The sequence below is a fragment of the Humulus lupulus genome, chromosome 6, assembly GCF_963169125.1.
Source record: "Humulus lupulus chromosome 6, drHumLupu1.1, whole genome shotgun sequence".
Lineage (NCBI taxonomy): Eukaryota > Viridiplantae > Streptophyta > Magnoliopsida > Rosales > Cannabaceae > Humulus > Humulus lupulus.
The window spans coordinates 179872699-179944787 of record NC_084798.1 but is presented as its reverse complement, the minus strand read 5'-3'; the positions used below and the strand labels follow the sequence as shown (position 1 = coordinate 179944787).

General features: G+C 37.0%; 2 protein-coding genes and 1 long non-coding RNA gene across 3 annotated transcripts; 2 read left to right on the top strand and 1 right to left on the bottom strand.

The window, feature by feature from the left end:
• The first annotated feature begins 40308 nt into the window (after positions 1-40308).
• Positions 40309-41562, top strand: LOC133782767 (calmodulin-like protein 3). The gene has a single exon (XM_062222138.1). The coding sequence runs from the start codon at positions 40495-40497 to the stop codon at positions 41212-41214; it is 720 nt and encodes a 239-aa protein (XP_062078122.1). The 5' UTR covers positions 40309-40494; the 3' UTR covers positions 41215-41562.
• Positions 41563-42310: 748 nt separating this feature from the next.
• On the bottom strand, positions 42311-45565 carry LOC133782766 (uncharacterized). Its single transcript, XM_062222137.1, has 5 exons — positions 44902-45565; positions 43891-44053; positions 43176-43375; positions 42854-43027; positions 42311-42703 (listed from the first exon to the last, which is right to left on the bottom strand). The coding sequence occupies exons 1-5, from the start codon at positions 45145-45147 to the stop codon at positions 42617-42619; spliced, it is 870 nt and encodes a 289-aa protein (XP_062078121.1). The 5' UTR covers positions 45148-45565; the 3' UTR covers positions 42311-42616.
• Positions 45566-61427: 15862 nt separating this feature from the next.
• On the top strand, positions 61428-65396 carry LOC133782764 (uncharacterized). The gene is made up of 4 exons (XR_009870706.1): positions 61428-61855; positions 62047-62213; positions 63757-63859; positions 65074-65396. It is a non-coding gene; the product is annotated as an uncharacterized LOC133782764 (long non-coding RNA).
• Positions 65397-72089: the final 6693 nt, after the last annotated feature.

The following is a 72089-nucleotide window of genomic DNA, read 5'->3' as shown; positions in this document are numbered from 1 at the left end:
GTGGACGTAGGTCATTACCAATCTTTGAGGTCAAACCACTATAAAATCATTGTGTCATTTTTATTTCTTGCATTCAGCTCTATCGTTCTTATCATTTTTTGTGACTGTGTTATTGACTAAATCAAGGGTCAACAGATGTGGAATTTAGAGAAGAAAAGAGAAATCTGAGAAAATTTATTAATTATGACAAATTGGTGTCAAATTGATAAATAATATTAAATCAATGTTCAAATTATAATTAGTTAATTTGAATAAATGATTTAATTAATTTATTAATTATTATTTATATATAATTATAATTATATTATGCATATAAAGTTTTAATAAAACTTTATAACATTTCTTTTATAACGAAATCAATTTGTAATATATTTTATATTATATTTATGTAATTAATTAATAAAGGTTTTGTTTTATTATATAATTATAGAAAATAATAGTCTTTGAATTCAAATGCTTTTATGCTTTGAATTTAAAAATGGAAAAATCTCAAGGCTTGACAAATACTATAGTATTAAGCTATATAAGGTATTTTTAAGCTGTTATTTGAATTAAATTAAATTAAGCCTAAAATGATGCTATAAATAGATACTTAAGTCTAGGTTTTTGAGATCTCAAGTTTTGAAAAAGAAAAGCCCTTGACTCAAAAGACCTATTGTGGTCGCCCACTTCTTCTCTCTTCTTCTCTATAATTTTCCCATCTCATGTGTTGAGAATTGCCCACCCTAGTCTAGATGATCAACTGTAATTGTGGAAGACTATGTAGTTTGAAGATCTGGTTCACTCTCTCGTCATTACTCTGTGACGGAAAGGAAAAGGGTTAGAGAGAGTGAAGGAAGGAGTCTCAATATCCGCTACATATAAGTAAGATTCTTAAAGTCTGTTATTTGATTTACTTTATGAAATTCATTATAAACATGTTTCTAAGTTGTTTTATATGTTAATTTGTTTAATATATGAAACATATATGAAAATATTTATGATCCTGTAAAATGTATTCCCAACAGTTATTAGAACGATGCCTGCCTCCGATCCATTCTCATTAGAAGATCCATCGATGTATAGTCTCCACAGCTCACGAGCTAGGGTCATGAATACTTCGTTGGTTATTCCTGTATATTCGAATATAAAGTCAACTAAGGCCTAACCCTTTATTCTCATTCTCGGGTGATATGTGATCTCGAACTGCCCGAGTTCGACTGCCCATTTCAATAGTCTTCTGGATGCTTCGGGTTTCGATAATATTTATCTCAACAACTGATCAGTCAGCACATGTATAGGATGTGCTTGAAAGTAGGGTCAAAGTTTTTGAGATGCATGTATTAAGCATAATGCCAGTTTTCCATCAGTGTATATCTCAATTTTTCCCTCAGTAATCTTTTGCTAACATAATAGACGGGCCTTTGTACTTTTTATCCTCTTGAACAAGTGCTGCACTAATTGCATGCTAAGTTGCACCGAGGTATAAGTACAATATTTACCCCATGACTGGTTTGGATAAGTTAAGTGGCTCAACGAGATGCTTTTTGAGAGCCTTAAAAGCGAGCTCGCACTCATCTGAACACTCAAACATTTTGCTCCCTCTCAGAAGATTAAATAAGGGTAGCCACTTGTTTGTAGATTTTGAGAAGAACCTACTTAATGCCGTCATTCATCCAGTTAGACTCTAGACATGTTTATGCTTTCGAGGTGAATACATGTCAATTAAGGCTTTTATCTTATCAGGGATTGCCTCGATGCCTTGAGCATTCATTATAAATCCGAGAAACTTTCCCGAAGATACTCCTAATGAGCATCTTTGTGGGTTGAGTCTCATGTTATATTTTCAAAGTATAGCAAAGCATTCAGGGAGGTTGTCAACATGGTTATTATTGTGTTTGGACTTGACTAGCATGTTGTCCACATACACTTCCATGTTATTTCCTATCTGTTCAGCAAACATCCTATTTACCAGTCTCTAATATGCAGCCCCAACATTTTTGAGCCCGAAGTACATCACATTGTAACAATATAGCCCTTTATCCGTCATGAATCTCGTATGCTCTTGGTCGGGAGCATGCATGGCTATATGGTTATATACAAAATACGCATCCATGAATGACATGACGTCGTGACCCGAGGTTGCATCCACGAGCTGATCAATTCAAGGTAGAGGGAAACAATCTTTTGTGCATACTTTGTTGAGGTCTGAATAGTCGATGCAAGTTTGCCACTTTTTATTTGGTTTCAGGACCAATATTGGGTTGGCTATCCATTCTAGGTAGAAAACATCTCGGATAAACTGATTTTATTTTAATATGTCAACCTCTTATTCCAAGGCTTTCTTCCTCTTGTCATCGAGGAGGCTTCTCTTTTGTTGTTTCAGAGGGAAGCTTTTTTCGATGTTTAGTCCATGACTTATAATATTGGTACTGATCCCAATCATATCTGAGTGCGACCATGCAAATACATCCTGATTTTCCCTCAGGAAGCGAATTAATTGCTATCTCGCTTCCTTTGTGAGTTTCTTCCCAATCTTCACCACCTTGGTGGTGTCTTTTTCATCATGTTGAATATCTTCGAGCTCTTCAATCGTACTTAGATTGGCCCTGTATTTTTCTACTCTTGGGTCAATTTCTTCTTTGACCTCGTATATCACTTCATCAATCTCCTCAATGATGACTAGTGCTTGTGCACTAGCTTGGAATTTCCCCTCATTGAGGTGTTATAGCATCCTCGAGCTGCTAATTAATCTCCTTTTAGTGTTTGGATACCGCTAGAGGTTGGGAACTTAATGGCCAAATGCCTAACAAATGTAACTACCCTCAGCCCATTCAGGGCTGGTCTCCCGAGCAGGACATTGTAGGTTGATGGGGTGTCCACAACGATGAACTCCAACATTTTGGTTATTGAGACTGAAAAGTCTCCCAAGGCTACTGGGAGTTTAATAGAACCTGTGTTGGTGATTCCCTCTTCTAAGAATTCGTATAATGTTGTAGCACAGGCTTTAAGGTCTCGAACACACAGACCCATTTTTTCCAAGGTCGCCTTATAAAGGATGTTGATCGACCTCCTGTTATCGACCAGGACTCGGCGCACTCTCTTGTTGGCGAGCTAGAAGGTTATTACCATGGGGTCATTGTGAGGAAATTGGTCATGTGAAGCGTCGTCTTCAGTGAAAGTGATAGGTTGGGATTCAAGTCTTTGTTGTTTCAGAGCTCATGGTTCAGACACATAGGGAGATTCATCTCCCATTTTTAGCTCGTAGACATATCTCTTTTGAGCGTTTCTATTCGACCTTGCAATGTGCGGTCCCCGCGCGATGGTTATTACGTCTTCTCCATCAATTAGGGGAGGTAAATTATCCTCCCTCGCAGGTGGTGCTGCAGCTTGTTGGGCAGGTTGAGTCAAAGCTGCCCTTTGATTAGACGGAGCTTGGGCTTGGTTTCAGGCATATTGTTCGAGGTAGCCTCTCAAGATCAGCCCTTCGATCTCATCTTTTATTTTTTTGCATTCCTCAGTTGTATGACCTACGTCCCTATGGAATCTGCAGAACTTGTTTGAATCCTTCTTGGTTCTCTGATGTCGCATTCCGTTAGGTCACCTGAAAGGGACCTGATTCTCATTCATGACAAATATATTCTCTCGAGTATCCGTGAGTTCAGTATACACTGTGTAAATGGAGAAGTGTTTATCTCATTTCTTCTTTTTACCCCCGACAGTCTTGGGGTTGTTCACTTCATTCTTCTTTCTTTTAGAAGAATTGTCTCCTGAAGGTTGTGTTATGGAAGGCATAGCTGAGGTTGTGTCTGAGTTAACGTTTGTCGTTGTAGTTATTGAGGGTAGAGGATCCAGTTTAAGTGCTGACCTCGCCTCCTCTACATTGACAAACCTCTGAGCCCGACTGGAGAACTCGATTATTGCTCTCACAGGCTTCCTTTGCATGTCATCCCGAAGAGGACCTCCTGGTAGCACTCCAGCTCGTACTGCCATAAGATGACCACTGTCATCAACATTGCGAGCTCAGGTCGATTCTATATTAAACCTCGCCAGGTTGCTCTTTAGTGATTCACATGGTTGTTGTCTAACATTTGTTAAGGTGGAAGCCTCGGGTTTGATACTCTTCACAGCTTGGAACTGCTTCTTGAACTCCTTAGACAACTTGTTATCCCTCAAAATTCAAGAGATGACATGGTGAATGAGAAAGTGGCACGTGGCATCACAAGTCATGGAAAAAATGACAAAGTATTGAAAAAGACCGATGAACAAAGATGGATAGGTCCAGGTGCTATAGGGAAGTTGACCAAACCTAAATCCCCTTGGGGTGGTCGGCCTGGCCTTAGCCCCTAGGGATGGTCGACCTGACCCCAACCCCTAGGGGTGGTCGCCTAGCATGCCTAAGAACCATATGGGGTGGTCAGCCCACCCTATTCTTTATAGGGTGGTCGGCCTAAACTCCCAAATACACTTCGTTGGATAAAGTTCACGCTCGTTCAAGTTGAAATCAATAGACCTATCACCCAAAAGATCAACAGGCCTAGCACCCAAGCTCTAAAGGGTCATCGGGCCTAGCACCTAAGTCTTATAGACCAACCAAGACTTAGCGTTTTCCTGAAGGTTTCAATCGTGCATGGTCAACCATGAACCAGAGAAACGACGAGAAAACCCACGATCTCATAATCATGGGAAGGTGGACACGTATCTCCATTCCCAATGATCGTGTACCAAACCACGATCTCCAGTCTTGCTGATCATGTAACAGCCCCTGGGTACTCTAAATAAAGGACCCAGGGCTTCATTAAAAAAATGGGGAATTTTTTGAGAGACTTTTGGATCGATCATTTGATTAACTTCTGGGCAAATCCGTGATGAGTAAAATCTTCAGTTCATCTTTTTAATTGTCAATTGAGTGATTCAATACTAAATACTAAGTGGATTAGGTTATTATTGTTCATTAGAACAGGGCTGAACCACTATAAATTTCTGTGTATTTTGTTTAGACATTTGTACTCTGTCGTATATTTACATTTATATTGTTCAAAAGGTGTCGTATATCGTACATACAACCATTGGCTAATTTCACAGGTCAACATTTTGGTGCTTTCATTGAGAGTACGAAATCAAAAAACACATTTTCATCAGTTTTACGATGCCTCCAAAACCCAGTCAGATGAAGAAGATGACTCCGAGAGATTCCACCACTCAAGATCATGTCGATCCCATTAACGAACCTCGGGTGGAGGTTGAAGATCAACCTGATGTGAAGAATCCACAGGACGCTCACTAGAAGGAGATGACACAATTTCTGGCGAGGCATGAGGCCTTTGCTGCAGGATTTTCCCTCCATAGGCGACTATGGAATGGAAATGGCGGGAGATAGATGAGCAGGTCTAGAGGATGATCCAGAGGGAGCAGGAAGCTGACCGGAGGCACCAAGAGGCTGATGTGGCCCTACAGGCGGCTACCCAGTTAGCCCGAGCTAATGCTGAAGCTGTTGCTCAGGCGATGAGGGAGGTGTGACGTCCCTAAGGTAGGGTACGTCTGCCACATACTCGTAATTCCAGAGTTTACGAGTATGTTAGGCACTTGACCAAATGAATTAAATAAAATGATACTAAGAAACACATAAAAATTTAAGACTTTTATATAAACTTATTAATATAAATTGTTACACGTATGAATACTTTAAATTTGATGTAGTAATATGAAAAACCCTAAACCACTATTGTATTGCTACTGAGTCCATGCTCCACAAGTTGCTCAACATCTAAAGCCACACCTGGAAAAATATTGGAAAATAACATAATGAGCTAACCCTCAATAAGTAAATCTCATGCATACACATACACATGAATGTCGTGAGTTTGAAGTGCACCTATACTCATATGCTGACTTACAATAATTATACATTTCATTTATTGATCAAGAACTTTCAAATTTTACTTTTGTACTTTTTCTCTTTTTACTTTCACATTGTTATGGGCCCATTATCTTATGTGCACACTGCTCGATTTAGCCAGTGCCTGTAGGGCTTGTTACACATATAATATAAAATCTCATGGGTTCTCCTTCAGCTAGCCATCATCGTAGCTAAGCTCATCGTATTACTCATTTTATCGTTTCCATAGTTGCCATACTTATTACACATATAAATGGAGGAGAAAGACGTGAACATGGCAAACATATCTGAATGGTCAACTCTGACCTAGCCCACACTTGTGGGCAGCCACTATAAGTCTTATAGACCTCCGTCTTCTTTACTGAACTTACTTAATTGCTTCCTCGAAACAGTGGTACCCTATTCAACATCTTATCATCACATTGCTTAAGCCTTGTTGTCATTAAAATATTTAACTCTACATAATACTTTTCAAGGCATTTCACAACTTTTCTCATATTCATATGCATGGTCTTATATCACATAATAATGTATCACATAATTGTACATGCCATGCATACATGTTGATGCTGAAATGTCAATGTTCATGTTCATGATTCATGCTTGATGGTATTCAATCAAGGCATTGTATCACATCTCATATAACTCAAAACATCTTTCGTCATAATACATGAAGCTTTGGGTTGGTGGCGTTGTTATACCTTAACGTAGAGTTATGACTCAGGTCTAAGGTTTCCAGCCTAAAAACTTAAAGGCTTCATATATCATAACATGTAACAAAATCATGAACATAGAAGGTAATCCACATATTCATCAACATGAGAACACATACTTGCATATAACTCAGATTAAACTTAACCAATTAAGACAACTTTCACATATCACGAAATTCATCTATTATATATCATATATTCCATTATGATATACATACCACATATAACTTGTATAACCATTCATAACATAATCATCATATGCATCATCATCTCATACTTAACTCATCAAACATGCACAATCAATGTATTCATGCATCTCACACTTAAGCACAAAATATGAAATTTACCTACCTTAGGTCCTTATCTTATTTTAAAACTGCTCACCAACAGTTAATCAATCTAATCCATACAGATCCTATTCAAGGTACATCATTTATTAAATTCATTCAAAATCGTAAATATACACTATTGACGGTGTATATTAACAATACCAGAAACCACATAAATGATAATAATAATTATTATCATCATAATGCTACTACTCTTCATGCATCATAATCCTCTTTACAAAACACTACTTTAAACATTGCTCATAATATAATGTACTTTTATGATACATTAATAATAATAATAATTTTCGTCTATAAATAAACTTATTTCAATATTAATAACAAAATACCTCAATAACAATAAGTATGTGAATGTATATATTCAAATAGTCATTTTATAAAAGAAATCATATTTTTAACATAAAATTGTAATAATCGATATAATGATAATAATATAAATATAAATATTTATATTATTATTAATTAGTCATAATATCAGTCCTAGTGATATAATAAATATACATTCTCTAAAATTCACTAGTCTTACAAATATCAATAACTGTAAGAAACTAATATTTGATATTATTTTAATATTCAAATATTTACGAAAATATTAATATAAAATAATAATTGTTAAATAATAAGTTTATTATAAATCACACTTTTCATATATATATATATATACATGAAACTATATTCTTGATTTATTTAACAATAATAATTAAAATTATTAATCATAATAATTTCCATATTTATAGAAAATCAATTAAATATGTATTTTTAAATTTGATTAATTGTCTATTATTTTCTATAAAATTGGGCAGCACAACGACTATAAAATGGACAAACCCAAAATCAAAGCCTGTATAAAAAAAATACATATAATCCCAGACAGCCAGTATAATTATAGAAAATATTTAGTACATCAATAATATATAAATATATACTATAAATACACATAATAACAATTATTCTAATTAATCACAATATAGGTTAAAGAAATTATACCACAATGATCGAGTTTCACAACAAGCCAAACGATGATTTTCAGAAACTCAAAACAAACTCTGGAACCTCGAACACTAAGTTTCGACCGTCGATCTATGGTGGATCGCGGTGGCTCGTGGCGGGCCCACCACCCAACTATGGTAGATGTGGGAAAAAGTTATTGGATTTTGAAGCCCATAACACGAGGAACACGATGGTGGTGACAGATCAGCAAACGGATGCCTGAGGTTGCCGAATCACAACTTTGAAGTCGCGTTGTGGCCGAACTTAAATCGACCGGTTGAGGTGCTTAACCGGCGAGTGAGCTCTAGATTCCCGCGTTGTCGATAGTTCGGAGGCCTCTGAATCCAACGGTCCAGCGCATGGCTATATGTGGCGGCCAGAAAGTGGTTGTTCGTCGTCGACAACAGTAGCACACAAAGAGGTAAAAGAGAGAGAAAGAAAGAGGAAGAGAATGAGAGAGAAAGGGTATAAAATTTTTTAGGAGAGAGAGAGAGGCTACGGGTAAATAAGGCTGAATCCTTTCCTTTCTTTTCTTTTTTTTTTAAATTACATTTGGACCCCAAAATATGAAAATTCTTTTCAAATAAGCCCTTTAACAAAACTTTCTTAATTTTATAAAAATTTCCAATTAAAATTATATGACATTTGGGTCCAATACTTGACTACTCAAGTTTTTCTCTCTTTAATCTTGTTAATAACATAAAATCATTTTTAAACACTATTTTCCATTACTATTTCTTAAATTTGTAAACTTGTACATTTTATGTATTGAAACTCTGATTTATAATAAAAAAATGTATTATGAAAATGTTGGGTGTTACAGGAGGCTCAGGCCAAAGTAGCAGGGATACGTGACAGCAGTAATAGGGAGTCCCAGGGGAGGAGTCAAACCCCAAGGACGCTCTCAGAGCCACATTCCCAGAGATAGGATAAATAGGTCCAATCCAAGACTGCATACTCCATGACTAAGAAGAATAACACTTCCTCTCGGAGTAAGAGTGTTACCAACTCAAAGGCCCCCTCCCAGAGGGACAGATGAAACGACAGAGCAGAGGAAGGTCAAACATCTGAGAGGCGTGACAAGAATTAAAATGGTCGCAAAAATTCTTAGAGTCATGTAGGAGGAGAGGCTCAGGGGCAGGATTGCACTAGCAAGAACAAGGTGGACCTACCACCCCTACACCCTCAGTCTCGCAAGGGAAAAGAACCGATGAACAACACCAATACCGTGTTCGATTGGCTCGAGAAAGATGCAAAACCTCAGGATCTGAGGGAAGTCATCAACAGGAGAACCAGCGCTCAGGAAGGGGTACCGAGGACGTCTACCTCACTTGGAACAACGATCCCACCAGCAGTGCATGCTCAGATAGATGCACTCACCACGGCTGTTCAAGGCCTAACAAAGAAACCTTCTGATATTAAGCTGGCTCATAGAAGGGGGAGTCCCTTAAGTGCCAAGATCCAAGCTGCTCAACCACCACCAAAGTACAAGACCCCGAAACTTCCAACATACACTGGGAAGGAGGACCTAGTGCAACACATTGGAAAGTCGAGGATCAGATGGAGTTACTTGGTGTGGAGCATGATTATAGGTGTAGGGTATTCCCTACCACTCTCTCTGACTCAGCTCAGGAATGGTATTGGAAATTCAAACATGGATTCATCACTTTCCTTGAGGAATTGGGGAGGTGGTGGCCCACTAGTTCTAGAAATATTCAAGGAAGCCACTGTTGTTAAGTGGGAAGTTTTATGCTAAACGGTAAGAAGAATTGCTTAATGCTTTCAATGAAAGCACCAAACTGTTGACGTCATTTTTCATCAACTTAATTATGTAGAGCAATTAAACAATTAAACAGTAAGAAAAGAAAAGAAATAGATTTTTTACGTGGTTCAGCAGTTAAAATCTGCCTACGTCCACGAGTTACTTTTATTAAAGTCTGCATTAAAGCTTCAAGAAATAACAATTTCACAAAGTGTCTCTCAATACAAAATTGTGCCTGAGTACAAATGACTAGATCAAGGATATTTATAGGTCTGGTTACAAGAATATCCTTCCACAAGTTTAGGGAAGTTACAACATATATTCAAATTTAAATTCAAATGAATATTTGAATAATAATACAATTTAAATGCATTATTTAAATAAAGATCCCATAAAAATAGGAATTCAATACACGGTTTTAACTAATCCCAAAGAAATAGGGATTTCCTAATATCTTCTCTGTGTATATGTTTAACATGCCTTCGATCTTGAACACTGTCTCAACATGCTATCGAGATCACTCGTAGCTTCAAGCTCACCATTTCAGTTATCGCCACCTCCTTGCTTGATCAGTCTGTCGAACTCATCTCTTGGAGGAAACTAATGCCTTCGAGCCTGCAACTCATGCTCGAGCGTTGATAGCGTAGTTTTGGAACTTCGTGAAAATTTGTACAAGTATAATGCTAACACTTGTTAATCCCAAGCTTACTTTACGAGCCTACATTTTGATGTTACATGTCATAAATATGCTATAAATGTGTTAAACGTGTAATAAACAAGTTAATTGATTGATAAATTAACCTAAATTTAACACAATCTTTATATAAACGGGTCACGGGTCATGTCGGATCAACTCATTTATAAATAGGTCGGGTTTGGGTTTTCGTTTTCAACACGAATAATAAATGGGTCAAGTTTGGGTTAAGCATTTTCTTATAATACAAGAGCATCGACATGACACGAACGCGACCCATGAACACGAATTTACACCCCTAGTTACACCTGTGTCTGTTTTATTTCTTGAAAATTTGCAGGGTATCCTAAATAATTACAATACTATCATATAAAAAAAATTAGGATTGTAACTTTCAAAAAAAAAAAAAAAAAAAGACCTACCCATAGGTTCATTGTTGGGTACCTACCAAAGCCCTAGTTACACATGTTCATTGTTGGGTACCTACCCATGGGTTCATTGTTGACACCCCTAATTACACCTGTGTCTGTTTTATTTATTGAAAATTTGCAAAATATCCTAAATAATTACAATACTATCATATAAAAGAAAATTAGGATTGTAACTTTCAAAAACAGAAAAAAGACCTACCCATAGGTTCATTGTTGGGTACCTACCAAAGCCACTCCTTGCATACATATATGAATGAATCATTTTGCTTCTTTAAAAGGACACAAATACACCGAAGAAGATGGAGTCTCATTTATCACAATATATATATATAATATAGAGAGAGAGACGAATATTTATGTTTGCAATTGAGTACCTCTGTACAACCACCAAGATCATCAACATCCACATGGATGGAAGGCCATTCACTTTTATAAACTTTACATTCAAAAATAAGTTCAATTGTTATTTGCTTTACAATCTCATGCATAAATAATTATAAATGATAGTGATTATATAATTTTTTTTTAATATATGTATATTTTTTATATTGCTATAAAGATGCTTGGATTAGCATCCAAGTTTTAATTAATCATGTTATCTATATAAATATTCGGAGATTACTAATTAAGAATTAGTTTTTTTTTCCTAAAAAGAATTCCTTGACACAGGGGATACAAACAAAAAATTTATAAGAACTTACAACGAACAACACAGGGGACAATAGGCCCAGGGGCAGAGTTAATCACTTTTTTTTAGTAGGGGGAAAAAACAAAGTATATTTTTTAACAAGATAAAAATTAAAATTATTACAAGAATATTAGTAAAAAATATAATTTTTTTGAGGGAGCCAAAATGAAAATATATAAAAATTTCTATGTAAAATTTGACCCCAAAAAAAAAGTTTAGGGGTCGCACAACCCCACATGCTCCCTTGGCTTCGCCCCTGAACAGGCCTCCAGGCCTAAACCACTAGACACTATCGAATGAAAAGCAAAAAAAATCTATAACAGAAACACTTAACTAAAACAAATTTCGAAAAGTCTAAAAGCAAGAAACAAAGACAATCAAAACAACTAGATTATGCAAAACATCACAAAAGCAAATGATAACATAGTGATAACATAAAACAACAAGTTTAGTAGAGTTATAATTTGTGTCGCAATCATGTTTATTTGTGTTGTGAAAAAATATGTTAAATCATAAAATTATTTAAAAGTGTTGTTAGATGAATTTTTTTTTACAAGATTTAGTAAATTATACAAAAAAAAATTATTAAAATAAAAAATATTTAAAAATAACTATGTATATAAGTTACAAAAATCATTTTTTAGAACAAAACAAAAATTATAACTTTTTAAATATTTTTATATTTTAATATAAAATTTAATCAATTACTAATAATTAAATAAGGCAAGTTCTTAAGTCCCTCACCGGACTTTGTCCAACAAGTGGGACCCAAAAAAATTGCCAAGTGTCAAGCTATTAAATTATTTGGTGCTTTTATTATTACACTACATTTTTTTACTTGATGAGCCGGTGATGTAAACCGGTTGTAAAAAATATTGAATTATGGTCTGAAAAGTATGGGCAAAATAGTAATTTGCAGGTAAAAAAAGTCTACAGTGGAGGGCAATAAGGTAAAATTAGTATTGTGTCAAACATATTTACGAAATTGGGAAAGTAATGTTTAAGAGTCACTTAGTAATTTTTAAAGGAGTAGTCAGAAATAACGTTGTATGTAAAAGTAATGAATTTCCAGTAACTCATTTGCATATAAGTAACATTTTGATGTTAGTAAGTAATATTAAATAGAGTGGTTAGTAATAACATAATAGTTGAAAGTAAAAAAACCGAAAGTAATTATTGTTTGTTTTTTTGCGAGTAACAAATGAATTGTCTTAGTGAATATCTCATTTTTATTTGACTTGTTTAATGGTTAGAAGAATGAATTACCATTGATTATGTAGCTTTAGGTTGTATAGTTAATTTAGAATGAATTTTGGTCATTATATGGTATTTGGTATGTAAGACTTTCCCTTTGCATAAGTTATTTTATAATCTCTTGATGTGCAACACAATTAGAGTATAATAATAATAATACCACTAAACGTACTATATTTAAGTTATAATATTTGTATGGTTACTCGATTAGGAGTCACTACTTCGTTAAAAAAAGTGTGATTAAAATATTTCTATCATAAATGGAGACTAAAAATTTATGTGCTCAGGAGCCTTGGAAATGAACAGGAGACAAAAAAGAAGAGAAAGAAGAACAAAAAGAAAAACCAGGATAATGAAGGTGAAACTAATGTGAATCAAACTGTTTCTGCTAAGGAAGCCCAAAATGTATCAACCTTGGACTCAGATAAGCAAACTAATGCAAAGTCATCTAAAGTGAGAACATTTGCTAATGGTTTGGTCGTTGAAGAACTGTCAATGGGCAAACCAGATGGTAAAAAAGCTCAACCAGGAAAGCAAGTAAGTCTTCAAGTCACTAATCTTTAAGTCTGTGAAGTTCCAGACAGAAGAAATTATATTCACTTAGATTCCATGATCATGAAATCCTAAACAAAGAAGTGTAAATTAGATTTATGTTGGTTTATGTTCTAAGTGAGGATTTGACTCTGCCTTTTAAAAGTCTAGTATTCACCTACCTCTAAACAAAATTAAATTCATTACATTTCAGGTCAGTGTCCACTACATTGGCAAGCTAAAGAAGAATGGTAAACAGTTCGACTAAAACGTGGGAAGAGCACCATTTAAGTTCCGCCTAGGTACAACTATTTTTTAGCGACAACTTACGTAAACCTTCCTCATTATTTGTATTAACACTATTGTCTTTTGGTTTTACAGGTGTAGGACAAGTTATTAAAGGGTGGGATGTTGGAGTTGAGGGTAATTTTATGTCAATTTATTTTAATAAAAAATTAAATTTACCTGTTTATTTCTTTGTAAAGCAGTTCTTTACACTCTTACTTCCATTTTGCCAGGCATGCGTGTTGGGGACAAGAGAAGGCTTACCATCCCACTAGTGATGGGGTATGTCTCGAGTTTGTAAATGTCTGTTAATCTAATTTGAGCTTGTTTCATATATGTGTTTGTGTTGATATAAACTTTTTTCACGCAGTTATGGACGTAAGGGAGCAGGTGGTGCAATTCCTCCAAATTCGTGGCTTGTGTCTGATGTTGAGTTAAATGATGTTCGTTAATTCTCGGACCTATCATTCAAACAAATTTTTGGCAGTTGTGAGGGGTTACCTGGTTAAATGGCAATCGGTACCCAGTTAAAGGGGGTCCCTAAGGGAATATGTGTATTTTTGTATCATTCAATCAACAAATTCAAATCCAACCATTCACTCTAAAAACTAACATATCATATGACTGATAATCAATGTTGGACTAAGTCCTGAAAATGGCAACTGAGGGACTAAAGAAGATATAAAATAATTTTAGATTTTCTTATAAATTAAAATAGGAAGTTGAGTTTCCATAAAAACATAAAATAAAATAAAGTTGAGTTGAGTTCTGCCTGTTTTACATTTGATTATATTTATGGGTTTTTAGATAAGAGTTTACCTAAATCTGAAATTTTATAGAAAATAAGAAATATATGAATTTGGATTTTCAATACAAGCCACGACTGAGACCCTCATCAAGTCAGCATGATAAGAGAGGTCATTATTGTCTTTTGATGAAGAAATCGGCAATCACTCAGTGGAAAGTAGAGATTCAGGGCTATTCTTATTCTCTTTCTGGTCAGAAAGTTAAGGAAGAATCAAAGATAAAAGAAAGAGAGCAAGTCAAGGCTAGAATTCATGAAGAAAAAAGGGTTAATGTCGAATTGTCGATAGAAAAAGATCATTAATGGCTAATGGGATGTCTTGCTCTTGTAATTGCCATTTTCATAATGAGATGTTTTGGTCAAAATAAGGTAATTCTACTACCCACACTTATCATAGATCTTTCTCTTATGCCTTTTTAGATTTTTTTAGAAATTTTCTTCTGCGTGCTGAAGTTTATTAGTTAATATAATACTAATTACTTTGGAAATCTAATATTCTTAAACATTTCCACTATCAAGTACGTTGACTACTAAAAAAACCTCTGGTATGAAAATAAATAATATGAGTAAAACATATAATTTAAGTTACCAAGTTACTAATATGGGATTTTAACATAAAAAAAAAGAGTAAGTAATCCGGTACTTTGCAATGGATAAAAGTAATAAAAACAGCAACAAAAAATAACTTGATATTTTTTTAACATCATAAAAGTGATATGGAACAAGTACAAGGTATCAAACAAAAAGTAACTTGATATTTTGTAATCTATATAAGTAATAAAGATAGCAATAAAAAGAAACATGATACTTTTTGGACATTATAAAAGTATTTTGAAACAATTACAAGCATAACAAAAACAGTAACAAAAAGTATCCTGGTACTTTGCAATTTATAAAAGTAACAAAGACACTAATAAAATGTAATATGGTACGTTGGACGGTATAAAAGTAACTTAGAGTAATTACAAGCATAACAAAGAAAACAACAAAAAGTAATATAATATTTTTCAATTGAAAATTGTGATTTACAACATTAAATATATACAATTTCCAATTTTTTATTATAATGCCATTCTTTTTTTGATGTCATTTTTAAATGTAAGAATATATATTAAATGTATTTCATTCTTAAAAGTCTTATTATTGTTAGGAAAACTTATACAAGATATTTATTTATTTTCATGTAGATTTAATATTAAACAAATTAATATGAGATAACCTAGAACATGTTTCTAAAATTAAATTCAAAGAGAAACAAAGATAAGAATACTTACAGTATACGCAGCTGAATAAAAGAGTATTTCCTTCAGTTTCTCTAACTCTTGTATCCTTTCTGTCGCAGAGTACTATCAAGAAACTGAACCGTTTTTCTAATTTCTTCACAGTCTTCCAATGTATCCTTAGAATCACCTAGATTAGTGTGGGCAATTCTCAACACATGAGATAGATACAAAGAGAATAAGAGAAAATAACAAAGAGGTTTAGAAAAAGACTTGTGTTTAGAGATAATCGAAAACCTATCAGAAAATCTGACCTCTAAACTTATGAACTTGTCAGAACTTGTCAGAACTTGTGTTTTAACTTCTCTCTAAGCACTCATTTTATAGACTCAATTAGTTCATTTAATTTAATTAAAAAATCAATCAAATTATAGACAATTTGAAGCCCTAGGTCGAAATTATCATGGCCTTTAGGCCCGTAAAATTCCTCATTTGATTATAAGTCCATTGGACTTAAAATCAATGCATGTATTAGTTTCTATTGATTTAATTAATTAAATAATTATTTAAATCCTTTATCAAATGAATTATTTATAATTTGAACATTGATTTAAACTTATTTATTAATTTAGATACCAATTTATCTTTAATAATTGACCTGGTCAACTTTAATAATTCTAATTGATAATTAAATCAATTAATTGAGACTATCTAGATGATTTTATCCAAGGTACAATGGGGACCATGGGCTTATGAAATCAAGCTCCAATCAGTTATCATAAATCTAACAAATAAATTTACTAACTTATTAATTCCTTGTGACTCCACTATAGACTCGGAATTGCACTCTTGAATTCATAGAACGCTCTATAACAAATATAGATACGCTATTAATTATCCATTATTACAACTATAATTGTCACTCAATCCTCTATAGACGGTCTACAATGAGATGGGACTAAAATACCGTTTTACCCCTTATTGTATTTTATCCTTAAAACACTTAGTTCCTTGTAAATGATATTTCAGTTAACTAATTTAATTACTGAAATGAGATCTCTATCATTTAACACATTGAACCATACTAAAAGGAAACCATCGTTTCACTTCTTCATCAGAAGCTATAGATGTTCATATCTATGATTAACACTCCCACTCAATTATACTATCGAGTTCTCAAGATATAAGTATGGGCTAGTCCGTAGGGTAAGCTGGTAATGAACAAGTCAAAGAACTCAAATAATACAATCAGTTAGAATACTAATTACTCAGAATTGAGATTGAATTGACCTATGGTCAACTATATGATATGACTAGAATAGATAATAACGGTATGTTTACTTATCCTATCTACTGTCAATATCGATCCTGTCCGATGTAACAAATACATCCTATCTTATCTACTTTGCTAATGTTCTGGAAATAACATAACACTATAATGTGTGAGTAGATTATATCGTAGATTGGAAACTCAGTGTAAATCTTGTGCACTAACTAATCTTATGACTAATTTATTTTGAACATATAATCATATTTATATTCCACTGTGATTACATCACTATAAATACGATTAGCTATATGCTTGGGATTTAATAGAAGTTTATATTAAACAAATAATCATGAAAATAAAACATATGAGCAAAGTGATTGACCAAGTCAAAAAATAATTTCTATTTTTTTATTGATAATAAATGAGATTACAAAGAAATTGGATTAAGGGCATAAAACCCCAACAAAAGTTACCATGGATATATGCATGAGGGGGAGATATATTTGTGTTGCACTCTTTTTCCCTTAGTTCAGGTTTTGTTCCATTGAGTTTTCCTTATAAGGTTTTTAACGAGGTAACTTTAAATCATGTTGAGATACTTGCAATTCATGAGGCAAGGGAAAAATGTGTGATTGAGATCAACGAAACAACATAATTGAGGAACATGTGGATTATCACCCGATAAAGAAATACCAACAATTCTCTATAAAGATAATGATGCATGCACTGCTCAACTAAAATGATAATACCTTAAAGGAGGTAGATCTAAATACATTTCACCACAATTGTTCTTCACACATGATCTTCAAAAGAGTGGTGATTTGATGTTCATCAAATTCGATCAAGCGACATTCTTGCAGACTTATTTACAAAGCCATTACAAAAATCAATGTTCAAGAAGATGGTACATAAGAATGGAATGTGTCGATTAAATGATCTTCAAGAGCGTCGAAATGAGGAGGAGTAAATATACACTGCACTCTTTTTCCCTTAGCCGAGTTTTTGTCTTACTAGGTTTTTCTGGTAAGGTTTTTAATGAGGCAGTTGTCATGGACATCCAAGGGAGTGTTATAAAAATTATATATATGGATGTCCATAATAATGAAGAATCACTAGGTTCCCCAAAGTAAAATATCAGCATTAATTCTTGATTGTATTCAGAGTAGTTACCTGATTTCCTTAAGGCTTATGAGTCTGTATAAATATGGGTCATTCCCCTATTGAAATAACACATAAGAGTTTAACTCTCTGTTTTCATCTCTCTATTTCTCTGTCAATTTCTTTTCTTTATATTTTACATTTCAGTATTCTTAATAGTTTTATAACGTCTCTTATCTTTTAAGGTATTTTGTATGTAAGAAGTGGGGGAAAAATATGAGGTGCTTATTTGTGCTTTTGTATATTTTGATCTTCCAAATGATACAAGTGACTTGTAGCTTAATGATTTTGAGACTGAATAATGTGTATAATCTTTCATATTAGCTACAATATATATATATATATATATATATCTATATTTTGAGGGAAATAACCACTATATTTCGATCTAGGATTTATATGAATTTATATTTACATGACTTATTTTGTTTTTTTTTTCACCAGTTGGAAAGAAAAGCATATAAGAACAAGAGGGACTAGTTTAAAAATATATAAAAAGAAATAATGCATCATTGTTATAAGCTGTGTATATAGATCTAAATATATATATTAATAAATGTGCTAAATTTATAGACAATTTAAATGATATTTAAAAAATAAATATACATTAAAAAATCATTTAAAATGAGATGGAATGACAATAATACTAAAAAAAACAAGAAGAAAACATAATCTCTTAACACTAAACAAGTAAATAATATATTGCTTTATTTCAGAAAAACTTTAAAATGTGGAATTTTTTTTACATACAATTAGCTTAAGTTAGAAAAAAGGCATATATTAAGAAAAATCTAAAAATGTCTATATTTATGAAAAGTGTTGACCCTCGAATTGGTCAACGACATAGAGTCAGATAAACGATATAAAGTAAGATGAAAATGAGAAGAACTCCAGACAAAAAGATAAACGACACAAACAATTTATAGTGGTTCGACCCCAATAAAATGGTAACAACCTACGTCCACTTAGTGTTCTTATTGATGTAGTATTCCAAGAATAGTGATCAATGAACTAGGGTTCACGAGTTTCACTGTTCTCAGATAAATACAATTGCGATGGATAACAACACTCTTTTTCTCTCTTAGAATCTCTCAGCTCAAGCGTTCTTAAGCCAAATGTTGGAAAAGCAAAAAAAGTCCCATCTCTTGAGCCATTTGATTCTTATTTATAGGCTCAAGGAAGTTTACATGGGTCAATGGGCCTTAATTACACTTAATACATGTGTATCTAAATAATAATGAAAATGACAATTAATACGTAATTACAAGATTGCATATTTGAAGGAAATAACTGAATATATGCGACCAGGCTAGTCGCCCATGATTATGATACTTGATAAGCCAATGATCTCCTGGTCGAGGGTCGAGGAGGATATGCTCACTTAAAATTGCTACGTGTTTCGCACGTGTAGATCAATCATGCCACGTCATCAGGTAGTCTGTTTCTGGGTAAACATTTGCCCCCCAAGTTTATTTTACTACGACCAGCATAAAGTAAACTTAAACGATCAACCCTTCGCATTACCTGTCAGAGCCGCTGGTGCCTTTTCAGAAAAAGTAACTATAACGCCCTGGATAGCCAAGACTGCTACACTATGTACTTATAAAGGTACAGGACTTGCTAATCAAGTCATTTAGTTAAAAACATGTCACTGAAACCATTAATGTGCTAGGGTTAAAAGATTTTGGTCTCAAAAGGTACATTTCATATAACTAAACATTTTTACACATGGGATCCCAAAAGGAACAGCGTTAAAAAGGCAGCTTACAAAATTTCCAGAGTACAAACAACCACTAGCCACTCTAAGGGCAAAACAGACACTTATGGTTCTCATGTTCCTGTCTCCCCCTCAACCGTGGCGGCTGAGCAGTTGATCGTGTACATTCTGCTCTCAGAGCTCTCCAAATCAGGGTTGGTCAAGCTTGCCCTTGCCTTTACCTCCGCCACGAAGCACCCGTGAGCCAAGGCCCAGTAAGAAAACATAACATTATATGACAAACAATGATAACAATTAAATAACCCTTTAAGCATGATCATACACTTAGAATACCACGTTAATCACATAGCGCGTAGATACAACCAAAGATTCAACCAATCAACACTCAGCTATTCAGCATGACAAATCCACCAATCAATGATAACAATCAGATCACATGATAATCAGGGTCGACACCTAAGGTCGCACCCTCTGTTTACCCCACTGACTTTGACCCGCTTAAACCGAGCTCAGTGCATAACAAGCTGTCCACCTTTCCTGCTTACCCTTTCTTCACTGTTGGGAAGTCCTTCTTGAGGTGCCCCACCGTTCCATAAACATAGCAAGCCTTGGCTCGACATTCGCCCTAATGGCGTCTTCTACACCTCGGGCACTCCGGATAACTCCTCCATGGCTCACTTCCACCCTGACCACCCCGACCCCTCCTGTCAAGACCAGCAGCGGTCGAAGTGTCAGGAGTCTTTCTCTTGCAATCACTGGGGCCTCCGCCTCTACCTGGCCCAGAATAAGGAGGCACCACTCTGCGACCCTCGCGCCTCACTACACTTTCCTTCCAAATCGTATTCTCCGCTTCCTCAGCAGTAAGAGCCTTCTCAACGGCTTGGGCATAAGTTGTTCCCCCAGGTACCGTTGTGATCCTAACATCCCGGGCTATCTCGAATAAACTTGTCTTGCTTGGCTGCATCTGTAGGCACAAGGTATGGTGCAAATTTTGCAAGTCTGTCAAACTTCAAGGCATACTCAGCAATTGTCATGTTGCCCTGCACCAAACCCACAAACTCATTAACTTTTGCTGCCCGGATGGCAACATTGTAGTATTTCTGGCTGAACAAGTCTTTAAATCCTTCCCAACTCAAAGCAGTGATGTCCCTGGTCTGTGAGGCCACTTCCCACCAGATGCGGGCATCCTCTCTCAACATATATGTGGCATAGGCCACTCTGTCACGTCCCTTTATCCTCATGAAATCCAGGATAGTAGTAATCATAGTCAGCCACTGCTCAGCCTTCAGTGGGTCAGGTCCTCCCTCAAAAGTTGGGGGATGCTGCTTTCGGAATCGCTCATACAATGGCTCCCATCTATTCTCAACCTCCACTGGCTGAATTACAGGTGCCACTACAGGTGGCACAACAGGTGCAGCACTCCCTGTTGGAGCCTTCTGTCGCAGCAGACGAATCTGTTCATCTTGGCTCTGTAATCGCGCTTGCATATCTGCCATAAGCTGCTGCCAGTTCGTAGGGAATGGCGGACGAATCTGGCCCTGGTCATCACCTCCGGTCCCAGACCTAGTGCTAGCTAGTCACATAGATTTTCTTGGACACATAGCTATCCAAGTCAATCTGCAATCAACGACTCGATAATCAGACCATGATGACAGGGTAAAAGCTCTCCAAAATCCACCAAAGGAACATAACCAATCACAAACAATCAAGATATAGGCATTTATCCACATGCACCAGCATTGCTAATAAGCATGCCCAACATTACCACACAATAACTAAGATATAAACTTCCATCCATACACAATTTGTAGTTAATCATTCAGATATTCATTTACATGCACGACGATGCTAATAAGCATGCCTCAATACTTCCACACAGCAGTCAAGGGCCAGGCCTTATCAATATCTCATGCTTCCTATAAATCCAATAGATAACGATAATCATAATTCTTTCCAAGCATACAAGCATATAAGCACATATACACATTACCAAACCCTGTATCCAGCTTGTCTCTAGCAGTGAATGTACATGTCCATCTGGTCTTTAGGAACCCTTAAACCTAGGACGCTCTGATACCAAGTTGTAACGCCCTAGATAGCCAAGACCGCTACACTGTGTACTTATAAAGGTACAGGACTTGCTAATCAAGTCATTTAGTTAAAAACATGTCATTGAAACTAGTAATGTGCTAGGGTTAAAAGATTTTGGTCTCAAAAGGTACATTTCATATAACTAAACATTTTTACACATAAGATCCCAAAAGGAACAGCGTTAAAAAGGCAGTTTACAAAATTTCCAGAGTACAAACAACCACTAGCCACTATAAGGGAAAAACAAACACTTATGGTTCTCCTGTTCCTCTCTCCCCCTCAACCATGGCGGCTGAGCAGCTGATCATGTACATTCTGCTCTCAAAGCTCTCCAAATCAGGGCTGGTCAAGCTTGCCCTTGTCTTTACCTGCACCACGAAGCACCCGTGAGCCAAGGCTCAGCAAGAAAACATAACATTATATGACAAACAATGATAACAATTGAATAACCCTTTAAGCATGATCATACACTTAGCATACCATGTTAATCACATAGCACGCAGATACAACCAAAGATTCAACCAATCAACACTCAGCTATTCAGAATGACAAATCCACCAATCAATAATAACAATCAGATCACATGATAATCAGGGTCGACACCTTAGGTCGCACCCTCTGTTTACCCCACTGACTTCGACCCGCTTAAACCGAGCTCAGTGCATAACAAGTTGTCCTCAGCTACTAGTGGCCGAGCCACGCCCTATGCACTAATGTAAACTCTGGCACTCTTAGGTCGTCTGTTTACTATTCACATGGCGTAATACCATCCTCTATAAAGCATGCAAAACAAGGAACCCTTAGTCCCATTATAAATCCACAACCGGGTGCATTTTTCTTACCTTTAGTTCCTAAGTGTATTGGTTATGCGAGTTGCCTCCTAAGCACGATCTGTTTCCCGAGCCCCTAGCTTATACCTAGTCACAGCCAAGATAAAGGATACCATTAATGATCGTAAAAGGGCTTCTAGATAAGGTTCTAGTCTCCGGAACATCGAATTCCACCAAACACGGTAGTAAATTCAATCCCCAAGCACCCTAGGTTAAATTCCCATGCTTAAAATCCAAAAACCCCTAACTTCCTTAAGGGTCGCGGCTCTAGCCTCCCATGCCACGACATGGCCCTCAAACAGAGCCCTCCCACGCTTAGAACTAGACACGAGCTGCGACCCTACATAGACCATGCCGCGACCCGCCCTCCATCTCCCACATCCATCAACTTCAAAGGGTTGTGTCTCACCAAGAACTATGCCGCGACCCGACCTCTTCGAACCCAAAAAAACCTCCATTTTTGCCAAAACTATCCCAATTCCATAACTCAATTATCACAAAACTTCTAACATGATTCCAACAAAAACCCAGCCTAGAAACTCATTAAAATCCTACTTTAATCTCTGAAACCCAAAACAACAAAACCAGTCATAAAAACTCAGAATTCAAGCACTAAATCATGAATCAGAGCTTACCTTCTTTGATGAACCAACTCTCTTAAAGATTTGTGAGCTAACTCTGATGTTTCGGCTTCAATTCAATCATTCAATATCAAAATCCATAAACACCTCAAAACCCAGCCATAAACACATAATTAATCACCATGCATAAAGCTTTTAGCTTACCTTAATTCTGGTTAAACTCCTTTGCTGAACACTAGTTTAATCCTCCAAGACTTCAGCTCAATCCACTGAATTCCAGCTGAGTTTTCCTTAAGTTTCTTGTGGTTTTTCTTTGAGAGAGAAAAGGAAGAGGAGGGAAGGTTGTTTCCTTTGTTTCCACCGAGTTCTGAGTTTTTACTTAGTCTATCCTTAGGTAATTAAGTTAGTCTGGAGGCTCGGGATGCCGGTAACATCCCCGAGGGAAAAATGGTAAAATTCCCCAGTATTCCCACCTAAGCTTCCTAACCTCAAATATATCTCCAATTATTTATCTTCATATCCCGAGAACCTAAATAACCATCCAATACCTGAGATACCCCTTAACGTACCCCAAGTCAAGTATTAAACCCCGTTGTGAATTTCCCGCTAACTAGCTCCCTAGGATCGCCTCAAATCGCATGTTGTAGATTTACCCACATCATAATGTGGTTCTCACAATTATAGCATATAATCACATTTACATTCATATAACCATACTAGCATGCTTATCATATAATCCTGTGTTAAATTAATAAATTCACACATAAACCAATTATGCCCTCCCGACACACTAATCAAGGCTCTTAAGCCATATTAGTGATTTAGGGTCGTTACAGTAACCAATCATGTTATTGTAGTTTCCCAAAAGGTGATTTGATGGCTATCACACTTTTCCATGCCTCGAAAAATCATCCCCCATCATTACCTTATTAACCGTGCCTCGAACAATATAAATACCCCTCAATTTCACTTTTTACTTTTTACTCTCCCTCTTTGTCCTCAAGAATACTGAAGAAGGAAGCACGAATTGAAGAATGAAGTACGAAGAACCCAGAAAACTCAGATGACTTCGGTGATCCGTGGAGTCTTTGTTCAGCCACTCGAATTAATGCTCGTATCTCCACTTCAACTTTTTATTCAAGTAAGTTTCTTGAGCTTCTTTGTCTCTGAGATGCCATGCAATAGTTATTCCTTAAGTTTTCAGATTTTTTTTTGGATTCTGAGTTCCCGAATTCTCTTGAAAAAATGATGGTAATCGGGCAAGTGGGTATTAACATGATAGGATAAGGAAAAAAAAAATACTAAATGAGGTTTAGGAATTGGTTTGGGAATAGAGATTACTAATTTAGGGCGCAAAATCGAAGTAAAGATTCGATTTTTAGGCACTCGGAAAAAAATGGAGTTTTCCCTCCCTTTTTTAGAGCTGAAAAGTTTTCTTTGAAAAACTTTTCACTTCTGCTTTTTAATCCGTTTTCCAAACTATTCGCATACTATTTAGTGTTTACTTTAGAATGCTGCTGGTCATATAAAAGCTTAACTTTTATACACGAGCAATGTTATCCCAACACTTCCACTTCTTTAGTCTATTGGCTGTAGATTCTCATCTCCCCCTTCTTTGTTTGCAGATTTTCATGCACGACCCGTGGGGAGGTGAGAGGCCGATTGATGACGACTTGCTCACACTACTGCTCGAAGATCAAGAACATCCATTGCTGCAATTCTCAGAAATTCCTTTTTCTCAACACAGCCCCGCAAACAGACCACCGAGCAGCCCAACAAATATGGGTCGCGTGAAGTCCATTGCTCAAAGATAAAATAATACAACCACGCCTTCTACTAATCAGCCTGTTCCTTGGGCTGAAACTCCTCCGACCACCCCTCAACCTGCAAACAGTTACCCACCAGAAATTCAAACCAAAGCCCAACCTCGCGACGCCCTTCGACCCGAGGTCGAATGGTATGTAGCGCCTCCTAGTATTATTATAGCTAGGATGGTAGCCAATTATCTCAAGAAGTACGACCTTTTTGGGATAACCCTCATCAAGCCTTCGATCGACCAGCAGGCAAACCTGCCTGGGGGCACCTTCAGCGCCTGGTCGAGGTATCACATCGAGCCAGGGGCAACCTTGCCTCTACATCCATTTTTCAAGGGGGTGGCCAATTATTTCGAGGTCGCTCCTTTTCAAATCACCCCAAACGGATATAGAGTACTTTCCGCTCTCTATATCTTTTACAATCACAAGAAGTGGCCCGTTCCCACGCCACATGAGATCAATTCTCTGTTTGATCTCAAATCCAACCCCAACCACAACAACACGGGGTTCTTCCATTTCTACCACCAGGAATCTGCTCGCACCTTCCTGAGTGACACTACCCACAAGTCCAATGTGGGGAAGTACTTCTAGGAGTACTTTTTAACACCAGACTTGCTCGCCCACAACCTGGCCTTCACTGAAGGAGGTAAATCATTTACTTACTGGTCGTTTGGTTTCTTTTAGCTTTCCTATACGCATTTTAGAACTTTGGTGCATTCAGGTCCATGGCATCGACCAGTCCCCACTCCAGACATGGAGATACGGGCAGCAGCCCTAGCCAACATGACAGACATCGAAAAGAGTGTCAAATAGCTGGTCACAGAGAATAACCTAAGGCTGGTCGGCCTTTTTGCACCTCACCAGGATGTGAGGGAATCGACATCGGGAAGTGCTACCGAGGGAGAAGTTCTCGAGTAGCACCAGGATGTGTCACAACCCCCGAGGAGGAGGGCTACGGGAGTGACCATCAGGGAACCCTCCAGCACTCTGCAAGCAGTTGCTGCCCCTGCTCAATAGGGAAAGGGCAAGCAGAAGCTTTCTGAACACCCCGAAGGGGAGTCGGAGGGGGAGTCCTCTCGCTGACCAGATTCCTCCAGCTCCCGTCGACCAGAATCCTGCTGCTCAACTAGATAAAACTCTGGTCGAGGTCATCCTGAACTCTGCCTGCACTTCGGCCAGCGACAGGCTGAAGAAACTATCTAGACACCAGTGTAGTTTGGAATCCTTCAGCAATGCTCCCACCATGCCGGTCGACCAGTTCTTCAGTCGCGCACTGAACGAACTACTCACTGTGAGTCACTGCTCTCATTGTGGTTTGATTGCTTATCCCTCTGATTTATACTAACAACTTTTTATTTTTTTCCTCTGATCGTAGGGGATTCTGAGCGCGAGTACCAGTTGGCGCCGCTCGGAGGAAATGGTCGCCAAGCATGCTGAAGAGATCAAGGCGGTTGAGGGTAGGCTCATCGAGCAGCACAAGGTGGTCAAGGCCAAGCATGCTTGCTAGCAGCTGAGGTTAAGATCGTCAAGCTCGAGGTAGAATTGAAGAAGAAGGAGGAATCCGTTGCCAAAATCACTGCCTCTAAGGAGAGGTATAAGGAGGCCTCACCGATAAACTATCGAGAAGCCAACAAACTTCAAACGGAGTTGGAGATCAACAACAAAGAGATTGTCAACCTCGAGGAGACCAACGCCCGCAGCCTGGAGAAGTATGAGGGAGTGGCATTCCAATGCTTCTATATGTTCTGGAAGAGCAATCCCAAGGCGGACTTTACCTACTTACCAGGCCCTATAAGGCAGGCTGAGTTGGTGGAGTGCATTGCTCGCTTAGAAGAGGAGGAGAAGGCTCAGGGATTTCCTGAGATATCCTTGGCAACAGGCATTGAGAGCGTCAATGAAGATGTTGAGGCCATAGTCGATCAGCAGCCACAAGAGCCTCAGCACGATCCTTCTGCTGCTTCATAAATTTTTACCTGTATTTACTTTAATTTGTAACTTGGGACACACGAACCTCAGCTTGTGATGTCAAGACAATTTATTTTTTTGCTACACGGGCAACTTTTTCTTTTAATTAACAATTTCATCAGAGCAGAAACTGCTCGCGGTGAAAAGGATTTTACTTTTGACATTATAATATTTGCACTTTATTATAACATCTGTTCGCATGATCGAACTTAGCATAACACTTTGTTTTGATTTAACAAAGTTTAAACAAAATTTTGAAAAATACTCTAAGTACCGCAACTTGCTTTCCCTTATTTTGCTTGTGTGTTTACCTATACTTATTGCTATGCTTTGCTTACTTGGTACCTTATATGACCCCCAAGTGATTAAGGAGCTTAAGGTCCTCGGCCACTTACCTTGACCAAGACCTGTTCGAATATTACTGCTCGGAATAAATACTTATAGAAATGATAATAGAGCAAAACAACACACGTAATGAGCAAATACTTGTAATAAATACAATAATTGGCAAGAATAACTGGCTGCGCACAGTTTCTTTTAATTCTCGTAATAAATGGACAATCGTGTCTGTACAAGTGATCAAAAATTTAATCTTACACTTATAAGCGATCAGTCATGTGATTGACTAACTCTTCTTCATAAACTTGTAAAAAGTGAAATTAATACAAGATAATTCTTTAAAAAGAACTGTTTATTGATAATACTTGCGCATGTGTTCTTCATTCAAATAACGAGGAATGAGATCTCCATTTAAGCGAGCAAGTTTATAGGTGCCTGGATTAAGGACTTCTTCGATTTGGTATGGCCCTTCCCAGTTAGGTCCAAGCACTCCAGCAGCTTGATCGCGGGTGTTGAGGAAAACTCTTCTAAGTACCAAATCTCTCACATTAAATTTTCTTTCGCGTACTTTAGAGTTGAAATACCGAGCGACCTTTTGCTGGTAAGCTACTACTCGGAGTTGAGATTGCTCGCGCCTTTCATCGACCAAATCTAGAGATTCCATCAATAACTGACTATTAACGTCTTGATCGTATGCCAACCTTCGATGCGATGGCAGATCTAATTCAACAGGCAACATAGTTTCATACCCATAGGCCAAGGAAAATGGAGTATGGCCTGTTGTTGTTCGGTGGGATGTTCTATACGACCAAAGGACTTCAGGTAACTGTTCTGGCCATGCCCCCTTCGCTTCTTCAAGCCTTTTCTGTAGAGTATCCTTCAGTGTCTTGTTGACAGCTCCAACCTGTCTGTTTGCATGTGGATGAGCTACTGAAGAAAAGCTCTTGATAATCCCATGCCTTTTGCAAAAATTGGTGAACATATCACTATCGAACTGTGTTCCATTATCTGAGACAATCTTCCTTGGCAACCCATAGCGACACATGATGTTCTTGACCACAAAATCCTGAACTTTCTTGGTCATTATCATTGCAAGTGGCTTAGCTTCAGCCCACTTCGTGAAGTAGTCAACAACAACCACGACATACTTGACGTTGCCTTTTCCCATGGGCAAAGACCCAATCAAGTCTATTCCCCATACTGCGAATGGCCACAGGATTTGCATCTGTTTTAGCTCATTAGGGGCTGCTCGTGGTATCTTGGAAAATCTTTGGCACTTGTCGCACTTTCAAACAAAATCCACAGAGTCTTCATTCATTGTTGGCCAGAAGTATCCTTGCCTTAGGATCTTTTTTGATAAACTCTTCCCCCCAGCATGATCTCCGCAGAAACCTTCATGGACTTCTTGCATTAATTCTTTAGCCTTTTCTTTTGAAACACACCTTAGGAGGGGCATTGATGTAACGCCCCAAACTCTAGGGATCATTACGGTGTGCCTTGTAAACAGTGCTAAACTCGTTAATCGAGTCATTTGGCCAAAATCGTGATCTAGGTATGATTAGCGATTTAGGGATTAAACATTTTGGTTAGGGTGTAACGTTTCACTAGAACGTTTAATATATACATTGGGATCCCGAAAATAAAGTTTCAGAGTCTATTACAGAAAAATATTTACAACAGGCCGTTCTAAGCGGCAAAACAGGGTTCAACCCTAGTTCCACTTTAAACCTCGGTCGTGGCGGACGAGCAGCTGCATATGTGCACGTCATCACCTAAGCTCTCCAACTCAAGGATGGTCTAGCTTCCTCTTGCCTTTACCTGCACCACGTAGCACCCGTGAGCCGAAGCCCAACAAGAAAACACAGTAAAGCATGGTATAATATCAACAACGATCATAATAACCATTCAGGACTATCAGTCCAGGAAAATAGGTGACAGTAGCCAAAAGTCACAATAATGAGCATCGCTCCCTCCAGCCATGTGACGATAGGGTCACCAGGGCTTAACTGATAAGTGATCCTTTCATAAGCTTGATTAGGACAGGTGCATGGTGAATGGTCATCAACATAACCTTCCTCCCGACTCTAGAGTCGTGCTATGGACAGCGTCCCCTAGCCATGTGATAACAGTCACCGGGGTCATATACCTTGGCTATAAACATCTGGTCATAGACCAGGCAAGCGCTTATAAGTTCTTCGACCCTAGGGTCGGTCTAGCATTAATGCCATAGAGCCATTCAATGCATGATTCTCGACTCTAGAGTCGGTCCCTGACTAGTCAGTGCCATACACAAGCAAGTCATGCCACCAAACATATACCACATGTTCAATATCCATAAACAAGGTATTTAGCATGCTTACTAAACCGATACCAGTAAAATTAGGACCATGTACAACCACAGAGGCTCAAGCTCTGAACAATATCATACCCAGTATGCAAAGCATGTCCTAATCACATGTTTCTCATGCACCATATGCAATATATCCAGCAATCCAACATGCACCAATAACAGCCATGCATGTCACGTTTAATAGTCAACCAACATGCATCAAGAATAGCCATGCATGTCATACATAATAATCAACCGACATGCATCAATAATAACCATGCATGTCATACTCAATAATCAACCAACATGCATCATAATAATAACCACGCATGTCACATGTACACAGGGTGCAGTTTTCTTACCTCAAAGTCGAGCTAGAACGATCAAAAGAACGACCCTTGAGAACGATCAACTTTTAGTCCTTTAGCGGTCACCTAGCCATAACCAAATATAAGGTATCATCAATAAAAATGATCAACATAAGTTTCCAAACCAATATCTAACCTCCGGGACATCAATCCCCACTTAACCGGGTATTAGGATCAACCCCGAGGCCTATGGTAAGCATCCCTAAGCTAAAAAACACAATTTTGGTCAAATCTGCCCTGATGGGCCGCGGCTCACCACAGCCATGCCACGGCTCATCTCCCTAACAGAGGCATAATTGCCTCAGAAGCCACCTTAGGCCGCGGCACACAAAAGCCAGGCCGCGGCTCATTACCCAGATCAGCCAAAAATCAGCAACGCACCAGCTCAACCTCCCCTGCATATTCCCTTAGAACCAAGCCTTAAAACTAGTTCCAAACCTTCTCCAAACACTCAATTAAACCTCTAAACATCACCCATAACTCCCCCTCATAAAAACCCAACCAAACATACACAAAAACTCCCCTTGATTCCCACTTTCTACATCAAAAACCATAAGCTGAAAACCAAAAGGAAAACAGAGCATAACTTGAATTCAATGGCTAGAACTCACCTTAGAAACGATTTTGAGTCCCCTTAAATGTCTGAATCAAGTTCCCTAACTCCCACCTTTGATCTCCTAGCTCAACTCCTCAAAATGGCTCTCAAAATTCAAAGAAAGGATGAAGGAAGAACTTGTACGGGAAGAAAGGGAGAAAGAGAAAGATAGGCTCTGTTTTATTATCATTCCACAGCCTTCCAAAATTCCCTTAGGCTGATATAAATCCTTAAGGTCAAAAGACCATAATGCCCTTAAGCCAAATAAACCCCTTTAAAAGCTTCCGAGGGTAAAACCGTCCTTTCCCGCCTATCTCGTTAATTATAATTAACGCTCTCCAATTCCCGCTATTCTCAATATTCCCAAATACCAATAAATCATATCCCATTACCCTTTAATTCCTGGTAATGCTCTAATCATTAAATTCACCCCGAGCCCCGAACTTAGACCCGTTATGACTAGACCGAACACTTACATCTCATGATCGTCTCATGTCGAATAGCTCGAACCAACCCACCTTATAATGTGGCTATACTAATTAATCACAACTATGCACCCAAAATATACAATTATTCCCACAGTGGCCAAATTACCAAATTACCCTCATAATTAACATATGAGCCCATATGCATGCATTCACCATCATATAATAATATAATTCACGTAAACATGCACATAATCATTAAATACTATAATAAATCAATTATGGCCCTCCCGGCCTCCTAATCAAGGTCCTAAACCTCATTAGGAAATTTGGGGCATTACAATTGAGTACCCTCTTCTGTATAACACTCCGTCGACCAAGATGAATCGAGCTGATTGCCTTTGGAGGGCTTTGGCTTTGTTTCTATCCGACGGTAATACTTCACGTTCCAAGTATTCAATGAAAGGTGTCATCCATGTGTTTGCTGCTTAGATTACCAAGGAGGTTTCTTCTGTTTGGATGCTTGGTGCGGATAAACGTTCAACAAGCACTATATTTAAGATGTCAGCATCCTTTGGACTTGCTAACTTGGCCAAAGCATCAGCGTTTAAGTTCTGGTCGTGAGGTACCTACTGGAGAGTATATTTTACAAATTATGCCAACAAATCCTTTGCTTTGTTTAAATAAGCAAACATCTTCAGACCCCTGGCTTGATACTCTTTGGTAATTTAATTAACCACTAACTAGGAGTCACTATAGATTTCAAGCGACTTTATGTTCATGTCCTTGGATAATCTTAATCATGCGAGCTAAGCTTCGTACTCGGCTTCGTTATTGGACGCTATGAAGTCAAATCTGATTGCGTAGTGGAATCGATGTCCTTTAGGCGTGACTTAAATCACACCTGCTCCAGCGTTGTGCTCGTTAGAAGAGCCATCTACGAACAACTTCTAAAAGGGAGTTTGACTTTGAGGTTCAGGCTCTTCTGTCGACTCAATGTCCTGGAGCCCAGTAAATTCCGCGACAAAATCTGTTAGAGCTTGTCCCTTCACTGCTGCTCGTGGCAAGTAAGAAATATCGAGCTGTCCAAGTTCAACTGCCCATTTCAATAATCGACCAACGACTTCTGGTTTTTGCAGGACTTGCCGTAGTGGCTGGTCGGTGAGTACTGCGATGCGGTGAGCTTTGAAGTATGGTCGCAGCTTTCTAGAGGCTAAGATCAAGAAGTAGGCTAATTTCTCAATGGGCGGATATCACAATTCTGCTTCTATTAGCCTTTTTCTTATATAATACAAAACTTTTTGCACTTGTTCCTTTTCTCTTACCAAGACAGCACTAGCAGCATATTCTGTGACCGCCAAATAGATGAACAAAGTTTCCTTTTCAATCGGCTTAGATAAAATCGGTGGTTTCGACATATGAGACTTTAGAGCTTGGAAAGCCTGTTCGCACTCCTCCGTCCATTCGAATTTCTTAATGCCCCTAAGTATATTAAAAAATGGGACGCACTTGTCCATAGATTTGGAGATAAATCTACTTAAAGTGGCAATCCTCCCGGTTAAGCTTTAAACATCTTTTATCTTTGTTGGCAACTTCATATCGACCAGGGCCTTGATCTTTTCAGGATTAGCTTCGATACCTCTTGAGTTCGCTATAAATCCCAAAAATTTCCCTAAACCAACTCCGAAGGAACACTTAAGGGGATTCAGCTTCATCTGATATTTATTCAAGACGTTGAAGCACTCTTGCAGGTCCCCTATATGTTCTTCTGCCTTCTTTGATTTAACTAGCATGTCATCAACATATACCTCCATGTTTACACCGATCAGCTCTTTGAACATGTGATTGACTAGTCGCTGGTAAGTTGCACCAGCGTTTTTCAAACTGAAAGGCATTACTTTGTAACAGTAAAGCCATGTATTGATCTAAAAGCTAATGTGATCCTCATCAGGTGGGTGCATACTAATCTGATTGTACCCAGAGTATGCATGCGTGAATGATAGGATCTCGTGCCCTGAAGTGGCATCGACCAGCTGGTCGATCCTTGGGAATGGGAAACAATCCTTTGGGTAGGCTTTATTAAGGTCTATGAAATCCACGTATGTTCTCCACTTGCCATTTTCCTTGGGAACCAGTATGTGATTAGAGACCCATGATGGATAAAACTCTACCATGATGAATCCGTTCTCCTTTAGCTTCTTGACTTCTTATTTTAAAGCTTTCGATCTATCTTTGTCGAGCAGCCTTCTTTTCTGTTGTACTGGTGGGAAACTTTTATCTATGTTCAAGACATGGCTGATAACTGCTGGGTCAATCCCAACCATATCTTTGTGCGACCAGGCAAAGACCTCCTGGTTCTTCTTCAAAAATTCCACCAGTTTTTGTTTTATTGTTGTCTCTAAGTTTTTACTGACTTTCACAACCCTGGTCAGATCTGACTCATCGAGTTGGACCTCCTCGAGGTCCTCGACAGGTCCTATATCTTCCCCAAAATCCCCAAAGTGAGGATCTAAATCCCTATCCTCACTTTGGGCAACACCCTATTTGGCGACGTGCTCACCTGATTGGGCTTGTATCTCATTGGCCAATTGCAACCCTTTTTTGGCTCCTTCCCTCGATCCACCCTTTTTTGCTTTAGTAATCGAGGAATTGTAGCATTCCCTCACTTCTCACTAGTTTCCCAACAGGCATCCTATCCCTGCGTCAATTGGAAACTTCATGGCGAGGTGCCAAACCGAGGTTACGGCTTGTAGGTCGACTAGAATAGGCCTTCCAATCACAGCATTATATGCAGAAGGACAATTAACTACTTTAAAAGTAGTGAGTAATGTCTTGTTCGCAGGTGCAGTTCCTGCTGTGACCGGAAGCCTGATTGACCCTGTTGGTGCGAGCCCTTCGCTAGAAAACCATAAATGGTTTGGTTGCATGGCTCCAAATCCTTCACTTACAACTTCATCCTTTTCAGCGAAGACTTGTACAGAATATTTACTGAGCTCCCTGTGTCCACTAACACCCGCTTAACCATCATATTGGCGATTTGGACATCCCCAACCAGAGGGTCCAAATGAGGGAACTGGACATGCTTAGTGTCAAGCTCAGAGAAAGTTATTAGTTCTTCCTCTATTCGAGCTTTCTTGGGAGTTCGCTCCTCCACATTCAGCATTTCAATGTCTTGGTTGTGACGTAAGGTTCGGGCGTATCACTCCCTTGCCTTCCCACTATCTCATGCTAGGTGTGGGCCGCCACATATGGTTAGCAATGTACCCGCCATGGGAGCTGGCTGTAAAAGGGGCGAGCGTTGGCGTATAGGTGCCTGCTCATTGCCTCCTTGAGCCTCTCGTCTCTTCAGGTGTCCTTGTCTGATAAGGAACTCAATTTCATCTTTCAGCTGGTTGCACTCATTGGATTCATGACCATAGCCGTTGTGAAAACGACAAAACTTGGTTGTATCTTTCTTGGAGATATCTTTCCTTATCGGGGCTAGTCACTTGTAAGGGACATTGGTGCTGGTCGCCTGGTACACCTCCGCCCTACTTTCGACTAGGGTCGTGTAATTGGTGAATCTTGGCTCGTATCTGTTACCCTTAGGGCGCTTATTCTCAGACGTCGATGGCTCGTTGTTTTCCCTTTTTCCATCGTTTTTCCCATTGTTTTTTCCATTTTCGTTGGGTTTATTTGACCCATTGGTGGCTTTGGTGGGATCTTCCTTTTGTCCCTTGTCTCCTGAAAGTGACTTCCCTTCGTTAGCAATCGCCTCTTTGAGCTTGATGTACCGGTCTGCTTGATCCAATAATTCTTGGGTACTCTTCACCCCGTTCTTCCTTTAACTGTTCTAGAGGGGTGAGTGGCGCCGCACTCCAGCAGTAAGTGCCATCATTTTCCCCTCATCGCCAACTATCTTAGCTCCAGTTGTTGCTCTCATAAAACGTTGGACATATTCCTTTAAGAATTCTCCCTCCTTCTGGCGTATCTCGACCAATTGGTTGCCTTCAATCGGACGTACTCGACCAGCGTAGAATTGCCCACTGAACTCCTTTATGAACATCTCCCATGACACTATGCTAGCAGGAGGGAATTTGAAAAACCATTCCTGAGTAGTACCGGATAAGGTGGTCGGAAAGATTCTGTAGCAAGCATCGTCCGACACCTTCTGGATGTCCATTTGTATCTCAAATTTATTCACATGAGATACTGGGTCCCCATATCCATCGAAGTTGGGCAATACTGGCATCTTAAATTTGCTTGGGGTTTCTGCCATTGCTATTCTTTGTATGAATGGAGTTCCTCTTCTCTGATCATACTCGATGTGGGATGTTCAGCTCCCCACTAGCTATTGTATGGCCTGATTCAGCGCATCGATCTGGGCCTGTACTGCGTATGGTATCGCTGGGGCGACCGGTGCTGGAGGAGCGTACTCATCGTGCCTTTCCCACCTATCGTTGATTACATCCCTTAAGTCGTCATCTCTATGCCTTTGCTCGCTAGCGCCCAACTGATCAAAGACGTTAGGTTGCCTAGGCTGCCCCCCAGCGTTCTAGCTCGCAGGCCTATTTTCTCTTGGTGGGGGGTTCCTTTCTCCAACTTTCTCTCCTTGCCCTCGACCAGCATTTCCCTTGCTGGAATCAGCTTCGTTGTAATCATGACCGTCCCTAAAATGTGATTGGCTATGGCGCGACCTGCTGGTCGCACTATTCCCTCCTCTTGCCAGTACCTCACGAGCGTCAGGGGGAGGCCTGCGGTGGTCGGTGGGTCATCGGGCATTATTATGTCGTGGGGGGCCCCTGACCCTAGAGCCGGACTTGGCATGCCTTCTGTTAGCATAAGGACGTTGTCCCCTGCTCAGAGGATTCGGTTCCTCAGCAGTTTGGCGTCTAGGGCTTCAGGGAGGCTGCCCCGCCCTATTATGCCTTTGACGCTGGGGATTATCTCAACCAGCACGAGGATGTGGATGTTGCTCAGGATCTTGAAATGGAATATCCTGATGAGCAGCAAGAGGTTGCTTCGGCCTTAGAGGACTTGTCGGTTGAGGTGGATGACTTGAGTTTGGGCCTTGTTGTGGTGGTGCACTTGGTGGCTGATCTAGTTGAGAAGTTGGCGCAGGTTGTCCCTGGGCCAATTGAATGGTTGCTTACAGGGCAACGGTAGCATCTCTCTATCGGTGGTCCATGTTAGCCTATCGCTCATTCAACTCTTGACGTTGACGGTCAATTTCCCTCTGTTGCAACGCCATCGTCTCAGTCACATTCTCCTGATTAGCCCTCATATTGGCTAACTCCTCCTGCAACACAATCAGTGTTGTCCTCAAGGTCTCAGAATCCATCTCCTCCTCTTCGAAATCCAACTGTGGTTCATCTTCAGCCACATTTTGTGGAGGAGGCAGGGTGGATGCAGCACCAAAAGCTTATCCCGTCTTTCTGGATGTTTTCGCCATTTGATTTTATTGGAAGTCTTGAGTTTGGCTCTCAATGAAAGCACCAAAATGTTGACCCTCAAATTAGTCAACGAAACAGAGTCAGCTAAACGATATAAAGTAAGATGAAAATGAGAAGAACTCCAAACAAAAAGTTAAACAACACAAACAATTTATAGTGGTTCGGCCCCAATAGAATGGTAACAACCTACGTCCACTTAATGTTCTTATTGATGTAGTATTCCAAGAACAGTGATCAATGAACTAAGGTTCATGAGTTTCACTGTTCTCAGATAAATATAACTGTGATGGATAACAACACTCTTTTTCTCTCTTAGAATCTCTCAGCTCAAGCATTCTCAAGCCAAATGTTAGAAAAGCAAAAAAGTCCCCTCTCTTGAGCTCTTTGATTCTTATTTATAGGCTCAAGGAGGTTTACATGGACCAATGGGCCTTAATTACACTTAATGCATGTGTATCTAAATAATAATGAAAATTACAATTAATACGTAATTACAAGATTGCATATTTGAAGGAAATAACTTAATATATGCGACCAAGTTGGTCGCCCATGAATATGATACTTGATAAGCCAATGATCTCCTGGTCGAGGGTCGAAGAGGATATGCTCACTTAAAACTGCCACGTGTTTCCCAAGTGTAGATCAATCCTGCCACATCATCATGTAGTCCGTTTTTGGGTAAACAAAAAGAAAGCAAAAAAAATCTATACCCCACATAATTTCCACTTTACATTAGTGGTTTTAACTTCTGAGTAATTTTTTTTATAAAATAAGTTGTTATTTACATAGTTTCCAGACAATGTTCATCTATAATTTTTTAAACAAGTAAATTTTAAATTTTTTCATAATTTGTAATACCGAATTTTAAAAATAATATACTTGAATTGAAACATTTTCAAAATCTTGAATTTCCCATTTTTTTGAGTTTTCAAAAGTAACATTTAGTTACTTATAATTGTGATAAGTTACCAATTACAAAAATATTTATTTTTAGAACATATTATGTCATATACATTTTGGTTATCTCTAAAATTTATTTGTTGAAACTTTTGTTTCTTAAAATACTAATTAGTTTTTTTATGTTATATTATAGTGTCTTATTATTTAATATATTTTTACGTTACCTTCAAACTTGTTTTATGAGCTAATGAGTTACAATAAAGTATAACAAATTACTTTAAAGCTTATCATCAAAAGTTATTTTTAATATACAATATAGTAACTTTTTTAATGAAAAGTTTTGATTCACTTTTTAGTCACTAATGTAATTTATATGCAAATAATATTGTTTCTTTTATTAATCAAACAAAAAAATAAACTTAGAAGATAGTTTCGTATTATAAAAAAATACACATTTTAATTTTTATTATAAATTTTGTTTAACCAAATTAGAAAGCAATTGCATAGTTATTTTTAAATACAATAAAACAGAAAAGAAACTTTTTGGTTAACCAGATGTAAAAGAAACTAAAATGTTACTTTTAATTCCGACCATCTTCTTTGGCAACGGCGAAAAAACCTATGCTTCTCTTATATTAAAATGACTATATTGAAGAGTAGATCACGATGGTACTACCCGTGAGTCCAACGACTAGTGGTGTGGTCATAATATTATTTTTAAGTTTTTGATAAGAGAGAGAAAAGAGAAATATATAGATTTGAAGAAAGGGAAAAAAAATAATGAAAAAAATTTGTTTTAAGTAAAAAATTATGGTATATGTGTAAATAATTATTTATAAGTGATTTTTGTAAATAAAATTTAAATTATGTTGAAGGAAGTAATTAATCCTAAAAATTCCCGGGGAAGAACAAAAAAGAAAATCCCATTTTTATATTCATAAAAAATAAAAATAAATGTATTGCCAAGTAGAGTTGTAAATGTGGGCGGTTCGGCCCGGCCCACATTTTTCGTGCCTCCGAATAATTCGAGTCGGGTCGGGCTGGCCCGTATTTGAATTCATGTCGGGCTGGGGTGGCCCATATTTGAAAGAGTAAGCCCAGCACAGCCCATGGGCCCGACCCACTTTCCTTATTTGGGCCCATTTTATTATTGCCAAAAAAAGTGAGAAGATGGGGAATTGAACTCTACACCTCCTCTTTAACAATCAATGAACTTACCACCAATCCAAATATATTTCTTTATTTAAATTGTAGTTTTAGATATTTTTATATATTTTTTAACAATACTTTGCACAAAATTATATCAAAGATAATTATTAGAATTTGAATACCTAATAATAAATACTGAAATTTTTAACTCACAAATCTTAAAATAAATTAATATAATTATTAAAATATAAAATTGACAAAAATAATAGATTTTTATTATTATTTTAATTTATAGATAATTGACAAATAAAAATTTATTATCATTATTAATGTTAAAATATCAAGCTTTTTATCGTGTCGTGCTTTCAGGCTAGTTTGTTCGTGCTTTCATGTCGTGCCTTCGGGTTTGTCATGCCGTGCTCAGGCCCATGTCGTGCCCTGTCGTGCTCGTGTCAGTTTCGTATTATGCTAGAAAACCCAGCCCGTATTTACAGCTCTATTGCCGAGCATTATCCCCTGTACAATAATTATGAGGTTGTCCCTTGGAAACTTAATACATCCATATAAAACATCTTTAGATTAAATGCCGGTCACATTGATTGATTTTATATATGTATAATTCTAAAATCCACTTTACATCAACTATTTGAAAAAATAATATTAATCACAAAAGTCATCACATTTTGTGACCATCATATCATATGCTATATCCCAAAATATTATAAATTTCATAATAATTCTAAAATATTCATCCTAAAAAAGTAGTCATAAAATATTAGTAGTAGTTCTTGGCACACACTCATACATATATTACTCTTCGAACTTTTTTTTTATATAAAATAATAATAAATCCTCTATAATTTTTTTAAATAAAAAATTTAACAAAATTTATTTACTCTATATTTGAGTAAAAATTATATTTCTGATCTAATATTATATATTTTCAATTAAATTAATGATAACACATAACACTAAATATAAGAAGATTATATGATATTATATATTTTCAAATAGTTATTTAGAGTATTTTGTAAATTTTTAAAAAAATTTAAATAATTTATAGTGCCAAAAATATGGTTCAACCATTTTACATTCTACGCACATAAAAAAAAAGTCACACGTGCAACAAATTATTTGAACTTTGCTTTACACACTGTAAATTATTCGAAATTTCTCAAAAATTTATAGAATTATTTAAATAATTACAATATACATGGTTATAAAAAAATTATGCCAAAAATACTTTCTGAACCAAAAACTAGAAGGGGTGGTGCTCCAGAAAACTACCCTAAATATATTGAGAGGAGAAATAGGTTTGAGAAATACAATTTATTATTTAAAATTATATGGAGATATATTCTGATACAAAATTTTGCTAACTTCCCCTCAAAAAAAAAAAGAGTACTATAACTACAATAGTTATTTGTAAGTCAATTAGATATAATTGGAACAAAAAAAGATCTCTAAATTCTTTATTATCTTCATTAATATTTAATGAACATAAAGATTAGAGAGAGTGAAAGGTGAGTAGTGGCCAATAAAAACAAAGTAGTGAAAACTGACAAGTGAGTTGAGAGGACTTGTAAGAGTAGTAATAGCTATTACTAGTAGTAGTACTAGTAAGAGTAATCAACACACCATAAAAGGCACCAAAAGCATATTTGATGTATTTTTTAGTGCTTTAGACTCTGACAAAGGAAGTTGTCATTAGTTATTACAGTTCACGCGGTTTGTGGGGTTAAAAAACAAAAGACTACACACAAAACCGCGTATCAACTTCCATCAAATGATGCTCTAGACTACTCATTAACTCACCCAAAATTCTCATAACCAGACAAAATTTTCTCTACCCTTTGTTTCTCTTCATCTTTCCTTTCTCCTTCTTCTTCCTCATCTTTTTCTTCTTTGGTTTTATTCAGAGAAAAAAAAGATGGTACTACACATATTGTTACTAATCATATTGTTCATTGTTGGTCTATTCAATTTGTACTTCTATGTTCCCACCAAGAAAGTCTATGCTTGGATTCAGTCTTTGTTCATTTCAGCTAGTAGTAGTAGTAGTGGTAGTACTTCATCAAAAACTTCAATTGACAAGTCATTATTATCTCCCAACAAAGAGAAGAACATCATCAACAACAGCATCAACAAGAAGGCTGAGCTTAGAAAAGTATTTGCCACCTTTGACAAGAACAGTGATGGATTCATAACAAAGCAAGAGTTGAGGGAATCGTTGAAGAACATAAGAATCTTCATGACAGAGAAAGAGGTTGAAGAAATGGTCTTGAAATTGGATGCTAATGGAGATGGTTTGATTGACTTTGAAGAGTTTGGTTTGCTTTGTGAGTCCATGACTGGTGGTGGTGGTGAGCAAGGAAAAGATGAGGTGAATGGGAATGAAAGTATGTTGGAAAATGAAGAGGATTTGAAGGAGGCTTTTGATGTGTTTGATAGAGATAAAGATGGGCTGATTACGGTTGAGGAGTTGGGTTCAATTTTGTCTTCTTTGGGATTGAAAGAAGGGAAGAAGATGGAGAATTGTAAAGAAATGATTAAGCAGGTTGATATGGATGGAGATGGCATGGTTAACTTTGAAGAGTTCAAGAGGATGATGAAAAGTGGAGGACAGCTTTTCTTCTCTTCTTCTTGTTAAGAAGTTTTCTCTCTTAACTAATTTTCAAGTTTTAATTATTATATGTCTCCTCTCGCTCTCTCTCTCTCTCTAACAGACATGATAGGCTACAAGGTAAAGGTGTTTGAAAAGATCACAATAGTCCGTGGTCATGAACCAATTTCTCTGTAATTATTTCATTTCAACTTTCTTTACCGGCAAAAGTTGTGGTATCATGTGTGTTATGTGTTGAAACTAATGCTAGACTGCAATTTCTACATAGGGTTCCTCTGCAAATTCCTTCCAATCCTCATAAAAGTCAATGAGAAGGATAGGTGTGATGTAATTTATAGTTCAATATAGCAAGTAGCAACTATTTATTTATATATATATATAGGCTATACAGCAATGATGAAAAATAACCAACAAACCACTTCTTAGTCACTGAATTATTGGATCATGTGTATTAGTTTTCTATTTTCTTTAACAAATGCTAAAATTGTTTTTTTAGTATTGACCTCGAAGTGTGTGTCGTCAAACCAAAGGGTCATGTCTATTCTCTATTGTCTCTTCTTTAAATGTCTCACCAAAATTTTGGGAAGGAAGGCATCGAACTATTCCACAATACAGAGCTTCGTTGGCAAGATAGCTGTATGTAGTTAAATTATAACACCCAATTAATAACACATTTACAACTTTAGGATAATAGTGTACAATACACTTTCTTAGACGTTTGGCTGACTTGTAGGGGGGGACCAAAAGAAACTGGTATGTGTAAAAAAAGTAAAAAGCAAACCATAAAAGTAGATAGAACCATTTGCCAAGTGCTTTGAATTGGGGCCAAAAAACTTCCTACTACCTTTTTCTTATGTTTGCTTCTTTTATGAGTTATTCCAAAGACAAATCTACAAGGTAAAGGAGGGGACCAAGAAAATAAGTAGAGTAACTGGTCCAAAATTGAGTGTTTGTCTACTCCAAGTATATTGTTAAGTCCAATACAAACCATTCATACTTCGACAAAAGTTTTATTGTCAAGGCAGCGGCTTCATCCAAATAACGAGTAAATATGGAGATAATTTAGACATGAGAAACTCCGTATTCATAGATAGAAAGGAAGCATATTAAAAAATTTGAAACAGAAGCCAAAACCATTTTAAATAAAGATTTATTAATGTATGTAAATACAATCAAATTCTTTTTTTCTTTTCTTTTGAGGTCTCTTACAATAATATAATCAAAGATCGAGAAAAGGGGGACAAATTAATAGTGTTCATATGCAACTTTTTGTGTATTTGGTTCTGCTTAGCTAGGCCGCATAAAAAGGGCACTCCACCAGAAGGCTATGGCCCCCAAACGACAGGAACACAACAGTTGAGGGCTTTGGGTGCCTTCTGATTAGTAGCACAACCTGCTTATCTACCCAAGGAATCAATTTCCAAGCACATCAGAAAACATCGGGGTGAAATCGCCCTGGAATGGAGCTGCCTTGCTGAGCCTGCTTGAGGTGCATTGTTAGGGCGTAGTTGTTGACCTGATTGGATGATAATAAAAATTAATAAAATCGAAAACTTTGAATCATGCATAGACATGCCAATAGAAAAATATAGATACATATATTAATAAATATAAACCAATTATCATAGAAAAGAAAAAATAATGTTAGTGGCGTTGGGAACTAAACCTCCAGTGTTCTCAATTGCTCTTGGTACTGGGACACCAGTTGTTTTAATTGCTGCAACTCTTGGTTCTTGTTTTCAAATTCTTTGTGACGATCGTGCTGAATAGACACAGCTCGCTTAAGAATTGCGTTTTCCTGAATAAGTGCACCTACTTGTTCCTTCAGCACAATATTTTCCTACAAGTAATTAAAATCAAATATAAGAAAGATTAACATCAAATTTTCATCATCCAACAACTTCTAAGCAACAGAAGAAGATAAAAAGTTTCCGAATTAGAGCATTGTACAGGCAACAGAAAAATAAAACACCCAAAAAATTTAAAACCTGGTGGACGGTTTGGACCACATCTGCACTTGCACGTGTATAGATGGATTTCTCCAAAACCTCAAGCACTCTAGATGCACGAGCTTTGGCATCATCCATGTCAGATGCAGTCATCATCTCTCTAACAAAAAGCTCCACCCAATCTGCACCATCCTTTGGAAGATTTTCCTCCCCAATTGGAACCTCTCCATTTGTTGTCACTGCAAGTGAAAAATATATTCATATTGCATTCATTCCATTGATAGCAACAACATTGTCTTCAACATCACTAAGCAAACAAAACTCAAATATCTGAAACTGACTATTGACAATTTATTGCTGACTACAAAGAAGAAAAAGTGATAGTAAAGAAAAAATAGATAAAAAAATCTAGAGCTGATCATCAATAAAGAGAAAAGGATGCAAAGATCAATAGATCATAACAAGGCCATTTCAGTACCTAATGAATGCCATACAAGATCCTTGAACTTTCCACAATATTTCTCCCTACATTAAAGCAATCTCTTGAGCCTTTTTATTTTGCTTGTTCTTTTTTGTTGTCAATCAGTATGTTCACTATACATTATAGTATCACCCTCCCAAAGTATAGCTTAACTTCTGTCCAATAAAATATAAATAAACATTTTCATGCAAATCATTAAGCATTTAAAGTCCGTTGAATACAAACACCCATGTAACCATTCCCCGCATTTTGGCCACAAGACTTTCAATTTACCTTGTGATTGGAGTTGAACATTTCCTTCTGCTGCTACTGCTACATCTGATGTGCCTGCAGCAGAACCTAAATTTTGGGAAGCAGATCCTAATCGTAACTCATTCAAACTTTTAATAGCTGAATCCAAATCATCTCCACATTCTTCAACTGCTCTCTCCAGAACCTAGAATGAGAAATTACAAGTGTCAGAAACTTTTCGTATCAATTAAAAATCTACAAGATTCTTCATACATTATGTGTATTTCCCTAACAAATATCAAGAAGGAAAAAAAATTTACAGATGAGCTAGAAAGACACATCCAAATCGAATAGATTCAAAACAGAAAATAGACATATCATCAAACTGATTGCCAAAGCAATGCAGAAGAACTCAAAATAACAGTCTATCAATCATATGAGCAAGAATTACCCGATAACGATATAAATATATTTGACCAGAAATTGCCCAATACCAAAAACGAAATTGAAGAAGTTAAGTCTGTAAAAAAAAACGCAACAGAAAACTTCTATTAAACAATTAGCACTTAAACCCTCTAAGGTAAAGCACGAAACCAGAAAGATGGAGCTCAACGAGATTTGAGTACAATCCAACGCCACTTGAAGCCTGGTTAATGTATCCATATGGGTTCGGCAAAAGGAGAGTTCACTAAGATGATTATCCAAACAAACTAAAAAAATCGAAAACGCATACAAAATAATGGTAAGAAAACACTATGAACGATGAAACCAGGAAGATGGAGCTCAACAAGATATGAGTACAATCCAAGGCCACTTGAAGCCTGGTTTCTATGGTCCAAGTATCCGTACGGGTTCGCCAAAAGGAGTGTTCACTACGATGATTATCCAAACAAACTCAAAAAGAAAATAATAATAATAATAATAATGGTAAGAAAACCCTATGAACAATACCAAGTCCAAAATCTTCAACTTCAGCCATAAAAATAAACACCAAACCAACATTTACACAATTGACAAAAAAAAATGCATACAGAAAAAACTCCGACGACGAACCTGGGGGTCCATATCCGGGAAAAGTCCCAATAGACAATCAATAAATTGAAAGGATTGCGAGGGAGTTCCAAAGGGGTATTGGTTGGAGGAGGCTGAGACTGAAACGGGAAAAGATTTCGGAGGAGAGTGCCGGGCAGGTGAAGACGAAGGTGAGGTTGAAGAAGAAAATCTGATTCTCTTAGAAACTGAAGGCGTAGAGGGCAATTCTTCAAAAATGGATCTCTTCCCACACACTATGGCAGACATGTTTCGCCTCCGTCGATCGGTGGCTTCTTCTCCCCCCAATCCTCTCTACTCCTTGCACCGCGATCGATCCGCACCCCAAACTCTTGACGTGCTGCTCATACAGCGCGCCCCCAAAATTACAAAAAGCAAACCCTAGAATCGTGATATAGAAAACAAAGTTCCAGTTCAGATCCAACAATCGAAAATTCTCTCCCAAATCGATCGAAATTAGGGCTCGAATCTATCTCTCGTTTCGAAATAAATGATTAGATTGCAGAGGATTTTCCTCCGATGCAAGGCAAACTTAAATTATGGCTCCATTCAATTTGGGGAAAAGGAGGGATTTGATCGGTATCCGTGTCTGAGAAACGAGAGAGGCGCATTCGCCATTTTTTGGGTCCGTGCTGGGAATTAAGAACGTCACCGTTTTAAAGATCCGAGAACCAAGAATAAAGGCTTTGGTTGGGTGAAGGACCTGTTGGAATATGCCAAGTAGGCAATTTGTATCGGAGTTGAAAATTGGAGACACGTGGCTTAAGTGTATTGGCTGTTGTTTTTATTGTGTGAAACGTATGTATGGGATGGGTGGTGTCTTATCTATTTTGCTTTGACAAAATAAGCCATCCTCGTGGAATTGGTGCTTGAGCTTTGAATCTGACCCCCCCCCCCCCCCCCCAACAACAAAAAATTATTTCGAAAATTTGAGTTTTTATGATTAAGGTGTCATAAAAAAAAAAATTATTTAAAATCAATAATTTTTTTGATAATATCCAAAATATTTTTTTTATAATTTTTCCATCAATTTCATTTTCTCTCTTCCCTTTCTCTTTCTCAACTCATTCCTCTCAACTCTCTCTAGAAAAAATTAATGGACTCAATGTAATAGCAAGTATTCCTTACTTGAGACACTAAAATATTCCATTCGAACAGATCTGGGCATGATTTTTTAGTTTTTTTTGTTATTTTTTTCAGATCTGAAATTTTGGAATCTACAGAAAATCGACGTAGTTCGATGGTGCTCGATGACAGCTCGATGATGCCTTCAAAGTCAAGATTTTCATGAAAAAATCAATGTTGCTCGATGGAGGTTCAATGGTGGTTTGATGGTGTTCAATGTGAATCTTGCAAGATACGTAATTTTTCACTTGGGTGTCTGTTTGAGGTATTTTTTTTTATTTTTGGTATTTTTCAAGATCTACACGTTTTAAATGTGTATATACACATTTGGGAAATATAAATCTTGAAAAAAAATGACAAATGCATAACATACCTCATGTTCAAGATATGTTTTGGTATGTTTTCAAGTTCTAAACTTTGAAAATGTGTATGTGAACATCTAAAACGTGTAGATCTCAAAAAAATACTCAAAATAAAAAAAAATCATCACAAACGGACACCCGAGTGAAAAATTATGTTTCTTACAAGAATTGCATTGAACCACCATTGAGCAATGTCTAATTTTTCATGAAAATATTGATTTTGAAAGCCCCATCGAGGTAGCATCGAACACCATCGAGTTGGGCATGATTTTTTAGTTATTTTTCAGATCTGAAACTCTGAAATATGTAGAAAATTGACTTTGCTCGATGGTGCTCGATTCTAACTCGATGGGGCCTTCAAAATCAATGTTTTCATGAAAAATCGATGTTGCTCGATGGTGGCTCGATGCAATTCTTGTAAGAGACATAATTTTTCACTCGGGTGTCCGTTTGGGATGATTTTTTTTTATTTTTGGTATTTTTTTAGATCTACACGTTTTAGATGTTCACATACGCATTTTCAAAGTTTAGAACTTGAAAACATACCAAAACATATCTTGAACATGAGGTATGTTTTGCATTTGTCAATTTTTTCAAGATTTACATTTCCCAAATGTGTATATACACATCTCAAACGTGTAGATCTTGAAAAAATACCCAAAATAAAAAAAAAATCACCCCAAACGGACACCCGAGTGAAAAATTACGTTTCTTGTAAGAATCGCATCGAACACCATCAAATCACCATCGAACCACTATCGAGCAACATCGATTTTTTCATGAAAATCATGATTTTGAAGGCCCCATCGAGTTGGCATCGAGCACCATCGCACCACGTCGATTTTCTGCAGATTCCAAAGTTTCAGATCTAAAAAAAAAAATCGCAAAACAAACTCAAAAATCATGTCCAGATCTATTCGAAATGTAGTATTTTAGTGTCCTAAGTGAGGAATATTTGCTGTTACATTATTTCTATTATATTTTACCTTACCCATGAATTTTTTTTCTAGAGAGGGAGTTGAGAGGAATGGATTGAGGGAGAGAGAGGGAAGAGAGAATGGGAGGTGGATGGGAAAAATTATGAGAGGGGTATTTTGGGTATTGTCAAAAGAATTGACATTTTTTTGAAATGATTTAAATGCTTAGCAATTTTTTGACTTAGAACCCCTCATTAAGCATAAAAACTCAAATTTTCCTATTGTAATAGGAATTTGATCACTTTTAAGTATTTGGTATTGGATTTGAATTTTTCTAACCTATAAAATTGTACTTGAACGATATCTTTTCCTGATTTTGGGTTCAAGTGAAACCCACTGTATATGTGGTTTTCAGATTGGAACACTTCAATTTTTTATTTTTGAAAAAAAATCTTAACTAAGTTCATAGTTTTTTTAGTTAATAACTTATTTTAGTTTTGAAGCTTATAATATAAAAATAAATACACATATATCAAACTATAAAATGATAAATAATATTTGTTTATTTAAAGCCTATATATTATTAATTTAGTTTAAAATTACAAATAAAATAATATTAAAATAAGTGTATTGTTGTATTTGTTAAAATTATACTTGATTCTATAATTTGATAAGTGTATATTTTAATTTTGTCAAAAAATCAATTCAAAAGTAAAATTGTTTATAAATTATAATCTAAGAAAAAAATTCATTTGCTAGTTATGATTATATTATATATTATTTTTATAAAATATATTATTACATTAATTTTATGAATATATGAAAACTTGACAAATTCTCATGCACAATCAAACACAAAAAGTGATATTCATAATAATCATAATTAAGATTTCAATGCACAACCAAACACAGTGATGTAAATGTACAGGTTATCAGATTACGCTCTTTAATGTTCTCAGTAAGATGAAAACTGTGAACTCCCTAAACCAAACGATCCCTGATATAATCTTCTTTTCATGGAAAAAATACATAATTACAATTTTTAACTAAAGTGGATTAGATTAGTATTATACTATTTTTTTATAACGAATATGTTATCTTATCCATATTTTCCACCTATGACATGTGAATTGGCCAAACGGATCCATGAGCCCATTGAAGAGGTCTGGGCCCAAACTGGGCCCAGTGAACAATGAACAAGTAAACCTCGTCGGCCCGGATCACACGGATCCGGTTACTGGCAAATTGCACGAGCATAGTGAAAGGGCCAAAACTAAGGTGCAGGCCCAAATCACCATCCTGATCGTATTAATTATATATCCTCCGAGATGTAAATTATGATGGCGGACGATCCATTCCAAGACACAGATCCCATCAAGTGGGATCCAAGAGAAGGCACTGCCATCAAGATATCCGCATTGGTAAATGAACCCGGGTCCTGGTAAATGAACCATGACTTAGGTAAATGAACTCGGATCACCTAGTCGGGTAGAACAAGCCCACTCCTTCCTACAGCTAACATGTCCCCAAGAAATCCGGCAGTTGGTCTCCCTAACTAACGTGCAGAATGAAGTATGTACAATATTCCTAGGAAACGGTACCGCCACTACTCTGACAAATCATGTCCCCAGGATCTCCTCGATAGCCCACACAGATCAGTCTGTGCTAACGTACAAATGACAGTTGTAAGGCTTCACCACGCCTAAGCCAACCCAATGGGCCTAGATTAGCAACCCTTAATTATGTTACCTTTCTTGTATTATGGCTCTGTTGAACCGATTTTTTTATTATTATTAATAAATAAAAAATAATAATAAAAGAAAAAAATCAGTTTGGAGTAAAGGAGAAAAAGTAAAAAAAATATCTCCATTATTCTCTCCACCTTCCCACTTCCCATTCTGACCACTCTTCACTTTCTCCACTTTCTTTTCACTTTAACGTAAAATTAAGTCTACAAAATAGGAGAACAAAAATCAGACAGAGAGGAAAAAAAAGAAGATCGACATTTTGCATCAGGAAAGAAACAGAGAGAAAAAAAATCAAATCACAGTATTTCTTTAAATTGCTCAAGGTTTGACAGGTAAATGTCTATCCCTAAATTTCTTCTTGTTCCTTGGCTTTCTCTTGCTCTATGATGGAATGCACTCATTTCTTTCTCTTCATCTAACATGGAATGCACTCATTCCGCCCCCAAAAATTGACAGATGCACTCATCCAAAAATCTATGGAATGCACTTATTCCGCCTAAAAAAAAATTAATTAATGGATGCACTCATCCAAAAATCTATGGAATGCACTCATTCCGCTTAAAAAAAAAATTAACTAATGGATGCACTCATCCAAAAAGCTATGGAATGCACTCATTCCGTTCCAAATTTATAGAATGCATTCATTCTATCCTTAATTTATTTTTCTTTAAAATAAAGTTGGACTGTTATGCTATCAAAATTGCCACAAAATATTAATTTTGATTAAAAAAGCAGTTAAACAAACTTGGTTGAATATCTCATACCTCACTGAAAATGCAAATAATCAAATTATTTGTCTAAGACGATGCTGGGATTGGCTAGTCGATGGTTGTAAAATAAATTCTCTGATCAAGTTCAAAAGAGATTAAGCCATTCTGAAAGTTTGAATGAATATTGACATATATGTGTATAGCTGTATCCCAAAAGAAATAAACAAAAACTGGATGGGCTCATGGTTCTTAGAAGACCAGTTTGCAAATAAACCAATTCAAAATTTATATGATATACAGATATATAAATGACAAAAGGAAGTTGTTTGGTCTTGTATACACATATATATGTATACCATATATACAAAAAAAAAAAACAAATAATTAGTGATTTGCAGGCTACAGTGTTGAGACAGGGAGAAGAGCTTCGTCTCCTAAAACAGCAGCAAGCCCCTGCAGTGGCCAATGTATCAGAGGCACCTCCTGTGTCGGTGCGAGTAGCAGAGCATCTGCCTGAGGTTGGAAATTAATGGGAGCCTCTTTATGAAAGGTTCAGGAAGCAATAACCTCCAGTTTTTGAGGGTAGTGCAGATCTTGCCAAGGCAGAGCAGTGGATGAGTATGATTACCACTATCCTTGATTTCATGAAGGTGTCTGGTAATGAGAAGGTGGCTTGTGCCACTTATATGTTTCGGGAAGATGCCCAGATTTGGTGGGAGGTTATTACCCATACCAAGAATGTAAATGCCCTGAGTTGGGAAGAGTTTCAAAGTCTATTTAAAGAAAAATATTATAATGATGCCATCAGGGCGGCAAAAGCTAAGGAATTTATTAGGCTACTTCAGGGAAATTTGTCAGTCACTGAGTACGCCTTAAAAGTTGATCGTCTGGCAAAATTTGCCATGGAGCTGGTGCCCACTGATGGGACCAGAAGAGAAAGATTTTTGCAGGGGCTACAGCCCAGATTAGCCCGTGATGTACATATTACCACTGTGGCTGGGGTTACTACCTATGTATAGGTGGTTGAGAAGGCACTCACAGCTGAGAGTGCAGAGAACAAGATTTGGCGAGATAGTGTAGTCAGAAAGGAATTTAGGAGGACAGGTCCTCCATTTGTGGGTTCTGGTAGGGGTGGAGGCCCCAGTGATCAGAAGAGGAAGGTTCATGATACCTTCCCAGTTCCAGCTCTTGATAGGCGACCCCATGGTATTTCAATGGGTCGTCCAGGTGGTAATGAAGTTTGGAAGTCTTATCCTGAATGCCCTAGATGCAAGAGGCATCATTTGGGAGAGTGTAGGGCAAGGGCCTGCTTCTCATGTGGAGCAGTAGGTCATCTTAAAAAGGATTTCCCTAAGGCAAGAAAAGAAGAACCCAGAAAAGCGGACAGCTCGGCCCCAGCTCGAGTGTTCGCATTGACTCAAGCAGAAGCTGAGGCTTCTCCCTCAATAGTTACAGGTTAGCTTCTTAGTGCTGGAACCTCTTATAATGTATTGATTGATTCTGGTGCTACACATTCTTTTGTTGCTAGTAGAATTATTGATAAACTATGTAGACCCTGTGATTTTTATGCTGTGGGGTTTGGAACTTTGTTACCCACTAAAGAGTTAGTGGTATCCAGGAGATGAGTCAGATCTTTGCCAGTGATAGTGGAGGGCAAAGAGTTATCAGTGGATTTGATAGAGTTGGTTATGAGTGACTTCGACATGATATTGGGTATGGATTGGTTAGCAAAGTATGGGGCAACCATTGATTGCAGAAGGAAGATGGTCACCTTTGAGCCTGAAGGTGAGAATCCTTTTGTGTTTGTTGGTACTGTGCATGGACCTCGCATACCTATGATTTCTGTATTGAGGGCTAGGGATTTATTGTAAGGAGGTTGCATTGGATTCTTAGCCAGTGTGGTTGATACCACTCAGGTCGTTCCAGTGAGACCAGACTTGTTTGTGAATTCCTGGATGTGTTTCCAGAAGATTTTCCAACGTTGCCACCGCACAGAGAAATTGAGTTCGTTATAAAACTGGCACCAGGGACGGAGCCAGTGTCTAGAGCACCTTACAGAATGGCCCCAGCTGAGTTGAAAAAAAATTAAGAGTACAGTTGCAGGAACTGTTGGATTTGGGTTTTATTAGACCTAGTTTCTCACCTTGGGGTGCGCCCATTCTATTTGTAAAGAAGAAGGATGGTTCTTTGAGGATGTGCATTGATTACAGAGAACCGAATAAGTTGAAAATTAAGAACAAGTATCCTTTGCCAAGGATAGATGATCTGTTTGATCAGTTGCAAGGCAAGAAGGTATTCTTAAAGATCAACCTTCGTTCTGGTTATCATCAGTTGAGGGTCAAGGAGGGAGATATACCGAAGACAGCTTTTCGTACCAGGTATGGGAATTTTGAGTTCTTAGTCATGTCTTTTGGATTGACTAATGCCCCTGTTGCTTTTATGGATCTGATGAACAGAGTGTTCAAGGATTATTTGGATCAGTTTGTGATCGTCTTCATCGATGATATTCTGGTATATTCTCAGTCTGAGTCAGAGCATGAGCAGCATCTGAGGTTGGTTCTACAGAGACTGAGGGAACACAGATTGTTTGCAAAGTTCAAGAAATGTGAGTTTTGGTTATCTCAGGTATCCTTTCTTGGGCACATTGTCAGTAAGGAAGGGATTAAGGTAGATCCAGCAAAGATCAAAGCGGTCAGAGATTGGCCAAGGCCAAAGAATGCTTCTGAGGTTAGAAGTTTCCTTGGATTTGCAGGCTATTATAGGCGTTTCGTGGCAGGGTTCTCAAAGATAGCTACTGCATTGACTGAGCTGACACGCAAGACTCAAAAATTTGTGTGGTCAGATAAATGTGAGAACAGCTTCCAGGAGCTGAAGCAGAGATTGATTACAGCTCCGATTCTGAGTCTTCCAACAGATTAGGAGAAGTTTGTGATTTATTGCGATGCTTCTCATCAGGGTTTGGGCTATGTTCTGATGCAGTCAGAGAAGGTAATTGCTTATGCTTCTCGTCAACTGAAGGATTATGAAAAGAGATATCCCACTCATGATTTAGAGTTGGCGGCTGTGGTCTTTGCTTTAAAGATATGGAGGTATTATCTTTATGGAGAGAAGTGTGAGATCTATATAGACCACAAGAACCTGAAATACTTCTTCACTCAGAAAGATTTGAATATGAGGCAAAGGCGTTGGCTGGAGTTAGTAAAAGATCATGATTGTGAGATTTTGTATCATCCAGGAAAAGCCAACGTGGTAGCTAATGCTTTAAGTCGGAAGGGTCTGGGACAGATTTATGGTATGAGGCTGATAGCCAGGGAGTTAGCAGATGATATGACCAGAGCTGGTATAGAGTTGCTGGTGGGCCAGTTGGCTAACATTACGCTACAATCTACACTGTTGGAGAGGATCAAGGAGGGTTAGTTGAGTGATCCACAGTTGATCAAGATCAGAGAGGATGTTTTGGATGGAGCATCCAGAGATTATACAGTGTTTGAGTTAGGCTTGTTGAGATACAAGGGGCGGATATGTGTTCCGTTAGACACTGCTTTGAGGCGAGAGATTCTGGATGAATATTATACTACACCTTACTCATTGCATCCAGGCACCACGAAGATGTATCAGGATGTGAGATCGTTGTATTGGTGGCCAGGGATGAAGAGAGATGTGGTAGAGTATGTGGCTAAGTGCTTGACATGTCAACAGGTCAAGGCTGAGCATCAGAGGCTGACAGGGTTATTGCAGCCTCTGTATATCCTAGAGTGGAAGTGGGAGGACATCACGATGGATTTCGTGGTGGGCTTACCCAAGACTATTGGTCAGCATGATTCTATTTGGGTGATAGTGGATCGCTACACCAAGTCAGCTCACTTCTTGCCAGTGAGGACTACTTATATAGTTGATCAGTATGCAAATCTCTATGTGAGAGAGATCGTGCGCCTTCATGGAGAACCGAGGTCGATCGTGTCAGATCGGGACCCTACTTTTACTTCCAAGTTTTGGGGGAGTTTACAGAAGGCCATGGGGACACAGTTGAAGTTCAGTACTGCTTATCATCCTCAGACAGATGGGCAATCTGAGAGGATGATCCAGATATTGGAAGACATGTTGCGGGCATGTGTGCTGGATTTTGGTGGATCTTGGAGTAAGTATCTACCTTTGATAGAGTTTTCCTACAACAACAGTTATCAGTCTACCATTGGAGTTGCACCTTATGAGATGTTGTATGGTAGGAAATGCATATCCCCCATTCATTGGGATGAGACATGTGAAAGGAGATACTTGGGTCCTGAGGCAGTTCAGAGGACCAGTGAGGCCATTGAGAAGATTAGAGCTCGGAGCTTCTCAAAGTATATAGAATAGCTATGCAGATCCCAAGCGCAGGAACGTGGAGTTCCAAGTGGGAGACTATGTCTTCCTTAGAGTCTCACCATGGAAAGGGGTGAGAAGGTTTGGGAACAAAGGCAAGCTGAGCCCTAGGTTTGTAGGTCCATTTGAGATCCTGGAGAAGATTGGTCAGGTGGCTTACAGACTAGCCTTGCCTTTGACGTTGTCAGCTGTGCATAATGTGTTCCATGTTTCAGCTCTTCGGAGGTATGTATTTGATGTGAATCATATTTTGAGTTAGGAATATCTGGAGCTTGAGGAAGATCTCTCCTTTGAGGAGCAACCAGTTTAGATACTTGACAGAAAAGACAAGGTCCTCAGGAATAAGACGATACCTTTGGTTAAAGTATTGTGGAGGAACAGCAAGGTCGAGGAAGCGACCTGGGAACTGGAGTCAGATATGCAGAATCAGTATCCCAAGTTGTTCAGGTAAATTTCGAGGACGAAATTTCTGTAAGGAGGGGATACTTGTAATGCCCTGAAATCCCTAATGTGGTTTAATGGCTAGATTAGTAGGTCGGGAGGGCCATAACTATTTAATTATGCCATTAAATGATTATATGCATGTTTATGTGAATTATATTATAATATGATGTTAAATACATGCATTTGGGTCCACATTTCATGACAGGGGTATTTTGGTAATTTGGCTTGTTGAGGGCGTAATTGTATATTTGTATGCATGTCGGTGACATGTTGTTGAGACCACATTATAATGTGGATTTTTTTGAGCTATTCGGCATGAGACGATCTTTGAATATTAAGTAGCAGTTTAGTCGTAACGGGACTAAGTTCAAGGCTCGGGGTGAGTCTCGGGATGTTTTAATGATTAGAGCGTTGCCGGGAATTAAAGGGTAACGGGATATGAATTATTGGTATTTGAGAATATCGAGAATAGCAGGAATTGGAGGGTGTTAATTATAATTAACGAAATAGGTTGGAAATAATGATTTTACCCTTGGGAGGCTTTAGAAACTTTTATTTGGCCTAGGGGCATTAAGGTCATTTGGCTTGAGATATGTATGACTTAGTTGGTTGTAGAAGCATTGAGATCAAAACAAAGCCTTCATTTCTTCTTCAGGAACATCATCTTCCCTCTATCTTCCTTTGGAATTTTTGGTCCCAAATTGAAGAATTAAGATAGGAAATCAAGGTTTGGAGGTTATAGATTTGATTCATCCATTGAAGAGGACTCAAAATCAGTTTGAGGTAAGATTTTATCCATGAATTTCAAGAGTTTCTCTGTTTTTCTCATAGTTTTCAGCCTATGGATTTTTATGTGGATAGTTGGAATCAATGGGAGTTTTTGGGTTTGGATGCTTGGGTTTTGATGAGGGTATGATGTAGATGAAGTTTAGGGGTTGAATTGGATGTTTTGGTAAGGTTTGGGATTGGTTTGGAAGGTTGGTTTCAAGGGGAATCGCAAGGAAGGAAAAATAGGGATGTTGCTGGTCTGAAGCTGGCGCCCCAGCGCTATGCAGGTCAGAGAATGACCTTCTCTATTTTTGGGGCAGCGCCCCAGTGCTAGTTGGCAGCGCCTAGGCGCTAGGCCAATTTCAGGGGATGTCATTTTTAGGGCTCGGGATGGTTTTTAAGGCTCGGGGGTTGGTTCCTTTACCCCTTTTGAGTAGATTGAGAGTCCCGAGAGTGAGGGATTGATCCCGGGAGTGTGGTTTTAGATTGTGAACCATTCATTGATTTACTTTATTAATGGTTTCCAATTGGTTATGACTAGGTGACCGCTAAGGAATCTAAAGATTGATCGTTCTTATATTATTTCTCGCTCGAGCCTGAGGTAAGAAAACTGCACCTTGTGTATATGACATGCATGATTGTTGTTGAGGCATGTTGGTTGATAATTGTGGACATTGATTGCATATTAAATGCTAGCAGATATTGTTTACTTGTGTATGGCACTGACTAGTCAGGGATACTGACCTAAGAGTCAGAAACGACATAAGCGTCCTAAACGCAGGGCCGAATGAAGATTAGATCTAATCGATATAAGCGTTGAATGAATCTAAGGCATTAATGCTAGACCGACCCTAAGGTCGATGAATCTTATAAGCGCTTGGCTAGTCTAAGACTAGTTACTCAGAGCCAGGGCCTAAGGCCTAGGTGACTGTTTGTCACATGGCTAGGGAACGATGTTCCATAGTTATGACTCTAGAGTCATGAGGAAGGTTATGTTGGTGACTAGTCATCATGCACCTATCCTGTTTAAGCTAGTGAAAGGTTCACTTATCTGTTAAGCCTCGGTGACCATATCGTCATATGGCTTAAGGGAGCTGTCCCACTTTAGTGACTTTTCTAATTGTCACTCCTTTGTTTTGGATTGATAGTCCTGAATGATTATTACGATCATTGTTGATATTATATCATGCTATATTGTGTTTTCTTGCTGGGCCTTGGCTCATGGGTGCTATGTGGTGCAGGTAAAGGGAAAGAAAAGCTCACCCAGCCTTGAGTGGAGAGCTTAGGTGGTGTTGTGTACATATGCGGCCGCTTTACCACCACGGCCAAGGAGTTCTCAGAGGAACTAGGGGGTTTACCCTATTTTTGCCGCTTAGGACGGCGGGTTGTAAATTTGAAACAGTAATGACCATTTTGAGTTGTAAATAACTTGAAAACGTTTTGATGTGCCCATGAACAGTTTTATGTATTAAATAAAATATATCCTTTCCTTTTCATTGGTTTTCCACCTTAGCCGGTTAATAACACTTAGATGCACGTTTTTCACCAAAGGACTCGGGTAGCGAGTCAAATTTCCAGTTCACCATAAATGTTCTGGGGTAACCAGGGCATTACATCTACCATCCCGCCATGGAATTCATCTCTCAAAGAAGCAGTCTCCCCAGACTCCAGAAGAGGAAGATGCAATGAGAAAAGTTCCTTACGCATCTGTAGTTGGAAGTCTGATGTATGCCATGTTGTGTATTAGACTAGATATCTGCTATGCAGTGGGAGTAGTGAGAATGTATCAGTCAAACCTAGGACCGGAACATTGGATAGCAGTTAAGCATATCCTGAAGTATTTGAGATGGACTAGGGATTATATGTTAGTCTACAAGGGTGGTGTTCTGAACCCTGCAGGCTACACCGATTCAGATTTTCAGACTGATGTCGATGACAAGAAGTCTAATTCTGGAATGGTGTTTACTCTTGGGGGTGGAGTTGTGATTTGGAGAAGCGTAAAGCAGTCTGCAATCTCAGATTCCACCATGGAGGCTGAGTACATAGCCGCATTAGAAGCAGCTAAGGAAATAGTCTGGAAAAAGAAGTTATATTCGGGTCTTGGTGTTATTCCAGAAATGAATAAACTGCTTGTGTTGTTTTGTGACAATACAGGAGCGATAGCCAACTCGAAAGAACCTCGAAGTCACAAGAGAAGTAAGCATATAGAAAGGAAGTATCACATTATTCGAGAATATGTGGCCAGAGGAGATGTGAAGGTTATGAAGATTGCATATGAAGACAATCTTGTGGATCCATTTACAAAGACACTACCAGAAGCTACATTTGATAAGCATATCAAGGAAATGAAATTAGTAGAATTAAGGCATTAGTTTCAATTAGTGCAAGTGGGAGTTTTTTGGGGTTTTATGCCCTAATTAAAACCCAAATTCTTTGTAATCTCATTTTATTATCAATAAAAGAATAGAAATCTTTTTTTTTTTTACTTGGTCAATCACTTTGCTCACATGTTTTATTTTCATGATTATTTGTTTAATATAAATTTCTATTAAATTCCAAGCATATAACTAATCTTATTTATAGTGACGCAATCACAGTGGAATATAAATATGAGTATATGTTAAAAATAAGTTAGTCCTAAGATTAGTCAGTGCACAGGATTTACACTGACTTGCTAATCTATGATATGATCTACTTACACTTCACAGTGTTATGTTCTTTCTAGAACATTAGCAAAGTAGATAAGATCGGATGTATTTGTTACATCGGACATGACCGATATTGACAATTGATAAGATAAGTAAACATAACGTTATTATCTATTATAGTCATATCATATAGTTAACCATAGGTCAATTCAATCTCAATTCTGAGTGGTTAGTATTCTAACTGATTGTATTATTTGAGTTCTTTGACTTGTTCGTTACTAGCTTACCTTACGGACTAGCCCATATTTACATCTTGGGAACTCGGTAGTATAATTGGGTGGGAGTGTTAATCATAGATATGAACATCTATAGCTTCTGATGAAGAAGTGAAATGATGGTTTCCTTTTAGTTTGGTTCAAGGTGTTAAATGATAGAGATCTCATTTTAGTAATTAAATTAGTTTACTGAAATATCATTTACAAGGAACTAAGTGTTTTAAGGAGAAAATACAATGAGGGGTAAAACGGTATTTTAGTCCTGTCTCATTGTAGATTGTCTATAGAGGATTGAGTGACAATTATGGTTGTAACAATGGATAATTAATAGCATATCTATATTTGTTATAGAGCGTTCTATGAGTTCAAGAGTACAATTCCGAGTCTATAGTGGAGTCACGAGGAATTAGTAAGTTAGTAAATTTATTTGTTAGATTTATGATAACTTATTGGAGCTTGATTTCATAGGCCCATGGTCCCCATTGTACATTGGATAAAATCATCTAGATAATCTCAATTAATTGATTTAATTATCAATTAGAATTATCAAAGTTGACCAGGTCAATTTTGGATAGTTTCATAGAGTTATGTAATTTTGAGAAGAAAAGAAAAATTATGGCAGATTTATTAATTAAGATAAATTAGTATCTAAATTAATAAATAAGTTTAAATCAAGGTTCAAATTATAAATAATTAATTTGATAAATGATTTAAATAATTATTTAATTAATTAAATCAATAGAAATTAATACAGGCCTTGATTTTAAGTCCAATGGGCTTATAATCAAATGGAAAATTTCACGGGCCTAAAACCCATGATAATTTCGACCTAGGGCTTTAAAATGACTATTATTTTATTAATTTTTTAATTAAATTAAATGACCTAATTCAGTCTATAAAAGGAGTGCTTAGAGAGAAGTCAAAACATAAGTTTAATCACTGGTTTTCTGATAGTTTTAGATTCTCTCTAAACACAAGTCCTTTTCTAAGGCTCTTTGATTATTTTCTCTTCTTCTTCTTCTCTGTATCTATCTCATGTGTTGAGAATTTCCCACACAAGTCTAGGTGATTCTAAGGATACATTGGAAGACTGTAAAGAAATAGAAGATCGGTTCAGTTTCTTGATAATACTCTACGACAGAGAGGATACAAGAGATTAGAGAAACTGAAGGAATGACTCTTTCATTCCATTGCGTATACTGTAAGTATTCTTGTCTTTGTTTCTCTTTGAATTCAATTTTAGAAATATGTTTTAGGCTATCTCGTATTAAGTTTAATATTAGATATACTTGAAAATAAATAAAGATCCTGTATAAGTTATCTCAATATGTACAACAGTCTTAAGTCAAACCATTGAAGCAAAAGTTAAGAGATATATGCATATGAATATTAAATTTGCAACCAAGTCCCAATGTAGTGTGTATATAGTTTTAAACAATTTATATATATATGTTTTCAGGGATCAGTCGAATTTATATAAGCCGAACTCAAAACATTTATATATATATATATATTAGATTGAGTGGAGAAAGAGACTGTGTATATATGATACCTTAAAAAATGTGTATCGTGCATATACAATATATACATACAAATGGGCTTACCTTGGGGATAATTTTTTATTTTTTTTTTTGTGTATGCTCTATCAAAGAATTGCAACTTATCATATGACTCTTGCTTTATCTCTGTAAAACTATTAAATAGACTTAGAGATATAACTAATAATCAAATAATATATTAAAAACAGAAAAAAAAACAAAAATATCTCAAATTCGAAACCAAATTTAAATTCGAATTTTAAGATATTTATATTATTTGATAAATTCAAAACATAAAACAATAAGATTTTATCTCAAAATTTTAAATTCAAATTTAAAAAATAAAATTTGAATTTTAAAATAATGATATTACCTGATATAAAATTTTAGATTATTCCCCACAAATTTTGGAATAATCAATTAAAATTTTGGTCAAATAATCTCTTTATATATAAAATAAATTATTGATAAAAAATATATATAAAGAAGTTTCAAGACATAAAATTGTCATCAAAATGATAAAATTCTAAAACCATGTGAAATCTTATGAAATTTCCAAATCCCAAATGAGCTCATCAAAATCAATTCAAATGATGAATATCATTCCAAAATTTCAAAGAGGTCATTAACCTCACAAAATCTCAAAAATGGCAATTTTACCTCAAAATTAAAACTGCACTAAAATTCAAAGCCATAATAAATGGTATCCCAAAAAGAGGTCATTCACCTCTTAACTTTCAAAGCATCACAAATGTGCCCTTGAACTACGTTTGCCTTGATTCCTATAAAAGGATACGTAGGCAACTTAGTTGTTGAAGCTAAGTGCAGTCCCAAAATACCACAAAATGGTATAAGACACAAAATCTCAAAATTCCATAAAAGGTCATTCACCTCAGAATTTTTTCCAAATTTTCAAAATGGCAAGGAATTCCTGAAAATGGTCATATACCAGAATTCTTCTATTCAAATCCTAAATTAACTTATTCTGAACTACAAGTGACTTGATCCTTCATAAAGAAGGTATGTAGGCAGCTTAGTTAACCAAAATTACTGAGTTCAGCTGCAATTCCAAATTCACCCAAATTTTCCCCAAGTTTACCCTAAATAATTAATATCATCGTAATTGGAATAAAAATGTGTGTCCTTTAGACGAAAGGATTGTAATTAAGAGATTATTCTTATAATCTTGGATGGGTCGAACTTAAATTAATTAAAATCTTATGCTATAAATTTAACATAGGAGAAATTGTGTTTTGCATTTATTTTTTTTATTCTAAATGTGAAATTTTTGCTTAACAGGCTCCATTAGCGAGCAATTGTAATTATTTCCCTATTGGGCCTGGATTAGTCCAGCCTAAGTGACATGACTGCCTGTAAATAGGGTCAGTTATGCACTGTAGTGGGGGTCCCAGATTTTCTCTTGTAAGCAAAACGCTGCTGAACTTGCAGAAAACCTCCATTGTTAAAACTCTCTAAAACCTAATACTATTGACTCGTAGACTAAGGCTCATTAACGCTCCAACCATATAAAAACTGTGATCTCACTACACCAAAAACCTATTTCCATAATACATCTTTATAAGACTATAGAAAAAGTATTATAATGAATATTAGAAAAAGCGCTAAAGAAAACTAAGTGAAAATAAATGGCGGTCTTGAAATTTTTAAGCGGCAAAGTTTTCCTTTTGTCAGAAAAAAAAGCTTAACTCATGATTATTCTCTACATATTCTTCTTTCCCTTTTTTTATTCTTCTCTTCCCATGGAAGGTTTAGCAGCTCTAAACTTTGATCCCTCTTACTTCTTGACGAACTCTTCTTCGTTGCTCTCAGTCACTGGTCACTCTCTCTTCTTGATGAACCCTTTTTACGTTGCTCTCCGTCACCAGCCGCTCTCTCCTACATGAAGCCCTCTCGGCAGTTCTCTTTTCCTAGAAAAGCCATCTCCGTTGATTTCTCTCGCCATTTGAAGCACTATCTGCCACTCTCTCTCTTGGAGAGGCCTTCTACGCTTCTGTCTCTTACTGGCGAAGCTCTTACAGACGCTTTCTTTAGGATCTAAGGTAAGAGCACCTCTCTATTCAAGACTATTTTGTACACCTTTATTAAATTTAGGGCTTTGTATAATCTCAAGATATGTCTTCACTTTCCGGTTTTCTTTGATTGTTAATTCTATAATGTTTTCTTCTCTTCTCATTTCTGATATGAAATTTTGCATCTATTTTTTTTATATAAATATATTTAAATAACACAGCTTCCTCTCACATGGTAGTTTTGCCTCATCTGAATCGGTCCCAAACACTCTCTACGTTACAACTATTTTGTCTAGGAGTGACATTGTCATCCTAGTCCATGGTGTTTATCGCCTCTTCCGAAAGGGTATGAGATGCCAGTCGTGGAGAAGATGAGATTGATGCTTTTGTAAGATTTGTCATATACCCACATATATATGTATATTTATAGAAACCCAATTTATATACATATTTTTTTGAGAAATATTTTTATGTTACTTTGTCTTCCTTGTCAAATTCTTGGTTTTCTAGAATTTTACATCAAGAGTGGAAAAATCAGAGGTTGTTATGTTTAATATTAAGATTAGTGTTTATATTTGGGTACCAAATTAGTCAATTTTCTACTATGGATGCACATTTGGTGGTAAGTATTGGAGTATGATGAACATTGGGTAATTCTTAGTGTTGCTCTATTTTGGTACATGATTTCTTTTAAAAATTTTACCCATTTTGGTATTGCACTCCAGCTATTTGTTAATTTGTCTAGTTGGGTTACTAAATATGCAAGGGATCAATACTAGATAGAAGTGTAGTGACTGGTAGTTATTAGATTTTTTTTTATTTTGGGATAAAGTGAAGTTTAGAGAAATGGGTCATTGGAATATATATTTATTTTTGGCTAAATATATGTATATATATCACTATAACTAGGATATATGTTTTTTTTTTCTAGTATTTAGAATAATCTAATATTGTCCATTAAGTTTCACATGGAGTTTCTTCCTATGTCTTTTGGTACTCACACACTATTTTCTAAAAAAATGCATCTCTATCAATGAAATTAAAGCTAACATATAAAACAAAGGATTATTGCATTACATGGATTTTTTTTAATTACTACATTTTTCTTCAAGGTGTGATCATTTTTCCACTCCATGTCATGTATATATTTTCTTTGTGTTTATTGACTTATGTCTAGTTTGGATCTAGGACTATTGTTTGGATCTCTTACCATGAGTTCTTTGACTATTATATAATATTATGTAGCTTAATTATTAGTCTGGCACTTACAACTACAAGAGTTATTAAGCCTTATTGATTTTACTCATTACAGATGGTACCAGTAAGAGTCAAAAGGACCTTTAGTTTAAGTAAGGTGCTTAAACCTAACTTTTCACTCAATGTGGTTATATAGTTGTCATTTGTAGCCACGAAGAAGGCCCTCTAAGTTTTTTGCATTATATATTTGTGTCAATAAAGTTAAGATTATCACATTCCACCTCCAAAAGCTCTAATTACGGTCATAGATAAAAGCAGAATGTAAGTTTTGGCATTTTTATATACTTTAGTTTGATCTTGCTCTTAATTTATTTAAATGATTGGTTTGTTGTTAGATGAATAATATTTCATTCTAGTTCAGTTATAATTTAGCAAATTTGAAAAATGATCTCGCTGTGTTCTATGTTATGAAGAGTTGAACCAAGATCATTAAACAACACTAACCATGACTATAAAAAATAAACATTATTTAAGTAAGCACATTAATATTTTGGATGGTTTTTGTATTTCTTTAATACTATTCATGGTTCTCTGATATTGTTCCAGTTGCATATCATGTAGAACTATTGCTAGAACTTGTTCTGTTTGCGTCTGTAACATTAGGTATCCATTTTTTCGCATATAGTAGTTATGATTCATTAATTTTTCATACTTGAATGATTCCCTTGTTTCAGGTTTCTGAAAAGAGATGGCACTAGCTTAAAGTTTTTGCTTTGGCTACAATCTGAGATTGAGACACTCTAGAAAAGTTCTTAAAGGAAAAGAGATGACCCATTGGTAATTTTTCTAGCTATTTCAATATTTTTGAGTCTCCTATGCATATAAGTCTTTTTTTAGCTTTAATTTATATATGTATAAGGAAAAGAAGAAACAAAAACATTATAAATATTTTCAAATGTGTGACTTGATATTTTTCTTAGTTGTTTTTTTTTCTACTTAAGTGGTGCTTATTCTTATTTCAATACTTTTTTGTTATGTTGTTTGGTCTCCTGAGGCACGTTAAAAACAAGACTATAAACTCATTAAATAATGTACTAAGGAGTGTTGGGAGCAATGATTTGTAATTCTTGTTATTCTCTATATATATGTGTAAATAGAATTTTGTTACTGTAAATAAAATTCTGCTACACTTGATTATTTTATTCTATTTTCTAATAAATATTTTATTTGACAAATTCTACAATTGGAAATCAAGAGAAGGTTTGATTATGCTAGTCTAGTGTCTTCATTAATCACTTATTTTCACCAAATTTAATATTTTCCAATTATACATGCTTCTGTTTCACCATATTTAATATGTTCTAATTAATAATTATACATACTGGAGGTTATTTAAACAATACTTTTTGTTAATAGCTATTAGTTAGATGGCCTCCGGCTAATGCCCATTTATGGTGGCTGCAACTAGAGACATGATAATTGGTGGTACTATCAATTTTCTGGTTCCTCTTACTTTTTCGATTAAGTTGATTTTTGTTGTTTAAAGTTATTGCTAGTTTTATTGAATTAGTCTTAGATGTGTACACTTAAATATAGAGCTCACCACAAGATTAAGTAGATCTTATCTGAATGTACGACCTTATGAAATATTTTTGAGATTTAATGCTAGACTTGTCTAATTTTTGCAAACCCATTTCTTCTTATTAGTTAAATCACTATACTTGTTGATGAAATAAGTGGTCAAAAATATTAGATTCATAGTCTTGAGTACTGGATTCTTAACATTTCCTTGGCCAGGTAGTCTCTTGGTCATTTCCTTTATGTATATCCTATCTTGATAGAAATATTTTCATATATAATCAACTAACATCATGAAACATTCATATTAGTTGCTCCTTTGTTTTTGTATAATTGTTGAATGTATAAAAGTAGAGAAAATATTTTGTTCTTGTATGCAACCACTTTGTTGATAGTCCAATGGACACATGCTGAATTTTATTTTTATTTCCTTTTGTTATAGTGTTAATTGGAAATTGCTACGTGCCTTGCAGATAAAAGCAAGACTAGTGTTGGTTGTTATCAATCCTTGATGGTGCAGATGTTCTCATGCATATCAAATATCAAATGAACCATCAGTATTATATATTCACCATACATTGTGGTTATATGCCTTCTCAAAAAATTGTTTATATGGTCAAAAAATTATTGTATTGTTTTTGAATATTTATGGGGTGGTCCTTTTGAAATTCCTAATAGGCAGAGTTCCTATTGATGTAAAATGACCTGAAGCATTTTATTGTGCTTAGGCTCACCATTTGGAACTTGAATATTTGTAATATTATTCAATTAATTTATAAAAGTTGCTTTCATTTTATTTTTAGTATCACTTTGTTAATTTTTTGTAATGTTGGCATTAAGAAATATCTACAATGCATAGTATAATATTAAAATAATATTTGTCAAAGTTAGAGAAAACTATTATGTATACTCATAGTAACAACAATAATTTGAGGATATCAAAACTATGAAAGTATGAAATAATGCCAAATATGTGTTATTGTAAATAATACTATAATACTACATTATAAGTGGCAAAATTTGTTATATAAACTATTATAAATATCACAAGGAAATACTTGTCTATTTATTAAAATAACACAACAAAAGTGTTATGATAGAATATACAATAATACATCTTTATAACTATGAAAAAGTGTTATGCAAAGTGCTCCGATCTGCGATAACACCGCTTTCCTTAACACGTCGAAAAGTGTTATGGTATATATTCGATAATACTTTTTCAGTCTTATTGAAAGTGATTTTTCTGGTAGTGTCTCATTTATTTCCCAGTCTTTCTTTCTAACTCTTATCTCTAAATATATTTATAGTTTCTGAAAAACTCGGTAAACATTTTGGTGCTTTCATTGAGAGCTGAAGAAAGCTTGAATCAACCTCGATCATCTGCGAAAATGATGAACACCAGGCATACCATGTTTGATTCTGCTCACCAACAACAACAAGACAATGGAGAACCATTGTCAAATCAACCACTTCCTCAAGACCAACTAGAGGATATGCTCTATCATGGGCCCCTGCCTGACGACTCCCAGAACTTCGGAGAAGGGGGTGACTACGATGAAGATTATTACGAGGAAGACGGAGAGGGGTATGAAGACCCCAAGGATGAAAACCCCGTTGATCCTGACGGGAAGGACGTGGAACCTAAGCAAGAAGATCCGGAAGTGGTCTGTTTGAGACGACAAGTCTTGGACCAAGAAGCAAGAATGGCAGAACAACAGGAGACCACCCACCAGATGCAAGCGTTTCTCCTGGCTCTTCAAGCTTTTATTGTTGCGTAGGGATTTGCAACCAATCCGTCAATTGTTCCTCCCCCAAGAATGCAATCGCCTATCCTACCTACAGGGACTGACGTGCCCAATAACACAGCCTAAATTCCTCCTCCAGGATGACCCCCACATTCTGGTGATGGCTCGTCAAACCCAGTTCAAGAAAAAGGGAAAGCCAAAGTGGTTGATCCCGTTGAAAAAGAAAACCCCCACAAGAAAGTTTCTCCCGCTCCAAAAACCGAGGTTGACCCAGGGCAATTCCCTTGGAAAGAACGGATGAATCCTGTCCCTGGATGGAATCATCTGAACAATTTGCAAGGGAAGTGCTTGCAGGGTACTATGCCTCGGAACGTCCCCAGACCAGACGATCAGGGAGGACGCTTTTATCCCAGCGCTTTTGTGAATAAGGATCACGGAGGGTGTAAACGCGGAGAGGACTCGGAAACGGTCAGTTCGGGAGACGATACATCCCGAGTGGATTTGCAAGACGACCTCAATGCCCGAAAGGAGCGGGCCTGAAAAGAAAAGATTCGCCCTCAAGGAAGCGACCTGAGGAATAGCCTCAACATCAGGAGAAACGAAAGAGTCCCCCTAGACGATGGAATGGCTAGGTAGTTCACGGAACAGTTGGCCACTCTCAAAAAGGTCACAGACTGCTTGGTCTAGAAGCAAGAAGGCGGAGGTTTCGATTCTAAAGATAAGGAGGAGTCATGCGCCAAACACATCTTGGACGTCGTGTTACCCAAAGGGTTCAAGATGCCGGACATGTTAGGAACGTCCTAATATGCAGCAGAATGGTGGTGGATTGGTCCAGTGTACAACAAAATTTTTGTAACATATTTAAACTACCTTTAAATATGCAGATCCATTAATATACATACATTAATCATAAGCAAGAAAAGAATAGAAAACATACCTCTTGAGGCCTATCAAGTGTCCTTGCTATCTTTTCATAATTTGAACGAACTTCCTATCCAAGCTGCTCCCAGGTACTCAAACCAAGATCTTCCACAACGTTCTCTACACCTTAAGAAGTATGTGGGCCGTTAGAGAATAAATGATGGTTAATATTTGATTCAACTTGATGTAGTTAACACATGAGATCAAGAGAATAAGGCTTGAAATTGGTTCTTTATCTTTTTCAGGGAAAGATAGAAAAGTATCGTTCTTTTTCATATAGCAAATAATTTTCTTAAGTATTCTCTAGTATATTGATTATTTTCTGATAAGTCTTACTTAAAAAGAAAATCTTCAAATTTTAAAAAATAAATCTGTAACCAATTTACAATTTATCTTTTAATTAATTAATTATCTTATTAATGAAAATATCCAAAAACTAATTTTTGAATTTTCCATTAATTAATTAAATAAAATTATAAAATCTATCCTTAAAAATTATGCAGTACATGTCACACACAGTCCGTGTACCACCCTATATTTTAGGAATATTTGATTTTTCTATTTTTATTTAATTATTTATTCAAACTACTTTGTCAGATACCTAATAACTAATTCAAATTTGAATTAAATATCTTTTTAACTAATTATCAAATATAATTAATTATTTGAATAAATATCAATCTTTTAAATTCAAATCAAATTTGAACTTATCAGATTATTATCTCTCATTCAAATAAATATATTTAATTAATTCTACCAATTAATTAAAACCAATATAAAATGCAAAATTAAATATTTAATTTATTATAATTTTGAAAAATATAATTAATTATTTAATATAATTTTGAAAATTAATTTAATTATTTAACATAATTTAAAAAATTACAAAATAATTAAATATTAATTAATATTTTTTAATTACAACTAATTTGTAATTAATTAATTAATCACTATTATCGCATAATTACATATTTGGCTCGAAGAACAAATTTCTTCTTAAATATGTCTTTCAACCATTTTTCCCTTTATATAAACTCTTGCCTTGAATAATGTTGATAGAGCCGCTATGGGGACCTATGGACCTATAATTCCAAGCTCCAATAAATTTGAGATTATTAATTAAATAATCTTAATTTATTACTCTCATGATTACTCCATTATAAATATGAGACTGCACTCTTGTAATTATATACATTTTATTTACTGAGTACTTTATAAAATAAAGCGTCCATTGATATAATCATTACATACAAATTAAATCTCTAATAATGGTTCATAATTAATTGGGAATAAAATTACCGTTTTACCTTTTTAATTATATCTTGTTTCTTTAAGTATCATTGACTTTACTAGTGAAGGTTAATTCATAACTAAATTATGAATTTGAGCTCAATAACCTTTTCAGTCCCAAAAGTCAACCCTTAAGAGAACCATTATTCAATCTCTTACGAGAAAGTATAAATTTCATATCTGTATACTATGTCCCTAGCCAGTTACATTAATGAGTTCCCAAAACAAAAGTTTCTAGCCTGATCATTCTGACAGACCCTAACGAGTGAATCAAAGAACTCATATAGCATAAACAGAAGTTCATAGTAACTTCAGGATTAAGATCTATTTGTATATGATCATCAGTTGATTTATTTAATTAATACTTTGAAACGGTATTTAACTAAGTATTAATAAACATATCTGTTCCAGTTCTATATATTCTCTAATATATAAAGTACCTCCACTAAAGTGTCCTACTACACTAGTGATACGGATCTAGATCACATGTATTCATAATACTAGTGGACCGTACTTGCAGTAATTAATCTAAAGATTCCATAACTTTATTTTACTGTGAACTATTCAAGTTCATTTATCTCAAACACAATCCTCCTGTACCAATACGTGTTTGAGATCACATATATGAACTTATGAATTTTTCTGATATTTACTTAATATTATCACATAATAATATAGTCCATAAAATATATGCATAACAAATTCAATTTATTTATTTATTTCTTAAAACAATGTCTACTACATATGCTTTCAGGGCATAATTCCCAACAAGACATGCCCTCCTATACCAGAAACACTGACCCTAGAGGTCATTTGTCCTGCTACAATCGACTGATGATTGTAGCCCATGTCTGCGGCAATGGCAAATGCCTGTGCTTCTCGATCACTTTAGTCGGACCCGTCGAAGAATGGTGGAAAAGGCTCAAGACGGGATCAATCCAGTCTTGGTCTGGATTGCGGTCAGCTTTCCGTAACACGATTCGCGGCCGCCCAAAAACTGGACATGGAAGTTAGTGTGCTGGCCAACATCAAGCAACATCCTACTAAAACCCTTAGGGCTTACATTCAACGCTTCACGGATGAAGCCTCAAAGACTAAGGTAGATGATAGACAGTGTCTGGTGGCTCTCTAGTCCAGAATTAGAGCTAGATCCCCTCTTTGGGATGACATGCAACGTAGCAAGGTGACCATCCTTAAAGAATTTATAAGGAGGGCACAAGACTTCATCAACTGAAAAGGCTCAAATCCAAGCCTTCGAATGGCAGCCAGTACCCTAGCCAACGACACAAACCTTTCCCGGGTACGAAGTGCAGTACCTAGCAAGCCTCTATCCAGCACCTCCAGCGGTGTCCAGATCCGCTGGATCCCTCAGGATATCGTTCATGACCTCAACTGTCCATGGACCCACTTCATCAAGATATGCTCCAGCTCCGTAAACCCCTTTCTCCAGGTACATAATAGCACCAACCGGGTATAGTGCCACTTTCGGAGGTGCCCAACAATCCCAGACCGGAACAGCTGAGGCAAACATCAACCCTTCCTGGGGAAAAAGATGTGGAAAAAGTCAGAACTAGTCCGAGCCCAGGAAGAAGAGAAATCGGGGGTACGAACCCCACTATACGGAGTATACAAACTTAATGGATACCCGGGAAAACATATACCTTGCAACAGGCAACGTAGTCCCTTATCAGAAACCAAGCCCTATGTTTAAAGGGGAAAATAACTCGAGGGACACCAGCAAAAGGTGCACTTACCACACAACCAAAGAATGTCATCAGCTGAAGGATGAGATCGAGAATTTAATCAAATTGGGACATCTCCACCAGTGGGTCAGAATGCCAACAGAAGTTCCGAGACTGTCAACGGCTCCCAGACAATCTTTGGCTCAGGCCGCCCAGGGACCATACCGATCTCCTCAGGGAGGGTATGCTCCTGGATCGTGAGCACAGGCCCCTCAAGGGGCCCCAATAGTGTAATCACCTGGAGGTCCTATGGCTTTTGGGCTCGGGATGCCATATCCCCCCGGAATCGCGCCTCCTTGAGTAGATGGCCACGTGGCCACTGTATCAGGAGGCCCACATCTAGGAGGACCATCCCAGAATGATCAGAAGAGAAACCTCAATGAGCTTGATCACGACCATGAGGTGTGCGCATTGGTCCAGACTCCGGCTCAGTGCCCAAAACTGATGAACCTGCCAATAATGTTCATAGAGGAAGATGCCCAAAATGTTCATTTCCTACATCCACGACCTCTTTGTCATTGCTGCCCAAATCGCCAACAAACAAGTATCCCGAGTATTGGTGGACGACGGGAGCTCCATCAATGTCCTAATCAAGCCATCCTTCACGACGGTTGGGCTAACAGAGATAGACCTAGCCTCCTACCCTACGTAGATCTACAACTTCAATGGAGATTCATTGCTCCCGATGGTCAGGATTCAACTCCCCGTGATGCTGGGGAATGAAGTTCAGGGCTTGTTCAAGTACTGCACCTTTGTGGTGGTGGATTTCCCCATTGCATACAACGTGATCTTTGGGCACCCCGCCATCTATGCATGAAGTTGCAGTGTGACAAAAACAGAGTGGGAACTGTACGGGGAGACCATAAGAGTGCCTGAAAATGTTATCACGTCTCTGCCTGACCAATCTTCATGGTCTGCGAAGAGCCTCTCGAAGGGGAAAACGCTAATCTAATCCCACCACCATAGCCAGCATGGAGGGTGGTCCGGGAGGATGACAAATTGGATCCACGAATAGATGCGGATAGGGCATTAGAGCCCATGGATGAGGTTGGGGATTTGTTCATCAGTGACACCAACCCAACCAAAGTGATTCGGGTAGGGAGGAACTTGAACTCGGAGGTCAAGGCTGACATAATTGCTCGGGTAAAAGAAAACCAGACCTGGTTCCACTCAGATATGATCGGGATTGACCGCAACGTCATATGTCATGCCCTGAACATTGACGAGAATGCAACTCACGTCTGATAGAAACGAAGGCCCCTAGGTGCGAAAAGGGAAGAGGCCCTCAAGTTGGAAGTCGAGAAGTTTTCCTTGATCAACTTCATCCGGGAGGCCTTGTATCTCATTTGGCTAGCAAATCCGGTGTTGGTACCAAAGCCAAACGAAACGTGGAGGACTTGCATCGATTTCACGGACCTCAACAAGGCATGCCCAAATGATTGTTTCCCCTTGCCCCGAATTGACCAGATGGTGGATGCTACATCTGGGTATGAGTTGTTAAGCTTCATGGATGCTTACTCCAGCTACAACCAGATCTCGATGCATGTAGCGGACCAGGAACACACCAGTTTCCATACAGACAAAGGTGTATACTGCTACATCGTCATGCCCTTCGGGCTCAAGAATGTTGGGGCCGCCTATCAAAGACTAGTCAATAGAATGTTCCGAAACTAACTAGGGAAGAACATGGAGGTCTATATAGACGACATGTTGGTCTAGTCTAAGACATCGGCATAACATGCGGACGACCTGGCAGGAACATTTGCCATTATCCGGAAGTATGGGATG

What these genes read in the sequence shown, in the direction of transcription:
- LOC133782766 (XM_062222137.1), bottom strand. Translation starts at nt 45,147, where the DNA reads ATGTCTGCCATAGTGTGTGGGAAGAGATCCATTTTTGAAGAATTGCCC. An exon ending in TCCCGGATATGGACCCCCAG is followed by an intron (nt 44,054 to 44,901) that starts GTTCGTCGTCGG and finishes TTCTCATTCTAG; the next exon opens with GTTCTGGAGAGAGCAGTTGA. An exon ending in TGTTCAACTCCAATCACAAG is followed by an intron (nt 43,376 to 43,890) that starts GTAAATTGAAAG and finishes TTTCACTTGCAG; the next exon opens with TGACAACAAATGGAGAGGTT.
- LOC133782767 (XM_062222138.1), top strand. Translation starts at nt 40,495, where the DNA reads ATGGTACTACACATATTGTTACTAATCATATTGTTCATTGTTGGTCTA.